The sequence below is a fragment of the Telmatherina bonti genome, assembly GCF_933228915.1.
Source record: "Telmatherina bonti genome assembly, chromosome: 6".
Lineage (NCBI taxonomy): Eukaryota > Metazoa > Chordata > Actinopteri > Atheriniformes > Telmatherinidae > Telmatherina > Telmatherina bonti.
Genome location: NC_136624.1, coordinates 25,832,873 through 25,893,820, shown reverse-complemented (window position 1 = coordinate 25,893,820; position 60,948 = coordinate 25,832,873). Strand labels below are relative to the sequence as shown.

Here is a 60,948-nt window from a genome sequence, read left to right as displayed (position 1 = left end):
AGTTGTTTCACTTAAATTGGCCATCAAGATTTCATATGCTGTCTTGCAACAAGAAGGTTATTGGTCCGAACCTCAGCTTGCATGTTCTCCCTGTGCATATGTGGGGTCTCTTCAGGTACTCCTCCTCCCACAGTCCAAAGACATCCATTCTGGGTTAATTGGTCACTCTAAATTTTTCCATAGAATGAGAGTAAATGTCTGTTTGTCTCTGTGTGTTAGCTCCATTGACTGGCTATACCTAACCCTGGCGTAGTAACTGCTGGGATCGGCTGCAGCTTCCTAGCATCACCGAATTAGACTAGGCTGTAGAAAAAATGGACACATGAATCTAAAATGCTCGAAGTGACCTCTAAATGACTGATATGTAAACTGATAAGTTCCAATTTTGCATTCACTGTGTGTCATTTGTCTTTTATGTAGTAAACTAAGATGACAATGCCGGCAGGATTTCCATTCGTGCCATTATTTAGCAGAGCAGGTACAATCAGTCACTGCTTTGTGTCGCTCATCAGAGATAGCAGTAGAGGAATGGTTTGTTTCAAAAGGCTTTGAGAGGAAATAATCTAATTTTATTCCTCACTGAGTATGCATGTGTTGCCGTCCTTGGAGACATGTAGAGCTTTGAAGAATTATCATATTGAAGAATTCTCTCATTATCATAGTCTATTCTTATCCATTTGAACAAACCATTGATATAGCTCGTTGTTAACAACTAACTGTGGCATCATTTGGCTCACACAGTATTTGTTTATCATAAACTTATCAAACCAAAAGCAGTGTTGTGGAATACTGCCAGTTACTTGCATCATGATGCTGTAGCACTCAAGGTTGTCAAAGGGGTTTTGTATTTTTATGTGCTCTTCATCGTAGTCAGTGTTGAGTATGTTGAGCTGATTTGTGGTGTGGGTGCTTTTGTCCTATCCACATACCTTGAATCAGGTCACACATCTTGTGTTGGATCATTTAAAACATATGTCATATCTTGGTGTCACATTGTTGGCTCACATACTATCAAGAGAAAACATGCACAGAGATAACCCATTTTCACCACTATCTGTAAGATAACAAAATAGATGAAAGTCTTTTGTTTTTGGTTCATGCTAACATGAGTTAATCTAACAATTTACAGGATGTGGCATTTTGTGCCAGCATGTTTATCTTCTGCACTCATCATGAGTTCGATCCTTTCCATCCATCTGTTCATTTAAGTATGTGGACTGGAGACTCACTTGCAACTCTAAGATACATTTCTGAGCGCTTTCTCTGTCTGCCTTCACAGCCCAGTCAGATGTACCTGGGCCATTAAGGTTGCATAACTGTAACCTCTCCAAATTTTTATGCCACTTCTAATAACCTAGTCACTACTCTAAAAATTGTTTTTATATTAGGTTCCGAAACTATAATTAGAATTATTTTAATTTTCATTTCATTTATGATATTTTGTCTCTGTTTGTTCTCATCAAGACAGGCACTTCTTCCATCATTCTGATGACAACAGTCCCTCATGGCACTCATTCATGAACCTCGTGCCTCTTCACCCTCTCTCTCGGGCTTTAACAGCCCCCTCTCTGACCCCCCATCCTTTCGCCGTCTTGATGCTGAAACACCGTGCACCCCGGAAATGGACCTGACCCCAACCCAGTGTGTCCTCCGAAACGTTCTCTCCATAGACACTGGAGAGGCTGTGGAGCCCGGGGGCGGAGGAAGAGAGGGACAGACTGCCGGACATAATCAGACACCCAGCGAGGAACAACAGGAGCACTTTGCCAACAGTGTCCTGAAGCTCCATGAGCATGATGGGAGCTCTGGAAGGACAGAGGGAGAGGGGCAGGAGTTGGACAGCTCTGTGGTCAGGAGCCAGGCTGATGACGCCAGGTTACAGTGCCAGTCCACTGGAGGAGGAGGGTTTCTGGAGGGCTTGTTTGGGTGCTTGCGGCCTGTCTGGACTATGATTGGCAAGGCTTACTCTACAGAGCACAAACATGTCCTGGATGGTAAGTCTAGCAGTAAAATTTAAGTCTGTTTAAAGTGCAACACAAATTATTACTATACACATTACAATTAATGATACCTTTTAGTTTCCCAATTAAAAGCAACTGCTAGCTCCAATTTAATTCCAGTGTGATGCTTTGATGTGTTAATTAAATGACCTTATCTTCCAGTTTAATTACATTAAACAGTCAGTACTCTCACAAAGGCCTTGTTGTAAACAAACAAGTTCCTTGACATGAACAAGCTACATTCAGAGAAGGAGACTATCAAAGCTGTGGAGTGCTTATTTTCCCCTAATACCCCCTCCCATCCATTTTCCTGCTTGTGCCCACCTCCCATTGCCACCCCCTCAGTGAAACTAGCTCCCTGTGACGCTGTGTTGTTTATGTCTGCAGCCACTACAAAAGCGCAGGGCTCCCCTGAGACTCCTCTGCCAAATCTGCTTCATGAATTATGCATGGGCATGCTCTGACCCCGCGCCTCTCATCTCTATTAACACAAACCTGACACACGCGCACCAACATGAGCAGGCGCCCTAGGATGGATACACGTACACATAAATGCATCTGCAAGTAGAAACACTAAATAGCTAGCGCTGACATGAACATATAAAGTCAGATAAGATGCCAAGCACAAACCTGATAGAATAAATGTAAATGTAGCATCTCACATCAGCCATAAAGTGGCAGGTTTACACCTCTCCTTGCCTGCATTGCTTTCTGATATTTTATCACCCTGACTTTCACATTTCCCCTCAACCCCCCCTCCTCCTTCCATCTCTTATTGTCTCTTTTCCTCTCCTTTTCATCCTGTGCTTTTATCACTCCCAGCCCATCTGCACCTCACTGCTCGCCTCCTCTGTGCCCAATCACAGGGAGTCACACAGTCATGACAGCAAACGGATATTATAAAAATGAAATAAATAGGAGTATGCAACTGAATGCCTGCCATCCTTATAGCAATTCCCTATATTTAACCTTTACCACATCGTAACAGTAACATAGCAGAAAGCAGAAAAAATGTGTGCATCTAGAATTGGATCTTAGAAACAGAGGAGTGTTTGCTTATGTACTCAATTTGCTCAGTATTTCCAATCAACCAAAGCAGAGCTGTGGAGATTCTGATGTGTCAGAACTGATTTAATGTCTTCACTATGGAAAATTTGATGGGATCATTAGAGGCCTAGCCCTCAATCACTTGAAAGCATTAATCATTTATGTCTTTCTCATTAATATGATAAATGTGTCTGAATCTTCATCCGGGGTGAAGAACAGCAGTGGAGTAGGCTGTGTATTTCTTCTGTATTAAAAGCCTGTCTCCAACCACATGGACCCCAGCTGACCTGAGGGGAATCCCCCCTTCCCCCTCATATCTTTTTCTACACACACACACACACTTAGACAGTCACCACCCCTCCACCTCTCTAGTCACCCTACATCCACATAAGGCTCCCAAATCCTCTCTTCCCTACAAACCCCTCCCGAGCATTGGACCCCTGTTTCACATCAGCCCCACAAAGGCACTAAGCAGGATTTAGGAGACTGAGGGAGAATTACCCACAAGAGATTAGAGCTCACTGTCTGTCTGCCACTTCACCCGAGTCTTAGGTTAAGTCGAGGTTCAACTATAGAACAAGATATCAGCTGAGATTCAGATAACAGTTTATTTTTATTTACAGTTTAAGTTTCCAGTGATTATGAAACTATTTTCCAGTCTTTTGTGTGTTAAATTAACTGTCTCTTCTTACATGGTTAGCTATGTACCCAACCTTTTAAGACAGAAGAAGCCTCTGGAATAAAATGTAATACATGAATGTTTCCAAAGTCAAGCAATCGTGCTGAATAATTGTGATCTCACAACTGTCAAGAACATGTTATTCTGCTTTTTACTGAGCATCTCTAGCAGGAGACTGCTTGTAGTGAAGCTGGATCTGTAACAAGTTTCACATTCAACCTTTAGTGCATGTGTGTGTTGTTTCGTTTACACTAGCTCAATACCATGCTAGCTTTCTTCTTCAGAAATTACTTTTGTTAAACAGCTTTAAGCTAAATCAGCCTTCTAACATGCTCACAGATGGTTCAGATAAGTTGTAGTAAATGCCTCAACAAGATATGTAAGCTAATTAAATGTCAGAATGTGTCACTTTGAACGATAATTTATTTTTTGTACAAGAGGAGATGGCAGAAAATCTAAATTATTGCTATTCATACTTTGAGGATCACAGACAGCCATCCAAACTTGGTTGCTGACAATTTTTCAATCTCAAACAGTATGTCATTGGTGACAGCATAGAGGAAATAAGATAGACTTATTGACTGGTCTGTAATAGAGGTTAATAGTCATTACTCTGTATATATCTAGATTACACACCATGTAAAAACAGTGTGTAACCTCTGTTAATTACACACTATTACATGGACAAACTGACCATTTGTTTTGCCTCTGTCTTTTTGTCCTTTCAGAGGAGTGGGAGGTTCCATTTGAAGAGATATCAGACCTGCAGTGGGTGGGCAGCGGAGCCCAGGGTGCCGTCTTCCTTGGGAAACTACATGGACAAGAAGTGGCTGTGAAGAAAGTGCGAAACATCAAAGAAACAGACATCAAGCATCTGCGGAAGCTCAAACACCCCAACATAATCACTTTTAAGTTAGTAGAAATTATCTATTGGCTTATTAGAACATTTAAAGGCAGACTGTGCCAATGATATTTAGAAAATATTTTTGACAGTTATGTGAAAAAGAGTGAAAGCATAACATGTTGAAGAAATCAGACTAATATAAAGTTATCGTCTGACAATTTTCCATTTACATTTTCTTTTGCTGATCCTTCTGATGACAAGATAACGTCAAAGCATAAAACTGTTTATTTTCAAGTTTTCCGTGTAGACTCAGTAAGAACTCAAATATTCTTATCTTTAACATACTGTTCATGCTTCTCTCTCATCACTCAGAGGTATCTGTACTCAGGCTCCATGTTACTGCATCATCATGGAGTACTGTGCTCAGGGACAGTTGTATGAGGTGTTGAGAGCAGGAAGAAAGATCACTCCATCCCTGCTCATGGACTGGGCCATGGGAATTGCTGGGGGCATGAACTATCTGCACCTCCACAAAATCATCCACAGAGACCTCAAGTCACCCAAGTGAGTTGAACAGACTTGATAAAGATTCATTGTTTGGCTATGACTGTGTGATAAGAATATATATATAGCGAAACATTAAAGGTGTTATAAAAGAGTTTGTGGAAAAAGAACAAAAAAACAGGTGCTAACAGATCAAATAAGCAGATAATATTTAAACAAAGTAACGTGATAAATCTCACCTCATTTTTTTTGTTATTCAGACAGTTTTCAGGGCCTTACATAGATTGCAAAAAAGAAAGAGTACAAAAAAATGTACAAAGAAGCAACAAGATTATAAAATAAAGCTAATTCTTTTTGTACTTTCCCCATTAATCTGAAAAGATTAAGACTAATCTGGTGGTTCAAATTATGACTAAGGGGCAACTCTGTAACTCTCAAAAACCCTCACAACCCATGGCAAAACATGGAGAATTTATTCATCATATGACATAATAACCCAACAAAATGCCTGTTTGTAATTTTTTTGGGTTTAGTTATATTGAATGTTTGTGCATTATTGAAATCAGCCAGGTAAAGGTTTAAAAATATGAATGTTTTATTCCAGTATGCTGATCACTTATGATGACGCTGTGAAGATCTCTGACTTTGGCACATCCAAGGAGCTCAGTGACAAGAGCACCAAGATGTCTTTTGCTGGGACTGTGGCCTGGATGGCTCCTGAGGTCATCCGCAATGAACCCGTCTCAGAGAAGGTTGATATTTGGTAGGTTCCATAACCCTCTTAAATTGTCCCATTGCACTTGTGAACTCTTAAAAATTTCCCTCTTGATTTCCCTTATCTGCCACCAAATCAACATGGAGTCTCATTAGTTGCAGTCTACTACAGTGCAGAGTGTGGGATCCTGTTCCCAGAAAATCTATTCAGTATGATGTATAATATCTCATTACATGAAATTCTATAAGGTCTCTGCCATATCGGATGGGTTGCCCAAAGCTGAGCCACAATCCCCCATCCTCCCCCCAGCATTCTCTGCCTCCCTCGTTTTTCTGTACTGCATCCCTCCATCAGTCTTCCTGAAAGGAACACTGGCTAATTTAATAATTGATCTGCCAGATGCTGCAGTACTCAGAAGAGGCTGGAATAACCTTCGGATGGTTTGGCCCTTAGCCAGCAGTGCATTAGCCGAGAAGTGAAAATAGGATTAAAAAGCTTTTGATGTAAAAAGAAAGCAAAGCCTGGGTGTGCAGTTTACATTTTTGTTTAAATTTATGTAAATCACTTGACAATAGTTCATACTGAAACAAGAGAGCTAAAGAGGAAGAGCCTGTAGTTAAGTCCTGCCATATGTTGTACACATTTTGTTTTGTATTGAAATACAGTGGCATCTGGTACAAACCCAGTTTTGTGTGCAGGCTGTGCAAAAGAAATTGAAAAAAAAACAACATAGAAATAATCGGGACTTTAGCAGAAACACTTATTTATAGTCGGTGTCTTTAAGGCCATTCCATGCACTAGTTTATTACCCAGGTCAGCAAACACAGAAACATGCCAAAAATAACTCAATTTTTATTGGCAGTTATGGTTTGTACTTTTGCAGAGATATTTAAAGACCTTTAGAAACAGAGACTAAAAAATTAGACAGCAGAGATGAAATATTGTGTCTTTAGCAGGGTAAGACTCAGTGGTGCATCTAACTTGTCACTCAGGATATTTTACTTGGACAAACAGAAAATTGCTGACAGTATCACCACACCAGTGTATCTCCCAGATGGCATTGTAGAATATAAAACAAAAAAAATCTGCATTATAATTCATGTTTTGTTGCCCTTTTAAAATGTCAGTCATGGCTACCATGGAAAAATGGCTCTCTGGGATAGCTGTTTCATAATTTACAAAAGTGCTTCAAAATGGACACATCTGGCTTATCACAGCTTTACCACAAATGGTGTCCATCATTAAACCATATATAACACCCTGAGGAGCAGCATGAGACTTTACCACCATCCTGTGTGTGATGTGAAGAAGAAAAAAATCAGATATTATTCAACTGTGTTGCCCCATGTATGGGGAAAAACACTTTTAGTGTATTAAAAATGAACTTTCCTCCTCTTGTGCATTAATATTGCAAATCATAAGCAGTGAAATGGAGACAATCTAAAAATAGACATGTAAACACTACTGTATCTCACACCCCTTCAATCCTATATGCAATGCCATTGGATGTACATGGTCACCATGGCAACTTGGTGAGTCAGTAGCAACAGACTTTCCATAGCTACTCTTCCCATGGGCCTGGCATCACGTTCTTATACCAAACCAATATAAAGCCAATGAATCCAACACTGAACTCTCAAAGCAAAATAAAATAGCATTCATAACATTGTGTTTTCAGAAGTTCCCTCAAATGAATGCATACAATGACAACTGGAAGTAAATGTGTTAGTTTTGCTCATTTAAATTATAGAAAAATGGTTTGCATAAACTGAACTTTGTCATGGAAAACTTATTGAAAGGAAACAAGATTTCTAAACAAAGTTACAAGTGAGACATTTCGTGTTGTCTTTGATCTGCTGCTTCCACATGTTTTACACTGTATGTGAAAGAAGATATGCCACGCCTTTCTACAGGTCATTCGGTGTTGTGCTGTGGGAGATGTTGACAGGGGAGGTGCCATACAAGGACGTGGACTCCTCTGCTATCATCTGGGGAGTGGGCAACAACAGTCTACAGCTGCCTGTACCGGATAGCTGTCCAGACAGTTTCAAACTGCTCCTGAAGCAATGCTGGTGAGGAGAAAGGAGAGGAAGATGCGGGGAGGAAAATTTAATAGATCTTAGAAAGAGTATTGTAAAGGCAGATGCTTTAAAAAAAAGGTGGGGACAGTAAATGTCATCCAACAAACTGGGGGAAGTATATAACATAAGATAAAAAGAAATTTTTAAAAAATGAGGGAGTTTGTCATACATATGTTTAAACTGTTTTCAGGAACTGCAAGCCAAGAAACAGACCTTCATTTCGACAGATCCTCCTTCATCTTGACATTGCCTCTGCTGACATACTGTCTACTCCACAAGAGACTTACTTTCAGTCTCAGGTAGGCTCCCTGTATGTATGTGTTTCTCCTCTATCCTTGCAGAAAAACTGCAGCTTTGCTCCACGTGAACTCAAAATTAATCTCCTAATAATCAGGAAAACATTCTTAGAACAGGAAGAAGCAATAACCTCTCTGTGTTTATTTGACATATTTCAAAATTATTATAAAATGGGTCCTAGGAATTTCCCTTTGTTTATTTCACTATTCTCCTTTCCTGTTGTTTATAATGTAGAAATCACAGAGAAACCAGCTAGAAAGTGAGAATGAAGAAATATAGTTTTTCATTTTTATATATCCAGTGATGAGAAAGTCAATCATTAAACATAAATAAATGAACATTAGGTGAAGTACACATGAGCTGTGTACAGCTGCTGTCAACAACTGACACTATTACTGACTCTCAGTTTGCTGTCAAGCTGCTGCCATTTGTTTCCAGTCTGCCGCAGTAACTACATGCAGGGCAGAGAGCGCAGCTGCACCGGGCGCTTGGGCCTCCTGGGAGTCCCCTCATAATACCTGTCCTCTCAATCACAACATATTGTTGGCTCCTTGGCTTTTTTTTTCTTGTCACATATGAGTGCTGATTTGTGGTCTTTTATATACAGTCCATGGGTCAAAGGAGGAACCTCTTTCCCTCCCCCATCATGTCAAACTGTGATGGGAGAGGAGAGTGTGTGTCTACCTGTGACTGAGTGGGGGATGGAAACACATAACAAATGTGTTAGACCACTGCAAACCCCGGCAGATGAGGGACGGGAGATTTAGAAAAGTATAATTGTGTGGAAGAAATGCCTGCTCAGCCATGCAGGGAGCACAGATCCATTTATAACTTGAGTATGTGGAATCCTAAGACACATGTGGATATGCGCACTTAAGATAAATAACATTGTCTGTTAGTGTAGTTTCTTCATCTGGTTAAATCTCATGATGCAAAACATAAACCTCTTTCACTCTCCATTTATCCTTGATCTTTTATTTCTCCCTTTCCCCCATCAGAACCCTCCCCCATTTTTTACTCTCTGTCCCATAATGGATTTTTCTTGTGACATTAGAAAGAAGTATTTGCTGCTGGAGTGTATTGATTGGTTTAATGGTAGAGAGCAGAGACCAAAGAGAGAGGAGAAAGAGGGAGCTGGAGACAGAAGAGAGTACACAGAGTCCATTAGCTTAATAAGAAGAGCCTCTCTCGTGCACGGATAGATACACACACACCCACAAGTCAAGTACAAATGCATGTGCGAGTGCATACCCATAAATCTGACTTCCTTTGTCCTTTAAAATGACGGGTATCAAATAACAGCTGTCATGCTCCACTGTGCACAAGAAAATGCCCGTGCTGCATTTTTTTCAGATTCATGTCATGTCAGTTCATGTTCAGTTTTGCTCCTGATGTATTGATTGCCATTTGACAGCACAATGAGTTTGTTTCGGCAACACAAAAGACTGTTTTGCAAATGAATAGGTGTTTCACTATATCGACTAAGTTTCCTCAGTGTTGATATAATTTAATGTTAATATTAGAGAAATGATCTAAGTCTTACTCTATTAAATTGGTGTGGAACTGAAATGTGGCAGGGATATACAAGTATTTTTTAAGCAGCTGCTTTGAAAATTGTGGCAGCAAGTTTGGAGAAAATGTATTGCTAAAATAATGAATTGGGAATTGTATATTTCCAAGGTGGTAATAGTGATGGTTTCATCAGTATTGCAAAATGACAAGAATACTGTTAATTCCCAGACTTGTTTTGTGTGTGTATGTCCAACCAGGTGGAGTGGAGGGACGAGGTGAGACATAATTTTGAGAAGATCAAGTCTGAGGGGACATGTCTTCACAGGCTGGATGAGGAGCTGATCAAACGACGAAGAGAAGAACTCAGGTTAGATACACACACAAAACAATAGACTTAATTTCTAAAAACACTTTAAATATAGCAGTTCGGTGTTGAAGGTAAAAGCGAGATGATCACAGTCCATCTTGTTTTAGGTCAGTACAAGTTAACAAAAAGAAGATATGTAATAATAATGTTGCTCTAAATTTTGTGAGAATCCTCATTAAAACCATTTTGAACTGGAGGATTTGGTCTTACTAAATAAATTTAAGGGCATTTGAAACTACATGAAGGCAGACTCGTCTTTGTCTAAATGTTTAATGATAGACTGTTCTGCTTCTATGTTAAGCTTTATTCCACATTCACATTTATACTTGTTTTGTGTACATTGTGGATGTTTTGTTCTGTGATCACTGCTTATCAGCTACTGCGGGTCTTGGTGAGCGCACACTTGCAGCAACAATAAAAAAAAATTTATTATTCCATTGGAATAAAGGTTAAAGCATATAGTTTTAATTAACCCACACTATTGATACAACAAGTCTTATGTCCCTTAAAATGTTCAGCAAAAAAAAAAAAAATACATTTTAAAATATACTTACACTAACTAAATAAATAGTGTATGTTTAATTCAGTTTTTATTTAATGATAATGAAAGTCATTCTTATAAAGAAATGCCTGAACCTGCATATTTATGACATTTCCTACATTTCCCTCTACATGCAGACATGCGCTGGACATCCGGGAGCACTATGAGCGGAAACTGGAGAGAGCCAATAATCTCTATATGGAGCTCAATGCTATCATGCTACAGCTGGAGATCAAAGAGAAAGAGCTGCTCAAGTAGGAAACTTACTTTGCTCTTATTTTCTGTTAAATGCAACAGGTGATAAATGTTTACAACATGGACACTCGCACGTAGAACACATTATTAATTAGTCCCACTGTAAAATTTGGGTTTGAATGGCCTTGGTAATGTGGCAACGACTTCATTCTCCATCAGTCCTGATTAACCAGGGTATTTGTAGTAAAATAACATGAAGAAGCTGATTTGAAATGTTACGTGAATCGCCATTATGCTGTCACAAAAGACGATTTCTTGTAACAAAGAGCTCTCCTGTGCCTTGTTCAGTGTCTACCGGCATCCATTGGATGCAGAATGTAGCAGTATCCAACATTTAACAAGGAAATGTTTCTGTGTTTAAATGCCAGGAGGGAGCAGTCATTGGACAAGAAGTACCCGGGCTGCTTTAAACACCACAGTTCCAGACAGTCTGCCTCATCCAACTCAATGGAAAAGCTCATGAAGAAGCGTAATGTACCTCAGAAACTGCCCTCACACAGCAAGAGGTGAGACAGCAAATGAGAAAGTTTTTTCTACAACTACATCTGTCCTATAGATGTTTGATCAAGCCACCAATAATTATTTTATTCAGAATAGCTGACATTTTTGTGCAAAAACAAAAAAACACATTATTTTGCAAGACTCTTTCACTCCCATAACAAATGAGGGCAAAGTCAAGTCTAGTCATTTAACTTAACCGTCTTTCTTTTATAGGCCAGACTTACTGAAGTCAGAGGTAATCCTCCCAAAATTGGACTCGTCTATGACCCAGGTCACCATCCCTAACAAAGGCTCTACGTCTCCTGGCCGCTCCCGCCGAGGGAAACCCCGCTACAGAAAAACTGGCAAAGGCAGCAGTGGGGATTTAGCTCAGTTAAAAGCAACTCTTTCCTCATCTTTAGCAATGATCAATGCCACCTCATCTGGTCCCGGTAGCAAGCACCGTCTAGACCCCAGTGCAGCCCTGAGAGGCCTGCAGCATGACCTTCTGCTCAAAAAGATGTCCTCCTCTAGCCCTGATCTCATTTCAACTACCCTTGAGGCTGAGGGCCGGAGGAAGGGGCAATTAAGGCCAGGATTGGACAGAGCAGGCAGTCAGAGTGCCTCGGCAGGGCTGGAAGAGAGTAGAGGAACTGATGAGACAGAGGATGGGCCTGACGTAGGTGTGGGTACTGATGACCAAGTGGAAACACCTCCACGCAGTGACACACCCAGCGAAGATGCAGCATCTATTCCATTCTCCAGCAGCCCCGACTCACCATGTGGAAGAGGGGCAGCTGCAGGGAGGTCTACTGTACTCGGGAATACTCGTATCCCTCATGAGGGAGAGGAGAAGGAGGAAGGGACAGTGATCACACGCTCACCCAGAAGTCAACGCCTCACACCTGCTGCGCTGCTTTACAGGGCAGCTGTGACACGAAGTCAGGTGAGACTTTAGCATAGCAATGCAATAAGTCACTTTTAAGAAACTACTTTGATTCCTATATAATAGGATCAATTTAAGATTATTATTAGATTAATTAGCAAAAATATGCTATAAGGTTATTAAACTTTTTGTTGCTACAGTATGTAAAAGTCAATACCAGTCCGGATATGTAGCATCTGCATGATTTACCTGTAATAATGGGGAAAAAAAGGCACTCATGAAGTCTGGTTGTCAAAATCATTTGGTCTTTAATCTGCCAAGGTGTATTCACGCTTCCAGATGCAAATACTACAACTAAGTATCATAGAGAAAATCTTTAAACTGCAATAGAAAAGCCACATTAAAATGATTTATTTTTTAATTATTTGTGCACAAAGGATTTGTTTGTAGCGAACGGTGCAGCCTGAAACACCTGTTTCTTAAAGATTAAAGCTTTATTGTGGAGTTGTGTATTTCATTTTGATGGCATTAAGAAGATTAAAAATTATGAGCGTTGGTAGCAAAAAAAAAAAAGTATAATAAAAATATTGACTTGAGAGGATTTAGATATTTTTGCTGCAATCCACCTGACTTGTGAAAAATTTGATATCAATTTCTCCTCAGAGACGTGGAGTGTCGTCCGAGGAAGAGGAGGGAGAAGTAGACAGTGAAGTAGAACTACCAAGGAGACGGTAAGGATAGTTACAAGACATTACACATGATTACTGAGAACTGCAGGCTAGTTTGTAAACTGAAGGTCTTAACACATGCCTGGAATTATTCTTTAACTTTGTTGTGTGTGCACCCAGAAGTGCAAACCTTTGTACCTTTTCGGACCTCTGAGTTATTTCGAGATGTTTATGCACAGATGCCATTCCCAGGTCTTCTCATTTTTAATCTCATGTGTACACTGGTTTCTAAACCCCATCCTTAAGAGAGGATTGGGTGACTGAAAACGTCTTTACCCTGTTTTAAATATGTAAAACTATCAATAAAAAAGGTTGGATAACATTATCAAATGAGAAAAAAAAAGCATAATCAGATTATGGGAATTAAATTATTGCCACTGCATAGTTTAATTCCCCAGAAAGTATTGTTGTTAACATTTAACAATTGTTAACATTAACATATTGATAACATCTTTAAAATGTAGCAACACAGGATACTTGTAAATGTTTCAATATCAACATATATATTTATCTGGTTTCTAAGTGCCAGTTTTCTTCATTATAACAAAAAAAATTTTGTTCTTGTTATTTAGGAACATTTTTATATAAATTCAAAATAGAGAAGAAATGTTTAGAGAAAACATTTTTTTATGTTGGGATTGACTGAAGACCCCAGCAACAAAAAAGAAAAATTTATACATGAACGCTGTAGTTTGTGCAAATGCTGTGTTTGTACAGGTAATTGTAACATAAGTACTAGTCAGTAACAGACACTTTTAACATTATTTGAGTTAAACCTGAATGTCAGTGTGAAATTTTTTTTTCATTATATATTTTTGAAGTTATTCCAACACGATCAGTGTACTACAGTTATTTATTGCTATAGTAGCAACCGCTATTCTTCATCTTTTTTTGGCTATCCATCCATTTTTGCCACCTTAGTGTCCATTGCAACCAATTAAAAGGATAAACATTTCTCAGTGTGCATGCACCTTTTTAGTTTATCATAGATTTTGTCATTTATTCAGCATAAATACATTTCATTGCATAACTTTCTTGCTGTTAAGCTTTAGCATGAAATTGAAATATGGCTGTCCTGGAGTACGTAATTAATCACTACAGTTTTGCAAGTTCTTGTCCCAAAATGTGCCTTGAATTGAAACATGACAACACTCATCATTCATACACATCTGTACCCATTAACTGTACTGCACCTGAAAATGTTCATGAATACATGTTTTGTGGTAAACCCACACAGGCGGCCTGTGAGCATCACAAAATGCCAGTCCCTTTCAACCTTCAGCTCTGAGAACTTATCGGTCTCAGACGGAGAGGAGGGGAACACCACCGACCACTCCCACAGCGGCACACCTGATGTGGTCAGCACCAACACAGACGAGCGCCTTGATGATAAAAGTGACGACCTGCTGTCTCAGGGGTCAGAGATTCCTGCTGATCCATCTGATCCAACTCAACTGGGCTCTGATGGATTGTCCGAAAAGGAAGCCATCCTACGACAAGTTAAGACACAGCTTGCTTCAAATGAACATAATTATGAGGTAGGCAAATAAATAATTACATGATGAAATAAAAAAAAATAAGACACAAAACTAAATATTGATGACTACAATACAAATATGCAGGTATTTGTGACAGATACTAAAACACTGTCTTGTAAAACTGTCAATATTGTGACTCAGAATTTGTGCTTTTACTCCAAACCAGGGCTTGTATGATGACTCGGACTGTGACAGTGCAGAGCTGGACAACTCCTGCGGTGCATCGCCCAGCCAACCTCCAACCAACTGGTGAAAATCAGACAGCTCGTTCAAACACCCACAGAGCCGACCTCTGAGCACCTCCTTCACCATCAGACAGAACATAGATGATCAGTGATACTGAATGGAGGAAGGATGTGAAGACCTGTCTTCTCAAAAACCTCATATAAAACAAGAAAACTATCATTTTTTTCTGAGAGTTCAAATATCACAGGAATGTGAAACTTTATTGAAGCACTGGTTGAGCCGACAGAACATCTACTCCCTTGGTGCTCTCTCCATAGCAACAGGCCTGAGATCAGCTTTGCAAAAACGCATCAAATTACACCTCAGCAAGAGAGGTCTCCATCTCAGAGGCCAGTAACCCAACTGTCTGTTAATGTCTGTCAATTTCATTCTATTTCCATTTGCTATCTCCCTCATGCTAACTGTCATATTTTTGTTTTTTACATTGTGTCATATGGAAATGTCATCATGAGGATTTTTTCAGGGCATCTGTAACATTTTGCCGTTATCTTTACTGTTACAGCCTCTTATGTTGATCCTTGCACTTACATTATGAAAAGTGTCATAATGCATTTCTTCTTAAAACATTATGTACTAATTTATTTTCTTTTACAGAAAGTGAAAAACCAATGTTTACATCTCATTTGTGTTCTTTACAATTATTTATATTTGTGTCATGATTTAAGTTTTTATTTTCTACTTCTGTGTTTTAATATTGATGTAAATATGAAATGATGTAAAACGAACAAATTTTTTAAAATGTGAGATTGTATAATTTAAGGTGCTGATGTTTCTTTGTAGGTGACACTATTACATCCAAACCTCAAAAAGCTTCTGATAGTAGAATGTAACTGTAGCTGCTGTTTATATCTAAGGATCAAAAACACATAAGAGGTACATGTGAAAAAAGAAAAAGCAATATGTTTGCAGTACAACAGCTGAACTCGATTCTTGTTGACAGACTTTTCATTCCCAATTAGTATTACACTTTTTAAAACAAAAGATATGTTGGAAATCCCTTTGTGGATAGTCATCAAAAAGCATGCTTGTGAGGAAAAAAGTATGCTTATTTAAACTCAATGGACCTTTTTTTTTTTTTTTTTTTAAATCAAATCATTTTTTGTGACCAATCACAAGGAAATATTCAAGCCATTCTTCAAGGAACAGATGCAGTATCAGAAAGACTGCAGTTAAACTAATGGCAAAATGTATACAATGGGAAAGACCAAATAGATATATTAAGCATTACACAGTTGTCTATCTCACAAGTTCCAAAAGTTTACAGTGTGCCAGTGTGCAAGATAAATGTCCCCTTTTGAACCTCTGCTGTGGGTTCTATTTTTTTTTCCTACAAATTAAATCAAAGGGGTTTGTGGTTATTTTTTGGCATATTAAATATTACATATTAAAGTTTACTTATTAAATCATGTTAATGTTCTGAATATAATGGAAACAATGGATTATTTTTTTCCCTGAAGTTTTAGAAATATTTTGTCAACATTCCACATAAACAAAGACAATGGAGCTTTACGAACTTATTGCCTGTAAGTTCGCCTGGCACAGTCCTCATAAGTTGGCATGTCAGCTTGCTAATGATCATTTTCTACTTGTGTGTGAGACCACCATCCCGACAAACAGAATGAGTAGAATTCCGGTGCTTATGCATTTATGCCCTTTGACAACATTGTCTGCTGAAGTGACCCTTTTTAACAGCAGATTTCATCCACTTGCAATCAGGTCATTCAATAAGCTAAAAAGAACATTTTATTTCCTTTTGTCAAGGCAGGTGTTTATTATTGAAAACTGTAAAGTATAATAAAGCTATTTGTGCCCCAAAATTTCAAGCTAAAATATCCTCCATCAGCGTAAAAGGTTGCCAAAAAGCAAAATTACTGCCCCCTAGTGGTTGTGGCGGTACAGTACCTTCTGAACTGAAATGTTGTCATTTTATACTGCATTATAACAACTGTACAATAAATATATTTAAGAAACCGTTAAAAAATAAAATTCAAACTTGCAAACTCTTAACTTGCTTTAATATTCTTACAACAATCGACAAAATTCTCGAGAGGATTTGTGGTTTGAGCATTTCACATCTTTATTTCTGCATTTTTATTAAACAATGTTGTGGCACCCAGGTCTACAGTCTCCAAAAACGTGCACAAAACTTTTTTTTTTATTTCCTGCAAATAAAAATAAAACAAGTTTTGACTTTAGCAAAGTAAAGAGCAGGAATCTAGTGTTAACTCACAACCCTTTCTTTGTCTAGTTCCAGAGCATCCATGGTCTCACTTCTCAGTCTCATCACAGTTATGAGACAAAACAGTGTCCAGGAGTTAATCCCCCCCCCTTTGGTAGTTTTGTTTAAAAAAATTATAATTCCTCCATTTTAAAACAAATATTCAAACTTTTTTTTTTTTTTTTTTTTTTTTTTTTTTAGTATATATCATTCTATACAAAATAAGCGAGGACAACCCTCTGCTTCCGATCCCTTGAGCCAAGCCCAAAACCCCAAAACCTCCCATCCCAGCAAAATATCAACACATGGTCTCAGGACTGGGAGGGGGACCAGAGTGGCATGTAGAGGGGGAAAAAAGTGACATGCCTTTTAATACACATTTCAAATTATCTAAATAAATTCATTTGAGTGTTATAACATTTGTCATCATAACCAAATATATTCAGTGACAGTGCATGTACAGCTACTTAGTCTCATCAGTGACACAGGTGTAATCCAGGTTACAAGCACGTCAGTTGAAGAGGTGGCACAAGGAGAGGATGCAGGTTGCTCAAAGTAAGTTTGGACATGTAATGGACAGACTGGCTTATGGAACTGGGAGAGGAAAAAAAAAGTTTACAAATGGAACAAAACAGTCACTATTCTTATTTTTAGATTGATTTTTTTCTTTTGCCTTTTTTTCTTTTTCCTTTTTTAAAGAAAAAAAAACTTTACTGTACAGAACTAAATCTATTTTCCTAATCAGTTTTCCAACTCTATTCTTCTGTCATGGCAAAGAAATAAAAAGGGAAACGAGAGAGAGATTTAAAAAACAAAAAAACAAAAACCTAATAACAAATCATTAAAATCTCCAACTTGACTCAAGAAAGGGAATTAAAAACCTAACTGTTTTCTTCCTTTGCCTAAAACCAAAACAAAAATAAAATAAATAACCTCTGCATATCAAATTAGTGGCATCTGAAATGAGGAAGAGGCAACATGATATATATAGTGAAGTTGGATAGTTGCATTGACCACTTTATGGTACCCGATGATATAAAAGTGTGATTTAGTGCAGATGCTGTGTCTTATCAGTTGGCTGCCAATCCTGTGGCCTCAGAGGAAAGCCTGGAGAAACAGACAGAGACACCCAGAGACCAGAAAAGAAGAGAAAGGAAGGCATGCAATCAGACAGAAAAGATAAATGTCAATATCAATTACTGTACAATACATATTTATATTAAATTTCTACACAGAGTATAATCTGAATCTTTTAACCAGGAAAATTAGGCTCTGATAAAAACGATTTGCAGTTTGAGGACTTCTACAACAAGAAATTCTTTAATACCAAGATCTCAAAGATTATATTTACTGGTTTTGGATATGGGACCGTGTTTAAATAGTCTCGTACGGGGCCAGAGGAGCCATGCCACTCATGGTTAAAGGCGATTATTCGGCTCAGCTTTGCATAAACACTGCAATACGGAGCAAACAGCAGGTATGGCATCTTTTAAAGTAGGACTGAAACAAGCCATTTTTCATTTGTTGTCCCTTTTTTGTTTATCTATCTGATTATTGATCAACTGTTTGAAGTATATCATTCATAACACTCCAAAACCCATCATATTATTACTCGGACATGCCACAAATTTTCACGTTTGAAACAGAGCAGTAAACACTTGCACTTTTTTGCTAACTGAAACAAAGCCACAAAACCCGCAGCCAATAGCTGGATTTGAATTTTTGTCATCATGTAATACAAAAGAGAAAAAAAAAGGGGGCCTTTCCTGCAGTCTCTACCGTTTACATGGTAACTTAATAGGGATGGGAACTGACAAAATCTTGGACATCATTGAGGTTTCTTATGGATGTATAACTTTACAAGCTCCCATATCTACTCTTCATTCAGCTTTCTAAGGAAAAACAAGAACACTGCTTGTTTTAAATACTTGTATGAACTCCATACATTGTAGATAAAATACAAAGCCATTGAGAAAAGTAAGTTGGGAAGCAACTTTACAATTCCAAATTATTTTGAGCTTCATAACTCAGAAAACTGGCTTTTTGTTCTCATTCACATTGTCTTTCTGTGTCTTTGGTCACATAGCAAAACAGATATGGAATATTTTGTAAAAAGTGACCCAAGATTACAAATTCTTACTCCAATTACTGCTAATTCTGCTACAGAGCAGAGATGTTGCTTTGGCAGGAAATTAAATAACCAAGAGAGCAAAACTGGTGATGTCTGACTCTGTGCCTTTTGCTGGTTATTGTATAAGAACATGGTGTGCTAATTTGTGGTGAGCCTGTAAGTATCATTCCCGAGTCTGCCATTAAATACATACTTGACACCTGTGCATGACACTTAATTTACAACAAGTTCTATTTTTCTGCACCTACCAAAACCAATAGAACTGATTGAGAGGTGCATGATGCTAAAAACAAACAAAAAAAAACTTAAAACAAACTCAAAACAGTCCCAAGTTCCCATCCCTATAAGTGAGAAGCAGGTTTTCTTTCCTTTGTTATCCTTAAATCAGTGCCAGCTGAAAGTTTCACACCAGTTTCACTCCACTCCATCATATGGTGAGCTAAGCAGTGATTTAATATTTAGATTTAATACTGTTTTACATGTTTTAAGAATGTGATCACATACAATAATTAAACAAATTGCTTAATTAGAATTTAATTATTTTGGGGGTTTTTTTTTGTTTTTTTAATGGAGGGGCATTATGTTGAGCCAATGGATAATCTTGTATTCTTATATGACCCAAGTATGATTTGGTGGTTTTGATACCTGAGGGCAGATAAACCTTGAATTAAAAGTTATATGATTCTTACGTAAGCTTAAAAAAAATTACACTCCACTAGGTCAGTCAACAACAGTCACTTAAAATTAGCTACAAGGAAACTAATTAAATACAAAGTGACATCTTAAGAGAGCTGCTACCTGAGCAGAGCTTACACAAACTGAAAAACACTTCAATAAATTAGTATAATTCCCTGTCCATGCTAAGTTCAAGTCATCAAAAATATAATGCACTCAACATTTCTTTAAGAGAAAGGTAAAATCAAGCTACATTTTATAAATATGGCATCAAACATCTCTGGTTTTTAAACGAGGGGCTGCTTTCTGTCATTAGCGAGGCATGGCGCAGCCTGATACAAAAGCAAGTGCAGGTACAGACAAAAAGCATTGTCCGCACTTTAGTAGTAGATGACTTATGTTTCCTGCGTTAGTAAGGGGAGAGCCTTCGTCTTTTAGACTTGGAGCCCAGCTCAGGGGCCACTTTGGGCTCAGTGGGGATTGAGTGAGGGGTGTTACTGGCCCCGCTGACAACATGGAGGGCCAGAAGAGGCAGGGGCTTGAGACTGAGGAGACTTGACACACAGGCAGGAGAGCTGGGGAGCAGGGAATCAGTGGAGGAGGAAGAAGAGGAGGAGGTAGAAGAGGGAGGAGGTGGCCCTGGAGCCAACAAGGACAGAGGAATGGAGGCTGTGGGGGGCACCACACAGGAGGAAGAGGAGGAAGAAGAGGAGGGGAAGGAGGAGGTAGCAGCAGAGGAGGTGGTGGTGGTAGTAGTAGTAGTAGTAGTAGTGGTAGTAGTAGTAGAGGTGGAGGGAGGGCACAAGCTGGTCTGTTCAGGGTTCAAGGAGGAGGAGGAGGAGGAAGGAGGTTTAGAGGACTCTACACTGTAGAAAGAGAGACAAGGAGAGAGGGACAACACAGTCGGGATGGGTCACAGGGCAGGCTGGTGAGCAATGGGTCGGGGGAAGTTAGGGGGTAGGAGGAGGGATGGGGTCAGGTGTGGGGGATAAAAATCACTCAGGGATGTGACCAAAAGGCAGTAAGCTTCTTTCTAAATTAATGCATGAATAAAAATGAAAGAAAAAGATTTAATCATGTCTGTAGTGATGGATCAATGTGGGAGAAAAGGGCAGAAAAAGTGAATTCACACAAATACAAAGCTAGCAACCTTCATAACCGATATGATTAGTTAACGTTTCTTTTTTTTTAATAAAAAAAAGCCTTCAATAAAAAAATTTAAAAAATCTGTACCTGAAAATGAATCGGAACTAGAGAAACAGATGTAGTTTGGAAAGAAGTTATCTGTGTGCACCAAATAAGGTACAGAAAATATTTAATTTTACTGTTATCTTATTATATTGAGAAATTTGATCCAGCACAACAGCATCGCAAAGCAGTGTTAAAATCTAGAATGTCTATTTTCTTTTCACATTTACAGAGTAATGTGTCACTTCAGCTCCTCTGGCACATACAAATAGCTTGAAGTGGGACAAAACATGTCACAGCAAAAGCTACCCTCAAATGTTTTTCTTTTGCATCTATGACTGTGCTCATCTCACCTGGCATTGATGAGGTACTCTGCCAGACTGATGCTGGCAGGTGACCCTGTGATGGTAACCTGGCGGTCAGTTGATCCATCCACTGGGTTTGCAATCTTGATCTGGGCACCAGACATTTGTCTGATCTCGTTGATCTTGGCTCCCTGGCGGCCAATGATGCATCCAATAAGCTACAGTAAAGAACAGAAAAGTTTTTTTTTTTGTTTTTTTTTTTTTAAAACTCACAATTTTATCAGGGTGCTTTGATTATATTATTTAACGATTATTAGGATTTTCAATGCCCCAATGTCAAACCATGAATAAATGAAACACATATTTAACACATTTTTCACATGATGTCCTTCTTGTTCCACGGAATCAACAGGAAAAATGTGCTAACAATAGTTATTAGCAACCAGGAATTCTGTCAGTGTGGCATGCATTGTGAAAATAGCTAAATGTTTGTTAATGTACACAGAAAACCGGAAATGACCCACCAGTTCTGCATAACGCTGACTATTCCGAAATTGCGTCGGCTGTGAAGCCACAGTCAGTTAGTTTTGTGGATTACATTGCAAAATAATCACACATTGCTTAAGTGCATCTCTTAAATGACTAAGCTCGAGACAAAATGCACTAGAAAACCCAAACAAAGTGTCTGAGACTGTAGTTATAAAGTTTGTTTCTGTTAATCATTTTGCAAATGAGACTGTAATGTTTTTGAATACATATTGGCAAAGACTTGTTACCAACCGGTGCCTTCTCCTAAATTGTGTGAAATTTAATGTTTTAATGATTAACTTTCAAATTACTATTGCTAAAAAAAAAAATTCTAATTGTAAATACTATTATAACTTATCAAAACAGCATTCATAGTTATATTGTTTTGATAAAATATTCTTAACCGCCAGACAAAGCTTTGGTATGCTGTTCAGACAACGTATGCCAAACTGACAGAACATCGGCAGCTTAGTCTCCTACTATAACCTTAGCTGGGAATGCACGCGCTGCTGTCACGTTTGTAGTATTACATTTTATCTTAAGTAAGTCATGTTCATGCCTTGTCCTTTTTGATTTCTATATACACCACGTTTCCAATTGCTAGCCTTTAAACTTGATGCATAAATCTCACACTCAGTTACATTGGCTGAAAAGCTAGCTGTCTTGTTATCTCTATTGTTTACAGTTTGCCACCCAAGACACTTTGGAAAGACAGACTTCAATGTCCAGGTGGCACTTGCAATGTTCATGCTCCTGCCACACTTTAAGGCATTAACACACTTAAACTCTCATTTACCAGTTTTGTAAACTAGTCTTTTTTTTTTTTTTTTAAATATTTATGAATTGCTATTAAATCTGCACATGCCGTATCACTTAATTGCATCAATTAAACAGCAAATCGTCTCACCCTGAGTCAACACCTCTTTAAATTTGGAACAAGACTAGCATCATCCTATTACATGTCCATGTTACCTGTTACTGTGAAATCCAATTGACAACAAAAACGAAAACATGGGAAAGAAGAAACTGAAAAGGACCTGACATGGGGAAACAAGGTCATGTTACCAAGTAAGGACATAAACAATACGGATCCCTTTACAGACTACATTACTGACCGTGATGTGATCTCTGAGCACATTCTTTAACATTAGTAACTACACTTCTTGTACTTTGTGGATAAATGTGCACAAGTCCAAAATTTGAAATCTAAGGAAACTCACAAACAGTTTTGCTAAATTGAGAGCTTGCTGAACAACAATACCCAGCAAATCAAACTTCCTTTAGGAGGTCTAATGATTAAAATATTATCTACAATCTTGGGTAACTTGGGCACGGTGACTAAATTTTGCAATAAACACTCCCCACCCTGGAGCTACTTGGTATTCAGTACCTACACATGAAGATAAGGTATGAAATTAGCAAGTGATCTGTTTTAAAGAGGAAAAATATATACTGCTTCAGACAGTTAACACCCACATAGTTTATAAGGTAATGTGTTTCACATACCTCTTTTAGTATAATGTTTGGAAAACTGCTGCCTATTGGTCCGCAGATAAAATTGCTAACTGAATCTAACTGTGTGCCAGTTTCACTTAGGCAAGGGTAACTTATCAGTCTACAGTGAAGACTAAAATGACAAAAGATTTGAATATTCAACCACATTGTAAAGTGACTAACATTCATGTGGCATAACTGGAAATGACACTATTGAGTTTTTGTTAAAAAGAGTTTCATGTAACACTTACATCATTTGGAATGGTCATCTCATGAGAACTGGTTTGAGCAGAAGCATCTATCCCTAACAGAGAAAATGAAAAAAAAAATACATCCAATTAACGCTAAAACAATTTTGCAGGAGGATTTAAATGGCACCAAATATTAAAAATCAAGATGTAATCCTTTTTAATGACATTAAACAACATCATCTGTGAGGGGTCAGCTACATCCATATGCTCCTCTTTTAGTCGATGGCACCTTGACTTCTGCAAGTTGCAAAACTGGATGTTCACGAGTACTAAATGCGTTAGCATTTTTATGTGTGCAGCTGGAGAATTTAAAAAAATCTGAGCCTGACAAGTTAAAATGTTGCAGTGAAAGCCCATAGGCCTTGTTGTGCTGCATACCAGTGAATCCCTGGTTGCTTGGTGCAATGGGAAAAGGGCTCTGCTGCATAGCCAGCTGGTGAAGCTTGGTGAGCTGTGGAGAAATAGCAGCAGATGAAGACTGTGAGAGTGAGGGGAAGAGGCAGGGAAAGAAATGGAGGAAATGGAAAACACAGGAAGAGGGGAAAACAGAATAAAATTTGCAGTCAGTACAGACAGCAGCTCTAAATACCAGAACGATTTGATACTCAGTTTTGTTGCATGTGCATCTGTTATCCTCACACAAAGATTAACATGGATCACTGGTGTCTGATGGTCAGTGTGTTTTATGGCTTGTCTATGCAAGATACCCAAAAGGTATTCCTCTCAAGTGCAGGATGCTTCTCTTGGTAAAGATTTCTTGCTGTTTCCTCGGTCAAAACAAAGTCCCAATACACAAGGTAGGGACTCTCACTATGTGGACGATTTCCTAACCAACACTAAAATAGCATGAACTGAAGTAGTTACAACTTTAGCTACGGATGATTGCTTGATTATAGCTCCCTGTTATAAAGGGATTTCTGGTTTAGTAAACAAAACTTTTGTAAATTAATCACATAAAAAGTCTTAAAAAATATATAAACATAATTGTTGCATAATTATTGATTGATTAGTAGTTCCCTGCTCCGATACCAGCAGTTAAGACTAATCACAGACGATCTATCACATCCATTGCTCTTGATGGAGCTCATTTAAAAAGAGAGAAAGAGAGAGAAAGATTTATTTTTCATTAGACAACAAGAGACCAGAGCACAAAATTATAAGAGTGGAAATGTGTTCATTTAGGACAGACTGATAAATGAGATGTGAAACAGGGCTGCACAAAGAGGGGGAAAAAATTAAGAAAAAAGAAGAGCAGCAGGGACAGATTATTATTCGTGGTACAGTGGAGAGTCTGGACAAACACAAACAACAGATGTCAATTAGATTAACTGACTGCCGGTCAACGAAAAACTACACAAATATGAAATACTGTGACAATGATCTCTAAATGTTAAAAACAAAAAACTTCATTTTTGTTGGAAGTGGTTGGGTTGGGGTGGGATTGATCAGGTGTGAGTATTGGGGGGGGGGGGGGGGGGGGGGGGTAAGTTCAGCAACAGTTACAGGCTGCAAAACTTGATATGGGATGTTCACCATGTTGGAGAGGACAGTTTTTATTGATGGTGGGAGAAGTGGTGGAGAGGGTCATGTAAAAATGTCTACTGAACTTACATCTGGTTGTGGGATCGCGTGCTGTCCTTGTACAGCATATGCCTGAAACATATGAAAACAAAGCTTTCAAAGGCCCCACATGTGATTTTGTTGGGCAACTGAATATATGTCACTCCTGATCTTCAAGTATCTCTCGAGACTACAGCATATCAAAGCTTTAACTGAATTAAAATTATCAAAAGACTATCAACACGGATGTCTTGTCCAAAATCTCCACGCTTCTGGGAAGAGAGAAACCCTTAGTGACATAAAAGCAGAATCAAGGAAACTCCAAAAAGAAAGTTTTTTTTTCCTCAAGAGTATTTAGTAAGATAAAAAGATCTTGTGATATGAAGAAAACAAGCACTAGAAAGTGTTCAGGTTCAGACCAGAATTAGAGGAAAACAGACCACCTTCTTCCTAAAACTTAAAGCCCAACACTGTGAAATGAACTTTTGTTGAGGGGAAAGAAATCCACCACTAAAAAAGTCCCAGAAGACTCTAGGGAAGTCATGATGTCTTGTGCTAAGGATTAGCTATATGCCATATTTTTCAATATGGATCTCATGACTATAGAAAGCAATCTGGCAAAAAATTGAAGTAATGGCTTCATCCCAACAGAAATCCTTTGTCCATAGGATGTGTGACTTATACCTGTCCGCCTGCAAAGATGACAGGTGATCCTGAAGGCTTGGGTCGGTAGGGGATAGTGACCCCCTTTGGGGGGGACTGTACAGGAGACAAAGTATGTATTAATACATTAATATCAATCTAACCTACAAGATGCATATTCTGGAAAATAATTACAAAATCTGTTTAAATATATGCCCATCCACATCGCCACAAAGTAGCTGAAAGCTCAGAGAAAATGCAATCTTAAAATGCATCATACACTGAAACAGCTGCAACTTCATTTGCTTCACTGCTTCTAGAGTCCACTTACCTCAAGCATGACCACACAGATCTGCTTTACACACTCAATTATTGACTGGGGAGTGCCAGCAATGGTGATGGCACGCTCTGTGGAGTTTGGGAGCATATCTCCTGCCACTTGTACCTGAGCACCGGTTGACTGCAACAAACAAATGCAGAAAAAACTAAACCAGCTTAGACTTATTATGCACCATTATCTGGGCTCAGTCATAGATTAATTAATTAGAGAACAACTGCAGCTGAAGAGAACTCTTTCTTTTCAGGAATTATGCTGCATATTGTTACACACACCTCTCGAATTTCCTTGATTTTGCAGCCACCTTTCCCAATGAGGGAGCCACACTGGCTGGCAGGTACGACAATGCGCAGAGTCACTGGGGGCTTGCTGGTAGCTGTGCTGTTTGACATTGAGCTGCTTATATCCTAGCAAACATACACGCAGTTAAGTTACACCAATTTGTTGGTGGGCTGCTCAGTGCTGACCTGCAAACTCAAAACCCACCTCTTCCAGCTTCTCAATGATCATGGAAAATGCCTTGAAGATGGCAGTGGTTGGACCTGCCAAAGTAATAATCCTCTCAGGGCAATTGCCCTCAGAGATGTTGATGCGAGCCCCACTCTACAGCCAAAGAGAAAAAGCAAAAAATATTAAAGAGGCCCATTTGTTAAGGGGTTATAAACACTCTAGCAAAAAGGGGCTCTAAAATCTGAATTTGCAGTCCAAAATATTCAATAACATGACTTGCTGTTGTGATCCACTATAACCACAGCAATACAGTAGAGATTTAGGACCTCACCTCTTCTCTCATCTTCTTCACAGATTCACCTTTCTATTAGCAGAGAATCCAAAATTAATTCTGTATCACTTGAAAACAGACAAGTGTTCAAGTAATAAGAGACTATTTCATTTATGAATAATTAGTGACAGTTTACCTTTCCAATAATGCTTCCGACTTCCTAAAATAAAAACAGAGAAAAAATGTTTGATTGAGAACAAACACTCAGTAACACATGCAATATGATCTTAAAAAGTTATTTATAAACATATGTTCTCCAGAAGCTGTCTTCTTATGATCGTTAATGGATGTAACAATTGGTTTTTGGCCTCTCAGCTGTTTGAAAAGCTATTGTGGAACTTCTCACTGCCAAAGAGAAATGCAATGCCCCTGGTTGTTCATTTTCAAATGTGTGACAGTGATAAAAGCTTCTCTCATTATTTGATGACATTAGGGAAGAATGATAATGGAAGGAAGAGTTCCACAAGGGTCAGATCATCACAATCATAACAATATCCATCTTAAACACCCATGTCAGGACTTTCTCATTGAAATAAGACCAAAGAACAACGGTGAAAACATCGATCAGTTTGCCCTGACAAAAGCGAATTTTACCATCTTACTGAACTGCATTGATTTAATTGGTTAAAACCTTGCCTGGGTTATACTGTAATAGACAGATGGTGAATCCAATCACATGCCAACTAATTATTTGAAAGTGCCTGCCCTCTTCCAACCAGTTTCAACTGAGGACTTCCCAGATGGTGCTATGTAACAAACCAGCTGGTGTGTCAAGAAAAAGGACAGAGAAATTTCCACTGCTATGAAGTTACAGTTGATATAACTGCTGATTTACCAGAATTGTTATGCTCTTTGCAAATACTGACTTAAGAACATCACATCAAGCACTGATTAACATTTATTAAAAGTAATTACAGTCCTGTTGGTAGGGGAGCCAATTAAGTCATATGAGAAAACAATATTCCATTTTGTTTTGAGATATAGGCTCCCATTGACTGCCAAATGCCTTTACTCATCCCATACAAGCTATTGTCCCTGAAGAATATGAAGTAATAAGACTATTTACAAAAAAAAAAAAAAAAAAGAAAAAAAGAATATACTTCCCGAAAGAGTTTTTGACAAATATTGACCTCACCTTCCCGTGCATGAGCAACCTAATGGTAAGGGTGACATTGAGCCCGCCTTCAATCACACCGGAGTCCATAACTGCAACTGTACCCTTCAGTATCGAACTGTGGTTTTGGTCACTGAGATGGATCTAAGAGATGTAGACAAAATTTACATGTGAACATGTAAACACACTGTGATGCAGTTAATGACAAAATCTATGTAAGGTGGCCTTTCCACACGATCTTAAGAGACTACAAACAAGATAATTACAACCAATTACCATAACTCAGGCAAGCATTTACTGTCTCCATTAGGCTAACAGAATTTCATGACCAATTAGGAATGAACAGAAAGGTGCATCTTTAAGTCTTATTGCATAAAGATATAACAATGTCACAAGGTCACAGTTTAAAAGGTCGACAACACATAAAGCATGCTGTTTAATAGTTTCTGAATACCATGTATCATTCAGTGTCATCTTGCTACACCAGCATGTCACTATAGACATGTAACTACAATTCGGGCAAACCTATACAAATATAAAGAACGTACTTGATTTATCAAATGAAAAATATTATCAACATCAATAAACACTTTTAATTGGGGACATATTTTATCGTTTAAAATTATGCGTACTGGTTAGTAGCCTACTTGGACTGGTTTGGTTTGGGGGGAATCTGTCTATTGCCAGTCATATGTCCACAGGACACTGATTTTGCACTGAATCCATCAATAAGCAAGTTGGAAGAAACATAAGAGCATATGCTAACAACGCCCTCATCGTTAGCTTAGAAACAAGTTTAAAGTACGCCCAGTTATCAAATCTCCCCTTATCAGGTCGACTGAATAGCTTATGTAACAACCAAACGTTTTAAATTCAAAGTAAATGTCTAGCTTGTTCTTGTGATGCTTTTCGGTGAACAGATAGACCATTTAATGGTTAAAGCTAGTAGTAAGTCTGTTAGCATTATGGTTGCTATCCGAGTTGAGGTAATGAATGGAGCATGCGTGCGCTTCTTACGACAAACTAACTCGATGCTGAGCTTTATCCGTCAAAATACTAACACTTTATTAAATATTGGCAGCATTTGTGTTCATGTATTTTGGTACCCTTTTAAGCAGTTCACGTGATAAACAGAGGACATTCATTCTAAAAGCAACATGAAATTACTACGTCGTGGATACTAAGCTAAGCTAAATGAATCGATCTAAACGGAGACTGCGTGCTCATCACCACGCGGCCTGTTAGCACGCTGCGTAGACGTTAGCTAGCTACTGCGCGCGATTTCTTTCCGCTACTTCTGGTCGTAAAGACAAAAATAAATAAAAAAAACTTGGCATCAAATTAAAACTCACCTGATTTGTGCGCTGTTAAGTGATTGGGGGAAGGGTTGGGGTTGTAAGGGTAGAAGGGGAGAGGTTTGGGAGGGTAGAGACCCGGGGGAGAGTTTAGAAAGGACTCGGGGAAGAGGGAAGAGTGATGTGAGATCGAGCTCCACTCCTTTTCACAAAGACAACAAAATTATAACCTCTGAACTTTCCCCCTTCACCCATCACAAACCCCACGCCCTGAAACAGACCCGTGGATACCCTAAAACGCACGATTTTTCGTACGAGTTCTTATGATGCATACTGGCAGGTTACATAAAATGATATAATTGAAAATAATGGTTATAATGTATAAAACAAACGTGTTTCATAAGTCTAAAGCTCCTAAACAAAAAGAGTCTGTTTTGTTTTTTGGAAATGTTCAATTGATACTTTAGTAGGTTTACTGTAAGATACATGCATGATTTGTCACTGTTATTGTATTTATTCATAATAATAAATTAAGATTTAAAAAAAAAAAAAAGAAAAAAAAGAAGAAGATTAAATAACCACTAGTGGGCGTGATGCTTACTACAACAATGCATATTTAATATCCAGGGAGTGACCACAAACTGCATGGGGGAAAAAAAAAAGTTTCCAGACAGTTTCTTCAGATTTATTTATTGAGCAGGTTGAATTGCATTTGATTGTGTTACATTATGCATTTATTTAAAAAAAAAAAAAAAAAAGCCACCATTCTCCACTTATGTAGTACTGATTTTATGTAGTAATTATATTTTCCTTTTAGTTATGAAAAACAAAGTTAAAAATTTAAACTGTAGTCTACACATTAGGATTGCGACAAATCTCAGAAGTCAAAACTGTGCAACAAAACTTTAACAGTAACTGAATTCAGATAAAGTTGAAAACTAGATTGATGTGATATTCTCAGCAACAGCTTGTGTCCATGTATTTTTAGTGTTATAAATAGATGATGCAAGTTATATAAAACACTGCAATTCTGCTGCAACACAGTTTAAAAGTTAAAGAAGTCCATTTTGTATATTTGTAGTTAATAACTGGGCTGCACTTGTGGGAAGCAGCATTTCTGTTAAGGTGAAATACTGATCTGGAAGCCTCAATCCGAGTCGCTGCTGCTGCTGCTGCTGCTACTGCTGGAGCTCTGTGAACAAAGAAAAAAAGATCATACACATTTTACCATTAAAATGTTTAATCTGAGATTTAAAACATGATGCAATTGGCAAAAGCTAGATTTTCCATGCGAAGATGACAATACCCTTCCATCACTCAGACAGCAGATAAGCTCATGTGATCATAAAAGCTGTGTCAAAACTAACACTTGTCAAGTGCAAAATATGGACAAAATCTCTACCGGTCTAGAATTTAGGGGCACTAAACAGGTGGATCATTTTGTATTTGATGAGTCATGATGACTGCATCAGAGCTATTAAGTGACAGTGTTTCTCCACTACTAAGAGTTTTTAGTGTTAGCATTATCATTTTAGCAGTAGGATGGACCACTTCAAACAACTATCATACTATTTTACATTCTAACCCAACCTCACCTTGCCATGTTTGTGGTGCCCGTGCTTGTGCACCTTATGTGCTTTCTTCATCTTTTTCTTCATCTTCTTATGGGCTTTGTGTCCAACCAGACCCATACCCATTCCCATTCCCATTCCTGCCAATCCTCCAGTCATGGGATTTAACCCTCCTGGATTATGACCTTTGTGATGACCTTTGTGGTGACCTCCTTTTGGAGAGTGCGGGTATTGACTTGGGTAAACACCTGCAGGAGGGACAGCTGGATATCCACCTGGAGCCATAGGATAAGGATGAGGTCCAGGAGCACCATAAGGCATCATCCCTGGAGGAGCACATGGGCCTATGGCTGGGTTCATCCCTGCTGGGTATTGACCAGCTGGATATGTATGGTGTGGAGGCTGAGGGAAAACACCGGGTGGAGGAACAGAGGGGTTTGCAGGGTTATAGCCAGGAGGGAAAGCAGGGTTTGGTGGACCAACAGGAGGAAGGGGACCTGATACAGATAAAGGCACAAATAGACAATGCTACAGAATTGCTTTATTCGAAAGTAGTTTAAAAACTAGTTATGTGTGGAATCCTACCTTGATTTGGCCACATGGTTTTGTTAATCAATGCAAGAAGATTAAAACTTAAGGTCTCACAAACTCCTGTGGAAATAAACATAGTTAATGCAGTTAAATCATAAATATGGAGTATAAAACTAAACAGTGGATCTTTAGTTTGAGCACATTTAAATTACAGCTGTATTACTTCATATCACAATTAAATAATGTGAAGCTAAATACTATGATAGAAAATGCAGGTATAGATATACTAGACTAGACACCGAAAACAGTACAGTCTCATAAGACTCTTGCCTTGAAATAGATGTAAACTAGTATGATGGTGTAATGTTTGTAGTTTGTTTTGAGTCGTATGACAACTATAAGATAGTCGAAACTAATCAAACCATAAACTACAACATGATATAATATGATGTATAAATTGTGAAAGCAGTCTATATTTCGCAACACTTTCTCCATTTAAGCGTAGGCCACCCCAAAAGAACTAAACAAAACATTGATTTGACATATGACTGCTGTCAGTCCTTACTTAATCCCCCACATACCTACCATCATAGCCATAAGATAACTTCGATTTACCTGATTAAGTCAACTTTGCTGTACTCGCTGAGCTCCTCAGAACTTCACCGCTTCGGATGTCTTCCGCGTTGTGCTGCACGGAAGCTACAGAAAAATGCACCAGGAAGCCACACCCCCCGCGTGAGCACACGCACATTGTTTACGCATTATGCAATGGCCTGAGGCCAGAGAAGAGATCTGCTCGTTTCTGTGGCACAAAAAAACACAGTGATCTCTCACGACCATTCAGAGTTATGTTTTGAGAGGTAGGCGTCAGTTGGGGGTCACCTATGACACATACCCATCTGAATGGTAATAATAGTATTTAAACCTTTGAAACACATGCAACATTATATTATGAGTCAGGTTCGCCAAACAAACATACAATGCATGGTACCTAGAGTGAAGCTTCTTTGAAATTCAGAAGATACTGCATTGTTTTCTTGAATTCTTGAATTCACATAACAAGACAAAAGTTGTTTTGCAATTAAAATCATGTTTATTAAAGGGCTTTTTTTCACGGCATCCAGTTTGATGTATTAAGATAGAGTAAGCAAGGTTGTATTTAAAGAAACCGAAATCTTTTATTTAAATACCTTGGTATCAGAATTGTTCAACACTTTGTCATAGCAATGAAAAAATATAATAGTGTTATACAGACAACAAAGGCTTTTTGCTAATGGTGCCTTACACTGAGTATGAACTGTGAAAATGTGCCATTACACAGACAATAATACAAAGAGAATGTAGCGGCTTCATGGAATTTTCTCATCATTAATTTTATTATTCATTCTTATTAATATTCTGATAGGGACATCAAAATGCAATGATGACAAAATAATTAATTCTAAACACTTTCTCACTGCTTAGCTTATGAACTTAAATATTATAAACACAATTTTAATATATTAACCTAATCTTTCACAAGTAACTAATCACTTCTTTAGAAAATACATGTTGCTTGTGACATAATTTGGTTAAATATCATTCTAAAATTATTAGTTCTCATCACTGAAACATAACCCAAAATTCTTTACATGGCCAAAGAATTAAAATAGTGTACAATTGCTAAATTTGATGTAAATTTCTTAATGAAAACCATTAGAAATTATTGCTTGTCATAACTCAAGAGATTGAGTTTTGACATACAGTTAGACTGATGCTCATAAAGCTTTTATAAAACAGTGTCAACCACACAGCTGCACAAGTGTGAATGATTTTTTTATGGTGGTCAGAAAGGTCATTCAGTCTGCTTCTGGACAGCTGTAGCTACAAATGTAGCTTACTGGGTTTAACATAAATTGTTAAGCTTTTTTTATATTTAATTTATTTTTTACACTGCATGACTTTCAAAGTTACATATTTCAGTATAGTATGTATGTTTACTATCCATCCCTTCCTTCCATTTTATTCTGCTTATCCAAATCGGTTCCCAGGGCAGGTGTTTAAGAAGAGAACCAGACGGCCTTCTCCCCAGCCACTTCTTGTTGCTCAGCCTTTGCCAAATTGGGGGTCCTTACCCCCACAGGAGTCCCAAGAGGATTTCAGGGGGGTCGTCACATAATTGGAAAATAAATAAATAAACAAAAAGCCTATATTTATTTAATGAAATTTGGATTTAATTAGGGATGTCAATATTAGCTGAGGAACAAGGTCTCGGATTTTGGATTCTCATCACAGTCATTTCGTACTCGGCTATAAACCGTTCTAGTGAGAGTATGAGATCAAGGCCCAATTACTGTAATCCAGACCGAGGTCTGGAACTGGTTGTATAGGAACCAGACAGTTTGGGTCCCGTATTCAATACTGCAGGAGTACCCTCCACAGGACACCCTCGGGTACACAATCAAATGGCTTTTCCAAGTCCACAAAGCACATGTTAACTGTCTGGACATTGGAGCACATCCTCTGGTCTTCCTTTCTTAAAGAGGGGACAACCACACCATACTGCTACACCAGAGGCACTGTCCCTGAGGTCTATATTTCTACAGATGTATGTCAATCGTGACAACACCACAACATCAAGAGCTGTCAGCCACCACCCAACTCATATTGCACCCAAGCCCCAGGCTGATTTTATTCTCTTCTGCAAAGAACTTGTCAGCCAGGAAGACAGAAAACTTTATGTGGCCCATAGAGAGTTTTAATGTAAGCTATGAGGTTAAATTGATCTAACTCTTTATGCAGTTTTTAATAACAACCCGAACAATATTTTAATACACGACTACTTAATTAGATCCCGCGAGAATTACACCCCTCCAAGTCTTTTTAGTATTTCTGTGCTCCAACACGCCTGACTCAGTTGAGGAGGGTATGTTGAAGCTGGACACAGAAAAAAACAGACTAAGCTAAGTTCACTTTTTTGCTTTATTTAGTTTTTTGAAGGGTTGCTGTTTATTGTTCATACTGTTCCACATAACAAACAAACAATCAAAAACATTCACAGTAACGTAAGGGCGGAGTTAAAAAACCTAAACCCCGTCTGCTACCTCCGCTGTCCCAATTTCCCAAGCAAGAACTCCTTTCAATCAGCTTAATTGAACGTGTGCCTGCGCGTGACAGAAGATAGCTAACTTTGAAGAAATTACCGTTTTAAGTCATAAACAAAATGGTAAAAAATAAGTAATTATTACTCATTTGTAGAGCTAACGTCTACCTAACGTGTGAATATGTTTGAAACTGTTATTTGTTTATTTGTCAGGCGGGGTTTGGAGTTGGAAAGCACCACCTTACAAAGGAGCTAGCTGATGTTTTTGCAGAGGACTCTGAAGATGATACGACATTTTACGGCTTTTCTGACACAGAAATAGAGGACACGGTACGTTTATTACTTGATTTAACCCATTATTGTCGTACATTCATATCTGCTAATAAAAGGTAGTTAAACATTTATGTTTAGCTATTATTCCTGTTATCTATCAAATCAATAATTCATTCCTTTTTATATGTCAAATTTTTTTGTTTGGAGTTGAGTGTGAGTATTTGTTGCTGTGAAGAGTTTTGACAAAATTAAGCCACACGGTGCAGCTATTACTATTGATTGCCAATTAAGTCTTTTTTAAAACCTTTATTCATCAGATTTCAAACTTTGATTATGAAGCCCAGCCTGATTTCCAAAAGGAGAAGGAAACCACTTCCCGACCTTTCAGGCTGAGGGTTGCTTTGCGGGCTGCTCACTCTGCCCATCAGCCCACAGAATACAAAAGTGAAGAGGGTGATGAGAAAATATCAACAAACACAGAAGTGAGGAGACCAAGAAAGACTATCAGGACAAAGATGGAGAGACATGTGAATTTTGAGGATGAGGAAACTGCTGCGACGGAGTCGTCTCCATCTGAGAAGCTCAAATCTGATTCAACTGAAGACGTGGCAAATACTTTCCTGGCCAAAAGAGAGCAGAATATCAAGGCCAACAAAGCAATGGTTTGTCAAAAACAAAATAAATTGAAGTATTTGGGAACTATTAAATAGAAATTACAGTTGATGGTGTTTTTAAAGCAGGAGTTTAAATACATTAAGTTTTAAAAATCCTGTCATGTTGAAAAGCATTCTGGATCAATGGAGATATTAGATGTTTAACAGGGACTCATGATGTTAATTTACATTTTTAATTCCTTTTTATTTTCATTCTTTTTACAGTTGGCTCAGCTAATGGCAGATCTGCAGAAAATGCCAGGAGGACCAGGGTTTCTGAAAAACCAAGCAGGCAAACAGAAGACCAAAGAGAGGATTTCTGTGAGTAGAATGAAACGTGTGAAGCCATTCAGTGAACCAGTCACGTCTCTGTTCCACCTCAGCAGAGCTCTGAATATGTATTTCTTTATAGTATAATAAATTGAGCTGGTATTATTCCATTTCCAGCGTCCACCTCGTGCAAGTGTTTCTGGAAGGGAGTCCAGAAGGAACCCAGAAAGGGCATCTCGAAGACTGACTCGATCTATGACAGAAAATGAGGATCCCACAGCCTCTCAGGAGGCAGACGTCGAGCTCAGCTTGGAGGAAGAACTGCTTGAAGTAATTTATATACCAGTTGAAAATGTTTATAAAGGAACAGATCACACTCCAAATAATTACATTTTTTTTATCCTACAGTCATATAATTTTGACTTCAAGATGGGCTTGATTTTTATTGGTACATTGGTTTTTGTATTATTAATGACCAACAATAACAAAGGGAATACTTGAGAACAAACTTTTATCATTAACAATAGGAACTAGACATTATGTTTCATGCCTTCAATTATTATTTTCCAGTAAACAGAACACCATTATCTGTTTCAGGTGCGCCGTGCTCCACAGCGTCGCAGCACCTCACGCACTAATCAAAGCAAACCTCATGTAATCCGGCCAGTGGAAAGCATCACAGAAGATGAGCTTCAGCTGGTTGCAGACAATATGACGGACAAAATGTACAACAGTGTAACAGTGAGTTCAAAGCTGGGCTTTAATTTTGTTAGTCTGTGTTCAGATTAGAAAGAAATCAAATTTGCTTCCCAAATCAAATCTTTAGAACACTTTACACTGGGATTTGAAAATAATTTTAAAAAAAAATCTGAATTGTATGTCTGGATTTGTGATTTGGTAACAACTGTCCATATCAGAGCAGGACTGTCTCCTAGCATTAGATTTCATGTGCTTTTGCTTGTATAAAGACTCACCGCCCCATGAAGCAAGCCGTTTGTTATTTGTGTGCTTCTTTTATTCTTGTTTTTTCTTCTTGTTGTTGATAACCCTCTGCTACAAGCAGCTTCATCTTGTTGCTGTGCTTATATCCAAAAGACACTGAAACAAGTGTTTGGATTGCAGGACATTTTAAGAAATAAGATTGAAAGCACACCTTTTTTTTTTTTTTTTTGTCCAGCATTTCGAATTAATTTTGAATATGCAAAAGAAGGGGAAAATAGGTGGCAATCTGTCCAAGGCCTTGATATTTTTTCCACCCAATAGCTTGCATTTATCAAATGTCAGGATCAGGTTAATCTGTTAGCTCTGGAACCAGATCAGACCTCAACCTGCAGTTTTAATAGATGTAGTGTGAGATACATACCGATAAAGCACTGCGCAAGTCTAAAGCCACACCTCATATTTGTGTACTGTCAAGAAAATGGGACAGAGATCAGCTGAAATGTGCAAACAAATAAAAACTGATATAATGCCCTGTTTCTACCAAAACTGGGCTGGGAGCCAGAATATCCAACCCGAACTGTGTAATTTGTCCAGGATCCTTCCCTTGAGGACCCCGTACTATCAAGCTGACCCAAAAGGTAGAGCTTGACATGCTGCAATTCATTGATTAGTCAAGAAGTCATAATTTCCTGTGTGACTTACAGTGGACCTTTTGTGTAAAACCTCTTTAGGAATCAACATTGGTGCAATAATGTTATTTTCTGACAGTCAATTTTGAAGATGCTGCTACAGAAATGAGAATTGTGCGTCAGCTGCAAGTAAAATGTCTAAAGATTCCATTTAGAATAGTTTCCTTTGCTTAGGTTATGTCATGTTTGAGGCCAATGTGAAGTAACTTAACAAAAATAATTTTCCTCTGAAAATAGTCAGATACAATGACTGAATTGATGACAGCAAGAAGACAAAATAAAAAAAACACAAAAAAACATTGAACTTTCATAAAGCCTAATAAAATGGGGAGCAATACTATTTTGAAATGGTACAATAAAATCTGACTTCTAGTAAGCAATAGTTTTGCAGATTACTGTTGTGTAATGACATCTGATTAACAGGTCTATGCATTTACAGTTGGATATTTTACTGTCTGCAGTGAGCCTCAGAGTGATTAACCGTAGGATAACTTTTTATAAGTAGAGGGAGGGAATCTCTGTACACACACACCTCATTCTAATAGTGTTGACTGAAAGTCTGCAGGAAGAGTAGAGGGAAGGTATCAATCTATTTTCTGGAATTTTGTTTCCAAATATTTCTAACATTTGAATAAAATGTCTATGAAAATGAAAGTAAAAGTCTGAGGATGCTTGCAAATGTGTTTGATTCTTCTCTATTTTCAGGGTTCCACATGCCATCAGTGCCGCCAGAAAACTGTTGACTCGAAGACATGCTGTCGCAGTGAGGACTGTCGTGGGATTCAGGGACAGTTCTGTGGGCCATGCCTGAGGAACAGATATGGAGAGGATGTCAGAAAAGTTCTCCTTGATCCGGTTAGCCCTTTGATACAGCAAACTGTTACACATGTGAATACATTTTACTTAAACAGATCTGGGGGCATACAATACCAGACTGTGAAAAACAGATAAGGAAGTACAAGACAACTTCTTACATGACTTTTCCAGTGCTGTGCTTAATCACAAACCTGTTTTGATTAATTATTTTTTCCTTGGGTGCCATGATTCCACAGCCCTGTCTCAGGTCACGACAGAGCATGTCCACTGTCTTAAGATCAGGAATGATTTGGACATTTTACTGTTGGAATTTGCTATTTGCAAGTCCAAAATTTAAACAACTTATCTTGTGTGAACTTTGTGAAATACTTTGTTTTTACAGCCCTTAAATTACAACCAGTTACTGTAGTCAAGCAAGACATAATCAAACCCAGTGTTGAAGATCAGATGTTTTAATATTTGTATTTTGTATACCTGTTTTATAATGTGCTTTAAATCCACTTTACTGCAAACACTTAAGTCACAGTAGCTTTTAGGTAAGTCGTTAACGCCCAAGATGGACATTATTTTTACATCTAGGCATAACTGAAGCCCTATATTTTAATCAAGATATGCAGATACAACTATGACAATAAGATTTTAGTGGTCTGTTATTTTAATCTCAGGAATTCTTGTAGTGCCAAACCACAAACTGTTTGAGACTTGGGAGGTTTATGGTGGATCATTAGTTTTGGTCCTCAAGTCTTAATTAGGTAGCTAGCCAGAAAATGATTGATAACCCTAGTATCCTAGATTGTAAAAATGGAGTAGGACATAAATATAGTATTCTGATTATTTTCTCCTTAAACAATGTTAAAATTGTAATGTAGCTTATAGTTGGTTTCCTCTGAGTTAAAGGGCTCATCATCTGAGAATTGCACTTTTTCAAGTTAAAACGTGTGTATTAGTATTGGGTGGAAGTGCTAACATCCCCGGAAGCCTTTCATTTGAAGACGGTCGAGTTTTTCCATCTGGGCGCTTTGTTCACAGCAAAACTGTCTACAAGGCTAAAGTCTCACAAACATATTTTATTTTAATTGCCCCTGGGATTTTGTCAATCCGGAGAGCTAATTGCATAAACCCACCCCGTTCTAGACCTGAACCCACCCCTCTTCTATGCCTAAAAACACCTGCTGGGCCGGCCTCAGTCGCAGTTATCAACAAGCTGTGAGAAGATGTGGAAACAGCGATCCCATGTCCACTGCTCGTTGTCTGTTGCCAAAACAAACACCGGAATGTTTTTTTCTCTCCCTTCATCAAGGGACCAAACTACCAGGGACAGATGGATTACATTATATTTTGTTGAAAATGCACCTGCATCTTTACCGCTGGCGGCCTGCTTGTGCATTTTGCAAACATTTGGGAAAATACCAGATCAAGTGGCATCAACCCTGCTGTGGCTGGAGAGAAGGGCATTTGCAAATTTAAGCAGCTCACCATCAATAATGTTGGTAAGTTTTGCTACTGATATAAAGTTTTTTGCCGTGACTGAGATGTGACTTAACCTGATGCACATAATGCTAATGCTAACCCTAATGCTAACGGGACAAGCCTAAAGGTTTAACCTTCTGCTGTGTACAAATGAGCCCCGTGTTTAATTTTCTTATATCTATCTTATGCTCTGCCACGTAAATGTTTGTAAAAGACTTCTCTATTTCTAATTTTTGATGCCTGCTACCACACAGTAAGTACAATATTTATGATGGTAGGTTTGTCATGATGACAGTGTTTTCTTCCGATCACGACATGGCAGTTATTTAATCCAACATGGTGACCATCATGTAGTCTGATGCTGGCATCATTTCATCAGGGAGTATATGTATTTACATTAAAAAAAACAAAGGTAACATCTTATGGCCTCTTCATTTCCAATAGCATTAGATTTCATCACTGAACCAGAACACAAACTTTTTATTTCTGACATTTTCACGTGATGTGTGTTAAACAAGAGCTGTGCAGGATGTAACATTTGCAGATAAATTTTACTGGTAACACTGGGCAGAAATGAGCCTTCTGGAGGCTGAAGCTGGTGAACTGTCTGTGTTTCAGAGGCTGTAGTTAGTGTGTGTAGTCGCCATTTACTTTATTGCTCCCGTAAAGTCCGGTTTTAGCTGGGTGGTTGCTATGGCAACAGTCTTTGTGGATATTGGGGTCTGACTTCTGGCCTGTATGGATCTGAAGTATATGTTTTGTAACATTTGCATCAAGCCAGATATTCATTACTTTTATTTTTATCTACATGAAGTTGGTGAGGGGGGGGGTGAAATAAAACTAGTGTGTTTTTAATATTCTTTGTTGTATATTTTGGTATATGAAACCCTGATTTTTTTTTTCTTTCTTTTTTTTAAAAAGTATGCAAAAACTTTGTTGCTGTTGGCATGAAGGAGCTTTATAAAGTTTGATTTCACCTATTGGGATTGCAATATTTTGATGACTTATAAACTGCAGGTATTTACACCTACAATCTATTAATCAGATGATCTGACTTTTTTTTATTTTGTATTTGTAGATTTTAGTCCAGCATATCTCATGCCATGCACAGGCAGATGTAGGCTGATAGACTGACCCTAAAACGCAGGCAACAACTGGAACACAGCTGTCATGAAGGACTTTCCACCCACACTTTGGAAGTACAGGTTTGTTGTCTTTTTAATTATTTTACATACAGAAAATGATAATTAATCAAACACATATACATTCTTAATGGAAGGTAAGAGGCGCTTTAATTGCTTGTTTTGATGTCAGTATCTGGTTCTGTGCAGAAAAGGAACCCAGACTACAGCAGTGAAGATGATGTAGGAGTCTGCAAATCTCTTTAAAACTGTGGTTCCAGCCTTCCCTGGTCCTAAAAGCCATCCCTGAAGAAGCCTCAACTCAGTCTGGAGCAGTGTTTCTCAGTTCCAGTCCTCAGGCCCCCCTGCCCTGCATGTTTTGGACACGTTCCTCCTCCAAAGAACCTGAGTAAGACTATTGAACTTCCTTCAACTTCTTTGCAGCCTGTTAACGAGCCCTTTATTTCATTCACATGTGCTAAGGTAGGTAAGGTAGGTAAAAACAGGACAGGGGGTCCTGCGGACTGGATTGGAGAAACACTGGTCTGGAAGATGATTTCTTTTGAGTCTTGCTCAGTGGCTCCAGAACCACGAGACACCATATTTAACCACATTTAACCCAGAAAACTCAGCTACTGTTCACAGAATCAATAACAAAGAGTGAAAAATATTTTCATTTTTATTAAAAGTGAGCATTAATTTTATTTATGTACACTAATAAATACATTGTGTTCTAATGAGCTGTTTCTTTTGTTTTTTTTTACTTCAGCTTCACATTTTATATTCAGAAGTCAGATGTAGAAATGTGTATATGGTAAAGTTGTGTATTTACTTTTATTCAATTACTTTTGTCCTAAGTGACTGCAGCAAAGTTACTATTTGTTATATGTAATATGAAATGGCAAGAACATATATAATCACATTTTATGTACATTTACCTATTTGAAGAAATGAAGGGGGAGTTTCTCTTCTATACCCAAACATTCAGACATAAAGCTAATCAAATGACAAATTATTTGTCATTTGATTAGCTTTATGGCTGCCGATTAGTTTGGTGTGACATGTAATGTAAGTTTGGTTGGGAAATATGATGCAGCGGTCAACATGACTTCATTTTTTACATATCTAACTTCAGATTTTTGAAAAAGTACATTAATTAGTGATTACAAGATTGAAATGGTGTCCCAGTCCATATGGAAACTACTGTGAAATGTGCAATGCGAAACAGCGTTCCATGATCTGAATTTAGACGTGGATGTCATGCGACTGTTCCATATTGCGTTCCATTATGTCACCAATTGTTTGAAAATGCCACGGTTGTTCCATGCCACGTTAGTCAGAACCATAGGTCAGAACTTAGTGAAACACAAAACTCAGCGATCTTTTCAACCTTGTGTCCAAAATGGAACAACTAATTAATAAAAAAGTGAAAATGTTTACTACATTCACGAATATACTAGATTTTCAGAAAATTAAAATACAGATATTCAAAAATTTTTTTGTCTTTTCTAATTAGCAGCAAAGTCACTTGATGTGCGTGAAACATTTAAAATCTCTCAAACAGCTGTTTATTTGTGAAGTTTTCTCTCGGCGTTCTTTGAAAATTGTATTAGAATGGAAGGGAGTACAAAGTGTCCCAGGTCAGCTGTCTGGGATCACAGCTCCTTGAAGGGAAATAAGTTAAATGCATTGCATGCAACATTTGTTGTAATACTACAACAATGTGGAGACCCCTGTGGACCAAACATTCTGATGTCTCCATCAGTCTTAGGAAACCCAGTCCAGTGCTGATTCGAGCCAGCGTTTCATTTATGGTACGTAACTATATCATAAACTTAATTAAAAAATAAATATGTAATAAAGTCAAGAATTAATAATTGAGTTTACTCTTTAATTAAGCCTATTTAGAATGAATTTCACACCTGAGCACAAAAAGGCCCATTTATTATATCTACATTCGCACATCAAGATTATTTTTATTAGCTATAAAATGCAAACGTTTTTAGCAGTATTCCTCCTCCTCACTTCGTTTTTGTTGTTTCCTGACAAGGAGACTAAATGAATTGGACGAGGCACCGATCAACCTGACCTGTTTGGACCCACAACCCTTTTTAATTATGGACGTTGACGGTTTCAGGAACTTTGAAAAGAAACTTGACCCCAATTGCATTCTCCCATCCAGAAATACACTGTCATCATGCTGAAGTCCAGACTTCCATACTGATATCTCTAGAAACTAACAAAAGAAATTGGAACAGACCAAACACATCAGGACACAGCAAAACGTTCCATTTTGAGTTCAATAATTTGAAATCATTTTGGCCACTAGGTGTCACTGTAGTAATGTGTTCCGAACGTTCCAAAAGATCAATCGTTTGGAACAATCATTCCATTTTTGTCATCACTGTTAGTGATGTAGAAAATTACTAATAGCTTTTCTTTTTTATTTTTAAATAAGGCTTTCTAACATTGATAATGTTTTAAAACTATGAATGTTTATTATTTTTAAACTATGAATGTTTATTTATAGTTTAAAAAACTGTCCAACACAGTATAAAATTGAGACGTATTAACATGAACAACATGCCTCATTGTCAACGTGCTATCTGACTTTACAGCAAGGTGAGCAGAGATTAAAATGACGACTTTACCATTCCTTCCACCATCTCTGTATCTTCTCTCTCGGGCTCAGTTGGATTCAAACATAAATGGTTGAATTCAGAAAGCTGCTGCTGTCAGGTTAGTTTGCTCTCATTAGCGGTTGTTTTTGTCATCGGACTACTGGGCCCGCCCTCCTCCGTCGCTGGACTTCCAGCATCAATCAGCTCAAAATAATTTAAATTAACATGTTTATCAAAATCTCGTTTGAAATCTCACGAGTAAAGTTTTATAATGAATAAAGTCAAAACCAGCACTTTGAAAACTTAAACCAAAAAAAGTTTTAAAACAATTTTTTAAAAACACTTTGGAGACATGAAAAGACCAGGTTATGACTCCTTTAATTTCACCAAGTGTCTTATTCAGAAGTATACAGGTTAAAAACTGCAACTTTAGGGTAATTTTCCTTTACATCTAATCTATCTCTTGGTCTCAGAGCTTCTGAAAATCCTTATTCCTCCCTGTGATACCATTTTGCTGTTTATTCATTTATCTCTCCTTAGGAGTGGAAGTGCCCTCCATGTCGAGGTATTTGCAACTGCAGCTTCTGTCGTCAGCGAGAGGGTCGTTGTCCAACTGGCATCCTGTTTCCCCTGGCTCAGTATCATGGTTTCTCTGATGTCCATTCCTACCTCATCAGGTGGAATATTACCTTAAGATTCAGATTCAAGTGTTGCCATGTAAAGTTAACATGAACTGAATGTATTTTATACAGTTGAAACAGACAACGTTTCCATTGTGACAATGGTATGCTGCTTATTGACCAGTACTGCTAACTGTCTTTTGGTAATGATAAAATGTTTTTCTCTTTCAGCCTCCGCAACAAACTGAAGAGTGACGAGGATGTAGAGATGTGATTTTTGCCGGAGGGGAGCAATTTTCCAGATTTCTGTAGTTTTGAGGGGGGGTTGTTGAAGTTCTGAGTTAAAGTATACACAACTTGTATTTTAAACAAATAAATTGGTTTCTAAAAATTACTGGGCCTTGTGAATGTTTTGTTGAAGCACAAGTTTTCAAAGAAATTTGAGATTTAAATTTTAATCCAGCTGTTGGCATTTGCAGTTGTATAAACAATATAAAATCCCTTATTTAAAATGGGGCAAAAAAAGTAAGAGCACTTGTCCAATGAACATAATTGATTTTCAAACATACATTGCACAGGTTATGATTACATTTCACAAAGCATAGTAAGAGTTAGGGAAAAACACATTTTATAATACAGGTTGCATCTCATTTATTTGGACAACAAAAGGAAAGTTTAGCCAAGGTTTGCCTCTAGCTGGATTTTTTCCAGTTATAACTTTAGCATATGCATTACAAGAGAAATGATCAAAATTTATGGACCAAGGGAAAAAGTTCTGTTTTGATCAGGAGTATGAACCTTTGGTTATGAGCTTCTATATTCATGCTGTCTGGACATTTTTGCAAAATATTTCACTGTGGTCATAAATTACAAAAGAGAAAAAAGTGACATGACTATAAGGCAAAATCTAAAATAAGTATACCACAGCAAAGTAAAAATAAATGGAAGACTTGGACTGCATATGACATGTTCTATGACAGAAAGGCCCTGAAGACTGACTGCGCATCAGGGGTAGAGACAACTGAAAGGCAATTTCTTGTATCACTTAAGACGATCCTGGGCTGTTCTAAAAATTTCTGTAGCCTTTTTGGAGAAAAAAAAAACACACCATATATACACATATAAAAAGATGCTTTGCTATCATACAGATATTAAAGCATGATGGCTTGAATGTTTGTACTTACATGAGAGGTTAGCGTTCGCCTTATGATCTCAGTGCCCTGAAACCTATATCCCCATTAAGTGCTTCTGGCTCCATCCAGCTATGACCTAATGTATAGACATAATGCTTCGCCAACATACTATTCCAATGATATGGGAAATACTACATATTTTCAGTTTTCCACCACAAGTGTTGGAATCTAAAAATTCAGTATTTGCTGTAAAGGTTTTAATATAAGGAAATATTGCATTTGTGATGATGGGGTCAGTTAGCACACTGGAGACAAGTCAGAGCAGAAAACTCAAGGGGGGGGTAACTGACATAGCTCTATTCATATATATTATATATATATATATATATATATATATATATATATACGGAGAAGGAGCCAGACATTGTGCCATCTATGAATTCAGCATGAAGCGTGCTGACTTGCAATCCCACTAATGAGTAACTGTGTGGGACAAATGTTAGTGTAATGCCATTTCCATACATGGAAAATTGGATTTGATGGTAATTTCTCAAATCTAACACGTCAAACTAATATATTCACATCTGAGTCTTAAATGCCACAGGTGTCTAATTATAAAGATGGATATTAAATTCCTCTTTTGGTTTGACAGTTTATTAGTATATGTCGTGTTGTATCTGAGGCGCCCGTCCCTCCCACCCCCTTTTACTGTCTGGGGCCTCTGAGAGGTCCTGCTTCTGCAGCAACATGCCCTTTTTAACCCCAAAAGTCCAAACAATATCCACCAATGCCATTTTCTTCTGCTGCTTTTAGTAGTTGCCATTGATCTGGTGAAGGTCCACCTGCATCATGTTGATACCACTGCTGGCTAATCGAGCTAGGCTCTCTGCAGATAAGGTCTCCATAGTGACAATGGTGTGCTGGTCATTGGCAGATACTGCTCCTGTGCTGGCTTCTGATCCCGCTGCAGGGGAACCGCCGTCGGCCGAGACTGAGATGCCACTGTTATTAACAGCCACTGTTTTCTTGTTTAAATGGGTCTTGAGGTGCTTTGAGAGGTGGTCACTGCGCATGAAGCGTTTGGGACACTCGGTGCATGCAAACCTTTTCTCTCCTGAATACCAGGGAGAAAGAAACAAGCTTTAGTAGCTGTACCTGGTGCTTCTTTAGACAAATGACTAAGACTGCTTTTTAGACTTAATTCACGACTTAGTTTAGTAACTAATATTAATGAAAAATCCTAACAATCAAATCCTAACAATTGCTACTTTAGTCAATACCAGCAAGCACACATCCAAAATTAAGACAGGATTAAGAGGGTTTGGTTTTTATTTCAAACTAAAATCATTAATTGTACCTGTGTGTGTCCTTTTATGACGCTGAAGTTCATCTGAACGGGTAAATCGTTTGCCACAGTAAGACCAGCTGCATACAAAAGGACGTTCCCCTGTGTGCCACCGAAGGTGAGCCCTCAGGTGGGATGTCTTGCCATAGATTTTCCCACATCCGCTTATGTGACAAATATGCTGCTTCTTTTTATTTGGATCACTGCTCGATGACAGAAAAAAAAAATGTTTGAGAAAGTTAAATTTGTATGGCGTAGTCATGTGAAAGGAAATATAAACCAGGGAAAAATAACTTGCTCCTTCTGGATGCAATCTGCATCCTTACCACCAGATGCTACTAAATGCAACACAATGATTATTCTTTTAAAAGAAAATGGATTAAATTACTTAAAATTCAAGTTAACTTTTTAAAACGTATTGCAATTTTAGTAACCATTTTCTACTGAACCTTTTTTTTTTTTTTTTTTTTTTAAACTGCTTCCCCCCCATAAAACAGTGAATTACAAACAACACTTAATCATAAAAATTACAATAAGCAACATTCATTCATTCATTTTCTGAACCACTTAGTCTAGTAAAGGGGGTCACGGGGAAGCTGGAGCCTATCCCAGCAATAATTGGTCAAAAGGCAGAGTACAATAAGCAACATACTGAATAAAATTAAAATGCTACATTTATCTGGCATTCAGAAGAATTCTTTGTCAATGGTAAACACAGCAATTAATAAAAGGATCAAGTGACATACCGTGCCTCACCATCCTTGCAGAAGGGACATGTACAAGCCTCTCTGCGGTTACGCCGCCCCTGAGGGGGTGGGCTTATATCCTCATCATCCATAGCAGTACTGTCATCCAAACTTTCTCCACCTGGCTGCAGAGCCTGCTCTCCTGTCATGATTAAAGAGGAAATGTTTCAGTCAAAGTTAATGTGGACATTGTTTTAATAACTTTAGTTTGTACATGTCAATCAGCTTCAGATTGCAGAAGAACTGCTGATACATAACTTTCCACTGAACATCATGTTTTTCCCAACAGTCTTAAGTTATTTAAAACAAAACAAACAAAAAAAACTCAATTTCATTCCTCAATGACTTTACACAGTAACCCTAATTAACATGTAATTAAGTGGGCAGCTTAACAATAAACAGTTACAATATTTAATTGTGTATGACATGGAAATCAGCTATATGTATTTTATTTTTTGAACAAGAAAGTTTTTTTAAGCTCTACAAGTATCAACCACATCCAATCTAAACCTGACATGTAAGTCATGTGATTATTTGCTCAAATGTTTGTTAACCAGAGCCTCCTGGACTCCAATTGCAATGAAAATGTTAATTTACTGTCAGTTCTGGTGTAGAAATAAAAAATAATTTTCCTGTTGACTTGAGTAATAGTATAGTTCAAACTAACCATGCAACAAATGTATCTGATGGGAAGCACAGGATTTCATAATCAGGGAAGCAGACTCAGTGATTAATCACAAATGGTAAGTGTTTGATATAATGTAACCTTGGAGGCAAACAAGTGAATTAAAGCAGATTTAGATATGAAAAAAGGCCTCGAAATGATGGGAGGGGTGAAGTTACACCTCTACTAAAACATAGTTTGTGTCCAACTCACAACTAAAGTGTAATGTGACCTGCATTGTGAAGGTGTCATTGTTCAAAGGAAAAACTAAAAAATAAACACAAGCATGCAGCCAAGGTTCAGGAAAACAGATTGATGAACTGGTTTAACCAGAATTAAACAGATCAAATGAGATCCAACAAAGACATGTGACATTGAGAACTATCTCAGATATAGGTTAACACCTTATCCATCTTTTTTTTTTTTTTTTTTTAAATAGTATCTGACTTTAGACTTCTATGGTGCTGATCAAAAGCAAAACCCAAACTTTTAGTGTTGATAACAAAGTAAGCCTAATAGCACTGAAATTTAGCACAAATAAGGATGACTGACCTGATGTGCTGGCGATGGTAATGGGAACTCCTTGCAGCTGATGCATCTGTAGCCCAGTACTTCCAAGAGTGTTCAGATTTATGGTTTGAATGCCTGGTATCTGCACAGTATTGACAGGTAATCCTTGAGCTCCAGCAGCTCCTTGAGTTTGGCCAAGTTGGGGTAGAGACTGCACTGGAGCTAGAGTGATCTGTGCACCTGGTGGACTCTGGATCTGAATGGTCTGCCAGCTAACTTGGCCATTGGGGCTTACAGTGCGTATGAGGATGGGCCCTGCGTTTGGCATAATTTGAAGATTTTGAAGCCCTTCTTGGCTGAGTGTTGGAGTAGAAAATACTTGACCACCTGCGGTCGTAACAGTACCAGCCTGGATGGTTTGGAGAGGTGTTCCACCTTGAATAATCTGCTGAGGCTGAATAAGGATTTGTTGAGGTTGTTGCCCGTCTCTGCTTTCTGACTGTATTGGGATGCCAAGAGAGGTTGCTGGGTTCTGCTGGAAGGTTCCTGTCACTGGTCCATTACTCTTCTGCGTTTGAGTAACTCCATAAGAGGAGGTGGTCTGCGTTGTTATAGTCGATGCACTTGTCATGTACCCTGCCCCGCTGTTAGACAACACTGGCTGCTGCGATTGCTGTAGGAGTTGATTACCTGAATCTCCACTAGCATTTGCATCTCTCCCTGTAGCACCTGTACTGACAGGCAACAAAGTGATGTTTCCATTAAGAGAAACTGGCATATTTGCCAAGAACTGGGGTTGGTTTTGTAACACACCGTTGCCTAAGCTAATATTTTGTATGGGGATGGCTCCCTGAAGGACACTCGGCATGGTTATGATGTTTCCTGCTGCACCAGCTCTATTAGTTGCAGCTATGATTTGCTGGCCATTTGGAGAGGACACTATCTGAAACTGTTGCCCTGCTCCTGTTGCAGTAGAAACGGTAGAGTCTTGCTGAGCAGGTGCAAAATGTAGTGGTTGGCCATCCACAGTCTGAAACTGGGGTATAACCTGGTATTGAATATTGGGCACTACAGTGGTGAGCACCTGCTGACCTGGAACTGACGGAGCTTGTGCAACAACATACTGCTGCTGCTGACCCTGAGTGCTTACAGCAGCTGCCGATGGGGACAGCACCTGTCTGCTCTTGCTGGTGTCTCCTATCATCCCACCTGAGGAATCGGTGGTGATGGTGTTCGAGCCTGAGGAAGCTTGAAGGCTGAAAGGAGTAATCTGCCAACCATTGGCACTGGAAGTAAAAACGCCCTGGTTTATTTCCAGCTGTTGCTGCTGATTTTGTTGTTGATCTGCAGGAGAATCACTTTCTCCAGGAGTGTCGATTCGACTGCATGTGGCTGCCAACAAGGCCAGTGGAGATGGTTGCTGTGAGTCCTGGAAAATTAATATTAATAAAGATAAATGTATGGTTGAATAAGTAAAAATGAAATACCTGGTCAAAAATAAAGTCACACTATTACATTTTGATGGACAACCTTTCTTTAAGCCACACAAGAATGGAATCCTTTTGATATGCTCATGTTATGACACTTGAGTTATTTTTTTCCAGAGGGGCTTTTTTTTTGTTAAGATCTTGTATTGATAACAGGAGTCAAACCATTGCATTTAATCTTCTTTAGCACATTCCAGAGGTTCTCAATGGGGTTAAGGTCTGGACATTCTGGTTGTCAATTCATGTGTGAAAATGATTTCTCCCAACCATTCTCTCAGTTGAAGACTGAAGAATTCTTACATTGTCATCTTGGAATATGACCAAGCCATTCGGGAAAACAAAAATGTATTTTTATGGAGAGAGAAAAAAACACCAATTGGTCCTTTAGTATGTTTAGGTAGTCAGATGGTATTAATTTTCAGTCAATTATTGTTGCTGAACCTTGACCTACATCTAAGGTCTGACATATACGAAGCCAATTTCTAAATATTTTAAATAAGTACAATCAAAACATTGTTATAGCCTAAATTTAAAAAAAAAAAAAATCACATACAACAACCAAAAGCTGCAAACTAAAGTAATAGTAGTTATAATTTATATTTACAGCATGGATATTAACAATGAATGACAAACAGCAATAACTGAAGTGAACCTGACGATTACCTTAGTAATAAAAGAAGATCTCTCATGTGATTTAAAAGGATAAGAAGAAGCTTGAAGGAGGTGTATTCACAAATATGTGAATGATATTTAGAATTAAATTATATTTTTTTTTAAAAATGTGTAGCTCCGATTTGTAAATAGCAAAAAAAAGTAAGCTTGCATTTCAACCACAACTCTCTGTGTAGCACTTCTTCTAGGGGAGTAGGCGTTAGAGAGAAGACGTGGGGGGGGGGGGGGGGGGGGGGGGGGGGGGTATGGGAGGGACCACATTTTTCAGGAGTAGCGGCGGGCTCTGCTTCCCCTCCCCCCAAACCCACCCATCGCCCTCCCACACTTAATTTTGCCCTATAAACTACCACACTCCTCTAGCCACCCCCTCCGAGGCCAGCCAAATGGGCTGAACGAGAGGAACATTAAGCGCCGGGGTTTGACGGGAACACCCCGTGTGGGCGAAAATTACCTGCCCATTCCCCACCCCGGTGACATGTGCTCTAGGGAAAAAATCAACAACCCGCGCGGGTCCCGATACCGACCAGTCGCAGAATCAGTCCAACAAGTAGCAAAACATGTCTGATTTAGGCCGACAAACATGTGATTTGGCAAGTTTGCAACTTGTTAACCTACTTGCGAATTTGTGTTTCGCTTTTGACTGAATCCTCCACTGCTCTCCGCCGCGGCCATTTCACTCTGCTGCTGATCTGCGGAAGAAGAGTTGTAAGATCACCGACTTCCAAAACAGCAAAACACAGAATAAAATAATTCATGTAAAAATCAAACTGTAAAACACAGACAAACTCTTTATAATTACTTTAACTCTAACAGATTTGTAGCTGCTGTGTCGTAATTCATGTAAGAAATGCAAAGAAATCTATGTCCGAAACTCGCAGGGCCAGCTAGCCTGTGAGCTAAGCTAACATGAACTCACCACAAGTAATGTTCAGAAAATGCTAAGTAGTAGCTATAGTGACCGACATCGCATCAACTCTTCTGAAAAAATGTGACTTGTAATCTATGTAATCGAAACAGTAAAAAGCTCAATTCTCAGTTTCAGTATCAGTTAAAAACAAAATCTTTAGTTATGGTGATGAATGTTTGCGAAGTGCGAACAAGTAACGATGAAGTAGCGTTAGTTAGTCACTTTTAAACTGCTTGAGACGGCAGCTTGATAACAATACAATATTTGTAACAGCTGACACAACTCAGTCGCCGTACTGTAACGTTACTTCTTACTGTTGAGTTTAAGGTACGCTCACATTATGCCACTGAGTTTTAAAAGTTAACTTACTGCTCATAATTTGAAGACGGGAGGAGTTTCTCTGCTCTTTTTTAGGCTTGACAACTTTTCACAACTTCACACAAACTTAATGTGCCCCTCTCCTTTGAAGGAAGAGAACAGATGCACTCGATTTGTTCACCTCTGAAGTCTGTTTGCTTCGCGAGACATAATCGCTGCAGGATTAAGACTTGAATCACAGCCAGTCAATGGCAGCAAAGAAGCCGAACATATTTTACTCATTTTAAATTAAGATAGTCAATTTACTGTTTTATTTTATATTAACTTACCATACACGTGACTAACATTATACAAACGATATCAACTACACAACCAAGGTGTATTTTAATAAACTATTCTAAAAACGTAGCGCCGACACCAACTTCAGGGAATTAGTTAGCTTTACTATCGGAGTATACCGATGACTAAAAGAAGCACCTCTCTTTGAGAGTGACATGTGAAAGATGGACACTTTCCTCCAATAGAAAAGCCTGCGTCTGCAACTGAGTAGCATCAGCCAATAATATTTGTCCAAAGGCGGACAGTTGGGCGGGCTCAAGCATGGTAGGTTGCGCTACTGAGTATGATTGACGTTGGACTAGTTGTTTTCCGCATAAATGGCGGCATGAGTTTATACTTTACGTAAAAAAATATATTCATATGATCAATTCAGAAAATGGGTTTACTATTCAAAACCGAAATAGTGCCAGGGGTTAACTCCTGTTTTGAACAAGGAGGTGGGGAGGAAGGAGGGCGGACATGGTATTTGAGTCTTGCCTCCGTGGCCTGTGGCCACTCCCTTGTGGCTGCCGGTGTTTCCACAAACTGTAAGGAGGCGGGAGGAATTGCTCAGGGTGGAGGAGAAGAACCCTTTTATCAACTCACAGTGGCCACAACTACGCTGGGAGTGGATAATGGCTCGCTAGTGGGAGGGCTCTTATCATGGAGATTTGTGAGGGGGCTGTCAATGAAGCAGCACATGTGCCATGTAAACAGGCCAGAGGGTGGAGTCCATGCTGAGGCCAAGCCTGCACCTTGACCGTGTGAAGTTACAAACATATGTCTCTAGTCAAACTCACTACTACCAATAGTCATCACAGCGCATTCCTTTAGTTTGGCTTCATCAAACGACCTGTTTCCAGTAAATAACTTGACAGTTGCGGAAGCATCACTGTTATTCCACACACACACACACACACACACACACACACACACACAAAACAAAGGTTAAAGAAAAAAGGTCAAAGTAGCAAAACCCTCTAGTTTTAGTTTTGTGTGATGTATGTATTGCTTAAAATATTTAAATGATCTTTTTTTTTTTTTTTTTTTTTTTTTTTAAATAATAAGTTTAATCTGTTATGGAGATTTTAACTAAATATATGCATGAATAAATGAATGAATATCTTGTTCTCTTCTGATGGGTTCATCTTCATAATTCTGAGCTCATCGTGTTCTGTGCATAGCTGTAGCCTCAGAGGAATTGAAGAATTTGTAGCAGTGTAAATGCTGCATCCTCTGAGCCTAATGCAGAAATCTTCAAGTCAGCAATTAACTTTCAAGCTACACCATAAAATTTCTGAGGTGTTCATTAGGTATGAAACCAGTTACCTGAATATAAACATGTAAGTACAACATTGAATGACAGTTTGAAACAAATATTGTACATCGGTTGGATCTAAAGCTTTATTAACTTGGGAGATTCTCTAAATGAATGAACAGCTGCAATTTACAACTTTAAAGCAAAAAGTGAGAACAGCATTTGTCCTGGAGAAAAAGCTACAGGTCAGTTGATTAAACTGTGGTACTAGGCTCCCATAATCAGCATGAACTGATTAAATGCATCTTATCGGTGATTTTATGAGTGTTTGGGAATTTTTCTAGAAGGATGACACATTTGTATTCCAAAATATTACTTTTTTATTTGCTGTTTTGATAAAGATGGGTGGTAGCATTTGTCACAGACATGATTCAGTCTCCCAAATACTTTCTGAGCTGAGATCTGGGGACTATGAAACTTTCATAATCATGGGAAAATTCAGTGACTCGGTTGGATAAAGGTAATACCATCCTAGAAGAGACAGGACCCAAAAAAATAAATAAATAAATTTAAAAAAAAATAAATAAATTAAAAAAAAAAAAAAAAAAAAAAAAAAAAAAATATATATATATATATATATATATATATATATATATATATATATATATATATATATATATATATATATATATATATATAACAAAAAGCACATGGACAAGTCACAGAATATCCCAGAACTAAAAAAACTTCGGGGTTTTTGTCTCTAAATACACCTTTGGCTGCCGAAATAGTCAAAAGTCTTTGACTTCTTAAAAGGCTAAAATTAATAAATGATCAGTAAAGAGGCTGCAGATCTCTAAAATACCCGAAAGCAACACCTTTTTGTAGGGTCAAATAAATGTTGTTTAGCTTATATGAAATAAATAATGTGATTTAAGTGGGGGGGAAAAACCAAACGTATCTAATAAAGAGGATTATGCTACAGGTAAGAACCAACTATTTTCTTAAAAAGTCGTATTCTATATCATGCAAAAATACTAATGAGAGAAGCCGCAATGAAGGTACAACTTTCTTGTGTTGTTACTTAGAGATAATTCTCCTTCGGAAGTGTTTTGTACCGTATGGATGTGATCTCTGACATTTCCACCTGTTTCAGTGTGCGCTTCTGCAGGATGTGTCGCAGCTGCGTCCTACGCGCATAACTTTTGTATTTCAGATGAGATGCAAAGTCACTTCCTACAGGCGCGTCAACGCACGGGTGTCCGCGCAATTTCAAGCTGCTGAAAAGTTTCGGCTAATGAAACCAGAAGAAACCTGCAATCACGAGCTCTATCGTTGATTAAAAAACTGAAGCCTGCTTGGTGACCAAGACACTTTAAGAGTTCTCTAAAGGCTGCAGATGAAGTTTGCGATACGTCGGTTCTTCGACAGGAAACGAGAGACAGCGCGCTGCTGACAGAACTGAAACCCGCAGCTTCTGTGCAGGTAAAGCTCCCTTTCGTTAAGATTGTTAGTTATTTTGTAAGAAAACACAGGAAAAAGATAGTTTAATATTGATAATTTACTATTTGGTTGAATACATGTTTTATGGGTTCCATTCGTAGCCAGCATTGAAGCTATTATCAGGCTTGTCACAATAAACTGAAGCCTTCTTAAGTAGTCATTATGATAAAGATAACGTGTGTCATAATAAGCTAAGCCAATAACCATATTCTGGACGCTGTCTGTATCCTAACATTGTATTTCTCTATGTAATGTGTATATAATGGCTTTATGTATTAAGCCTACTGTAGGTTACAACATGCCTCCTCACTCATATATGCAATTATTGTCTAACCTGTTTGTTCTGTTTAGACGCTTGTTTTAAATTTCAAATATGGATATTTGATCACATCAGGATTTTCCACCATCTGTTAAGTTTAGTCATTACAATTTGTACACTTTTTAAAAATAATATATTTTTTTAAATTGTTCAAGGAAGACCCAAAGCAACATTTCATCTCACTCTTTTTCCTTTTGCCTTGGAAGCTTTGATGTCACCATGCTCTCTGGCTGTCCATAAACAAATACAATGGAGACTTCATCATCCACAGTGAGGCGGCGAGCCTGGATCAACAGTAGCCGACAATGGTCAACTGTGGAAGAGCCTGCAGGGTTGTTGTGCAACCCCCCATGTGCTTCCATAGCTGACGATGATGTCTTTTCTGATGGTAAGACAAAAAAAAAACTCAGATCATTCTTCTACCATGCATTTGGTTGAAGATGCAAACTCCTAGAAAAAAATAGTTATTTAATGACGATTACTCAAATGTTCTATTTCCATAGGATGTTTCATGGGAAAAATTGAGAGTTGGCTTCTTCGCTGTGGGTGAGTCAACTTGTTTTTGTTCTAAGATGATATTTTCTGAGCGTTGCCTCTAACAGGTGCTGAAAAACAAGGTGTAAACTGGAAAGTAGTTGAGAAACAACAAGCAGAGTGGAAACAGTGGAAACTCTGAAGTTGACTTACAGGAAAATGATACTACAGGGTAGCCACAGAATTGTTTTCTCACCATAAAACCCTAAGATGATGCAAACTTATTGTTCCACTGGAAAAAGAAAAAAAAAAAGCTCAGTCTTTAAAACTCTGACAATTACACACTAAACTGACTTGACTTGATTTGGCAACATTACAGGGGATCTATCAGTGATGACAGCTGTCTTGTTCTAGAAGTTTCAGGAAATAAATGCAAACACTACAATAAAATAGACAACTTTAGCTTTTACATACTTTCAAAATGTGATTGTGTCTTAGTGTAAGGCAAATATACATAATTATTAGGAAATAGCAGTACTGTGCTTTCCTCTGTGAAACTGATTGGAGAAATGAAGAAGAATAGTTTATGCTTTATGTGTCAGTCATTATTAGGAAAGCTGCATTTGCAGCAGTCAGTAGTACATTCTGTGTATCTGCATCTACATACTCAGAGAGAGAGAGAGAGAGAGAGAGAGAGAGAGAGAGAGAGAGAGCAGTAAAAGCGATAGATTGCGCTTATTCCCAGAACTTGAAATGGAAATGACCAGGCTAGTTATAGATGTTGACTTGAATGTTAATGTTTCAACAAGAGGAAGTTGACAGATGTTAACAGCCTGTTGAAAGCTGATTAAATGGTAAATCTAACAAGCTTGTAATTTAATTAGCCTGCTATCATTCTTCAGATGAAACCAGCCATGCAAACACAGACAGAACTTTGATAAAAGCATGCAAATTGTACTATTTCTGTATAAAAAAATGTGATATGTCTAACAGGTCAGATGCAAGCTCAAAGAACAACAGGCAGCTCAGTTTAGGTAAGTAATGATCTGAAACAAACTTTGTCATGAATTATATGTAATATTGTAACTATGTGCTGAAATAATTATAATGCATTAATATACTGTTGCAGGAAGTAAATAACAAGGATTTTAAGCTTGTTGACTTTTCCTTTGTTAAAGCCACTAAAATTCTTTAAGTAAAACTGCATCAGTACAATTTAGAAATTGTGACATTACAGAGTTTTTAGAACATTGAAAGTCTAAGGCTGTTGTTATTTTAGTTCATGAACAGTAACATTTTGCTATTGTATCGGGCTGAGGTTGAGCTGGTTTTCCTTTTAGCTGAGTTCTCAAACCTCAAATGTTATATCATGTCTAACAAGCTAATAACCACAGTGCAATGAAAAGTATTGTTTGTTTTTTTTAAAAATTGTAGTGAAATAGTAGTAACTGCAAATACTCCAGTAAAATCAAGTATACTTGATTTAGTTTTTATCAGCATTATTAAGTAATGTACTGGATTTATATTTAACATGGAAAATTAATATGTTGTGTTAATAATAGGCTTAATAACTAATTAAATCTCTGATTATGCCTTTCTTCAGAATCTGTTCTGCAAACTAACACTTTTATTGATGACTTGAGTCTTGGAACTGATGGTGAGTTCTCACGCACATATACAAGCACACAAATGCCAACTTTTTCTGGCTTTAATCCAGCATAGACGTGATACATTCCACAGCTCCTCACCCAATCCTTGATCATGACCGTTAAATGCCTCAACCTCACTACTCCAAACTTAAACATAAGCTAAATAAATATCCTTTGAGTCAAGTCTTAAACCTAAAAATACAGTTTGTACCCATGGAGACAAAGCTGCTATTCATAATTTCACATAAAGTGTTTTTCATTTGGTGTGCAGACAGAATTTTGTGCCCATTGTAGGAGAAACAAAAATGCATAATGACACATTTAAAACACAAGACATGAAGTATTTTTAAAAGAAAATTGTATATTTATTGTTTGTTCTCTGCTCATGTCTTAGCATGCATAATGTTGCATATAGTCACCCTCTTAAAATAATAGCCAAAGTGTTTTTAGAAAGTCTTTCTAAAAATGGTTTTAGGCATTTATTTTCAAGGTTTTCTAAAAACACAATTTTTTAATGTCAACCAGATATATACAAGAAACCAATCTTTTGTGTTTGTAGAAAATAAAAAAGGGACTTAGGCCATTATTTTAAGAGGGTGATGATATGTAACATGATATTTAAAACTCAGCAGTCGCTCTTGGATATGTTAACAGATTTTCCATTTAATCATTTTTGTCATAGTCTATTTGAACTAGTTAAGGTGAAATATTGAATCTGAAGGATTTAGTCAGGGTGAAAACACATTTATCTATGTAAATAAGGATAATGTTAAACAAAATGTGAGTGTTAAGTGTCTTTTTTCCAACAGCAAAGTGATTCTGATTTTTGTGAGAATTTGTACAAGATGGGTGCTGAATCATAAACATAATGCCTGGATAGCAATTCACTAGCCCACTCTATTATAAACAAATCAGAGACTACCAACTAATTCATTTGTGAGTGTTTAAATATTGCACTGAATTAGAATTAGATTTATTTGAACATGTTTCTTTCACTTCCTGCATGGGCTGTAGGTTTGTCTGACTCTATTGCATTTATTTGTCTTTTCTTGTGGATGTCAGATACAGACCATCTAAAACTAACAATAAACACAGCAAGATGAATTGGGTTGTTTTAGATTTGGTAAGGTGTTAACCCCTGGTAGTCTACTAAAATGAAAAGGTTGGCTAAAATAGAAGAGATTTGTGTTATGTGATGGGAAAATACCTGAAACATTACCCTCTCTGTATCAGTTTATCTTTTATCATCATACCGTGTGAATTCAAGTTGGAGTGACTTCCTGATACAAGTGTTTCAGTTCCCAAGAACATAACAGGACACAAAATGATTGGGATATCGGCATACATTCAAAATACACTTAATGCATTTTCAATTTTCAGAAATAAACAGAGATAAGCAGATACTTGGACACAAGGGAACATGCTTTTCTTCAGTTATAAACTCTTAATTTTTGTTTCAGCCTCTGTGTTAAATGGTGGTGAAATTACACCTGAAGCTGGGTGAGTAGAAGCTAAAATTAATTTGTATCACCAAAAAAATTAAAAAACATGCAGCAATAAACAGAAGGAGTGTTTTACTCTTAAATTCTAAAAAGTCACATGCAAAAGAAATACAGGTATGGCCATTATGGGGATAATGGCCTATTCATTTCTCTAGTGTATTAATAAAAATGAGACATTTTACTGTACAACTTTTATTAAATCTACAGAAACTTGAACTACTCTACCACATATAAAATATGTGTTTATTTGCATTTTAAAGCTGGTTTTACTGCAATAAGTCACAGATTAAAAAAAATGCTTATTTTATTGTAATCCAGGTAATTTAGCATTTCTGTTTGAACTGTTTGTGTCTAAGAGATGAAACCTTGTGAATAAGTTAAAAGAGACTTAAATAAAATGCTTTCTGTTTTGGTTTTTGTTTTCTTTCTCTACGCTAACCATGAAGTCTGGCATGTTGTTCTTCCATAAAGGAACCACGCCGCAGGTTGGTTGTTGATTTCATCCTTTATGTCAACTGAAGTATTCAAAGAGTTTCCTCACTGTCTAGTTGAAAGGTTATAGGCATTAGAACTTTATAAAAACTTTTTTTTTGAACATTTAGCACACCCCGTCAGGGATTATGTCTACCCTCAGTGAACTTGGGCCACAGCATGGCCTCCAGCTGCCTATCCTCCTCCACCTGGAAGTCTAGGTCAAGGTAGGATTTTATATGTGTTAAACTATAAATCTAAAGTTAAAAACGCTTGTGACCTGGCTCTTTGCTTCTGAATTATCACACTGATGAGTTACATCTTACCCAATCCTTTATCTACACAAGCATGAGTATTTTCTGGCTTGTTTTTTCAGGATTAAACAGTAACATAATATTTCTATTCTTTTAACCAGGTTTCCATCTGTATTCATAGGTTTTATTTAGGATTTCTGGTTAAAGCTTTTACAGTTTTGTACAACATTTTATCTCCTCTTTCAGCGTGCCAGAGGTCCTGCAGCTGTATTCAGAGGATGCAGAGGAAACCCTGTATGAGCTCGGTTTTGGCTGCGAAGAGCCACAGGTCACTGTGCGCATTCCTCCTCGCTTTTTCACCTTTCCTTCTCAGGCTCAAGGCATCAACTTTCGCCTGTTTTTGGACTCACAGATACGGCGCATACACGAGGAAGACCCCAGTCTCTCTCTTGCTAGTAAGACTAAAGGATTATTACACTTTTTTTTTTTTTTTTTTTGCAACATCTATATTTCTGTGTAATCGTGGACAGATGGTGCAGTAAATCAGTCAAGCAGAAGCGTTTATGACTTTGTAAAATAATGGAAAAAAGTATAAATCCTGAATCAACTTTGAAAGTAAAAGTGAAAAAGTACAGGCTCGGAAAAGGACTTTTAGTGTAAAAAATAGTAAAAAAAAAAAAAAATCTTTTCAAGGACGGTTCCATTCCCTGTTTCAATGAAAAGTTAACTGATCTTCAGATTACCATATCATTGAAGAATGTCAAACTTTTCTGACTTCAACTGTAATAAAGGATAATGAAATGATTAGATGTATCTTAATCTTTCTTCTTTTTTCTTCTTTTTATAGGTCGATTCAGACAAGTGCAAGTGCTAACAGCTATGGCCAATGCTTTCTATTCCCTGTACTCCCACGTGTCGCGCACTCCTCTACAGAAACTGGCCACTCCGGAGTTTAACTTCTCTTCTCCTTTGGAAAAGATTGAACGCTTTAGGACCAGTGTTCGCAGTGAGCCCCGCTCTCCAGTAGAGAGACTGAAGGACACCGTTAACAAGATGTGTCTCTACACTGGCTCTCCACGAGGATCAGACTCCACCTCTCCACAACCCTCACCCAGGAAGAGGTCCAGTCTTCCTGAAGTTGTGGACATTGTACTGAAAGTCAAAAGTGGTCCTGCCAAAAGGCTGGAATTGGGAGAGCATAACAGCAGTGATTCATCTATGGATCTTATGCTGATCTCATGTGGTCAGGAAAAGGAACAAATACAGCAGTCGGTGGTGGATGCAGAAATTCTTCAGGATGGAAATAAAATCAGCCCCAAAATGCAGGACAACAAAGAAGAAGATAGTGCTGATAATGGTGAAAACATTTGTAGACAAACAGATCTTGACTGTGCAAGTAACAGTGCAAGCACATCATTGGCGTCATCATTATCAGCAGAAACTGTGATAGAAACAGAACATCCGTTGTCTTCATGTCAACCAGAGCTGGACTCATGCTTGACTCAAAGTGACTCAAGGAC

General features: G+C 38.0%; 5 protein-coding genes across 8 annotated transcripts; 2 read left to right on the top strand and 3 right to left on the bottom strand.

The window, feature by feature from the left end:
• Positions 1-1,504: 1,504 nt before the first annotated feature.
• On the top strand, positions 1,505-14,727 carry LOC306756931 (mitogen-activated protein kinase kinase kinase 12-like; the record flags this gene model as incomplete). Its single annotated transcript, XM_079241878.1, has 13 exons — positions 1,505-1,994; positions 4,455-4,638; positions 4,943-5,134; positions 5,679-5,837; positions 7,703-7,861; positions 8,061-8,169; positions 9,937-10,046; positions 10,725-10,841; positions 11,211-11,348; positions 11,557-12,268; positions 12,872-12,939; positions 14,174-14,474; positions 14,641-14,727. The coding sequence occupies 13 exons, from the start codon at positions 1,505-1,507 to the stop codon at positions 14,725-14,727; spliced, it is 2,826 nt and encodes a 941-aa protein (XP_079098004.1).
• A 2,330-nt stretch (positions 14,728-17,057) lies between these two features.
• LOC306757704 (poly(rC)-binding protein 2) lies at positions 17,058-29,439 on the bottom strand. Of its 4 annotated transcripts, none has more exons than XM_079242827.1 (13): positions 29,297-29,439; positions 27,966-28,088; positions 26,967-26,990; positions 26,831-26,863; positions 26,536-26,652; positions 26,325-26,456; positions 26,044-26,172; positions 25,755-25,829; positions 25,122-25,163; positions 23,889-23,988; positions 23,511-23,563; positions 21,286-21,455; positions 17,058-18,045 (listed from the first exon to the last, which is right to left on the bottom strand). In XM_079242827.1, the coding sequence occupies exons 2-13, from the start codon at positions 28,032-28,034 to the stop codon at positions 18,009-18,011; spliced, it is 981 nt and encodes a 326-aa protein (XP_079098953.1). In that variant the 5' UTR covers positions 28,035-28,088; positions 29,297-29,439; the 3' UTR covers positions 17,058-18,008. The 4 variants fall into 4 exon arrangements, with proteins under 4 accessions (XP_079098953.1, XP_079098954.1, XP_079098955.1 ...); XM_079242828.1 differs by having other exon boundaries at positions 23,889-23,961; XM_079242830.1 differs by lacking the exon at positions 17,058-18,045 and adding an exon at positions 18,054-20,610 and having other exon boundaries at positions 23,889-23,961.
• Positions 29,440-29,960: 521 nt separating this feature from the next.
• prr13 (proline rich 13) lies at positions 29,961-32,030 on the bottom strand. Its single transcript, XM_079242656.1, has 4 exons — positions 31,957-32,030; positions 31,396-31,461; positions 30,835-31,307; positions 29,961-30,431 (listed from the first exon to the last, which is right to left on the bottom strand). Exons 2-4 carry the CDS (start codon positions 31,409-31,411, stop codon positions 30,387-30,389), a joined length of 534 nt encoding a protein of 177 aa, XP_079098782.1. The 5' UTR covers positions 31,412-31,461; positions 31,957-32,030; the 3' UTR covers positions 29,961-30,386.
• A 1,781-nt stretch (positions 32,031-33,811) lies between these two features.
• Positions 33,812-44,172, top strand: LOC306757087 (cell division cycle-associated protein 7-like; the record flags this gene model as incomplete). Its single annotated transcript, XM_079242050.1, has 9 exons — positions 33,812-33,928; positions 34,637-34,753; positions 35,014-35,358; positions 35,575-35,670; positions 35,797-35,949; positions 36,217-36,360; positions 37,956-38,105; positions 43,819-43,955; positions 44,130-44,172. 9 exons carry the CDS (start codon positions 33,812-33,814, stop codon positions 44,170-44,172), a joined length of 1,302 nt encoding a protein of 433 aa, XP_079098176.1.
• sp1 (sp1 transcription factor) lies at positions 44,036-51,821 on the bottom strand. The gene is made up of 6 exons (XM_079243019.1): positions 51,732-51,821; positions 51,071-51,144; positions 48,339-49,725; positions 47,123-47,264; positions 46,389-46,579; positions 44,036-46,145 (listed from the first exon to the last, which is right to left on the bottom strand). Exons 1-6 carry the CDS (start codon positions 51,736-51,738, stop codon positions 45,841-45,843), a joined length of 2,106 nt encoding a protein of 701 aa, XP_079099145.1. The 5' UTR covers positions 51,739-51,821; the 3' UTR covers positions 44,036-45,840.
• Between the last annotated feature and the right edge of the window lie 9,127 nt (positions 51,822-60,948).

What these genes read in the sequence shown, in the direction of transcription:
- prr13 (XM_079242656.1), bottom strand. An exon ending in GGCACCACAAACATGGCAAG is followed by an intron (nt 30,432 to 30,834) that starts GTGAGGTTGGGT and finishes CTTTGTTCACAG; the next exon opens with AGCTCCAGCAGTAGCAGCAG.
- sp1 (XM_079243019.1), bottom strand. An exon ending in AGCGAAACACAAATTCGCAA is followed by an intron (nt 49,726 to 51,070) that starts GTAGGTTAACAA and finishes TTAATTTTCCAG; the next exon opens with GACTCACAGCAACCATCTCC. An exon ending in TGCAAGGATGGTGAGGCACG is followed by an intron (nt 46,580 to 47,122) that starts GTATGTCACTTG and finishes GTCATCGAGCAG; the next exon opens with TGATCCAAATAAAAAGAAGC.
- LOC306757704 (XM_079242830.1), bottom strand. Translation starts at nt 28,034, where the DNA reads ATGGACTCCGGTGTGATTGAAGGCGGGCTCAATGTCACCCTTACCATT. An exon ending in GGTTGCTCATGCACGGGAAG is followed by an intron (nt 26,991 to 27,965) that starts GTGAGGTCAATA and finishes TTTTTATTTTAG; the next exon opens with GAAGTCGGAAGCATTATTGG. An exon ending in AAGCAACCAGGGATTCACTG is followed by an intron (nt 23,564 to 23,888) that starts GTATGCAGCACA and finishes TTTCTCTGTTAG; the next exon opens with GGATAGATGCTTCTGCTCAA.